This window comes from Lemur catta, chromosome 2 (assembly GCF_020740605.2).
Source record: "Lemur catta isolate mLemCat1 chromosome 2, mLemCat1.pri, whole genome shotgun sequence".
Lineage (NCBI taxonomy): Eukaryota > Metazoa > Chordata > Mammalia > Primates > Lemuridae > Lemur > Lemur catta.
The window spans coordinates 84,136,116-84,189,868 of NC_059129.1; the positions used below are offsets into that span (position 1 = coordinate 84,136,116).

At 38.1% G+C, this 53,753-nt stretch overlaps 2 protein-coding genes, 1 long non-coding RNA gene and 1 other non-coding gene across 5 annotated transcripts; all 4 read left to right on the forward strand.

Moving 5' to 3' along the window:
- Positions 1–289: 289 nt before the first annotated feature.
- SMIM8 (small integral membrane protein 8) lies at positions 290–8,638 on the forward strand. Of its 2 annotated transcripts, XM_045543987.1 has the most exons (4): positions 311–344; positions 719–879; positions 6,251–6,405; positions 8,170–8,638. In XM_045543987.1, exons 2-4 carry the CDS (start codon positions 810–812, stop codon positions 8,326–8,328), a joined length of 384 nt encoding a protein of 127 aa, XP_045399943.1. In that variant the 5' UTR covers positions 311–344; positions 719–809; the 3' UTR covers positions 8,329–8,638. The 2 variants fall into 2 exon arrangements, with proteins under 2 accessions (XP_045399944.1, XP_045399943.1); XM_045543988.1 differs by lacking the exon at positions 719–879 and having other exon boundaries at positions 290–344.
- Positions 8,639–12,945: 4,307 nt separating this feature from the next.
- On the forward strand, positions 12,946–35,130 carry C2H6orf163 (chromosome 2 C6orf163 homolog). The gene is made up of 5 exons (XM_045543989.1): positions 12,946–13,116; positions 20,768–20,862; positions 22,363–22,470; positions 26,787–26,989; positions 33,955–35,130. The coding sequence occupies exons 1-5, from the start codon at positions 12,969–12,971 to the stop codon at positions 34,388–34,390; spliced, it is 990 nt and encodes a 329-aa protein (XP_045399945.1). The 5' UTR covers positions 12,946–12,968; the 3' UTR covers positions 34,391–35,130.
- A 4,914-nt stretch (positions 35,131–40,044) lies between these two features.
- Positions 40,045–48,408, forward strand: LOC123633049. Its single transcript, XR_006733533.1, has 3 exons — positions 40,045–40,062; positions 42,253–42,385; positions 48,377–48,408. It is a non-coding gene; the product is annotated as an uncharacterized LOC123633049 (long non-coding RNA).
- Positions 43,682–43,791, forward strand: LOC123633774. The gene has a single exon (XR_006733779.1). It is a non-coding gene; the product is annotated as a small nucleolar RNA SNORA18 (small nucleolar RNA).
- Positions 48,409–53,753: the final 5,345 nt, after the last annotated feature.

The window sequence follows — 53,753 nt, forward strand, 5'->3', positions numbered from 1 at the left end:
AAATAAATATATATGTTTCTTGGAGATGTCTACTTTTATTTATAGGAAACACACGAAACTGGAAGGTTATTTGACGTTGCGAGGCGGAAAACCAAAGGTCAAAAAGGAAAGAAAGGAAAAACTCCAGCCTTCAGATGACCGGGGGCTGGCGCAAGGTCCTCAGAGCCAGAGAGAGGGGCGAGCGCTGGAGCGGTCCCTGCAATCCCGCGCCCTGCGCCGCGGCCTCCGGGCAGTAGGGGGCGTGGTGGCGCGGGGCCGGGCCGGGCGCGCTCGGCCGTTCTCTCCCGCAGGCAGCGGCGAGGCGGGGCCGTGGCGGGCGCAGAGAGGAGGTGACGCCGCGGAAGGTGAGCTGCGGCGTGGGTGCCAGGGGGAGGGTCGCCGGCCTCACTCCCGGGCGCCACACACCTTTGCCATGCCGCGGTTGCCCTCAGCCCCCACCCCAAGCCTGGGGGCCTTCTGGCCCCACAGAGCCAATTTCCCGGACCCTCCCGTGCAGGCGCCTGACGCGAGTCCGTGCCTTATCCGTGGCCACCCCCACCCCGGAACCCTCCCATTTCCCCCACCTTTTCTTGGTGTGTCAGCCCAGTGGACCCTCACATTTAGGGAAATGGAGTTTTGTAGTTGTTACGAGGTCGCCCTTTTCTTTTGTCACTGTGCGGACAGTCTTTTCAACCTTTTCAACCCTGTAACGTAATGTCTGGAATTTAATTGAACGCAGTTTTTTCTGGAAGCTTCCAGTGCAATTTGTCTTGGAGTAAACCCTCAATAGCCAACGGTAGTGCAGGTAGCACAGCACCGGGGGAGGCCAAATGAGACTCAGGTCGTCAGCCCTGAGATGGTCTGCAACTGCCTTTGACAAAGCCTTTCTCCGTGCGTCAGGTACAGTAAATTCAAGAGATGGAAAGAAACTTTTTAAAAAGTGTATTTTAAATTAAAAGCAAATATACGAGTTTTAAAACTTAAGTTATCACAATTTTATGTTTCTTAAATCTTGCAGTAACTTACAAATGCAAAGGCCTTTTATCGGTTTAGGAGTAAGATGGTGTGAGGTTGTGAAATAGGGGTGGGCTGCAAACTGGGAGACCTAGGTTATCGCAGCCGCCTCCTGGCAAAGACAGTCTCTTCAGGTCTAGATTTCTCTTTGTGGGACGAGGACGACCATAGTACCACTCATTGAATATCTGCTGTATCCTTGCAAAATGTCACCTCATTTAATCCACACTTAGGTAGAAATAGCAAAATTGGAATTTGAGACTCTGCTAGATTCCCTCAAGCCGTGGAGTCCTCTGATTATCTCAAACTTGTTTATACTAAATTATTTTTGAGGTGTTCTGCCTCAGGCTTCAAGTTAGTTTCTTAAGTATTAAGATAGTATGGTATGTGAAACTAAGTGTATCTACAGTTATTAAAATATTTTGTCCATTGTATAATTCCCTGAGTCTTTTAAAGGAAAGGCTTTGATTATTGCAGGGTTCCTGCTCATTAACATTTTATAATACAATTCTGATAATTTGGTTTGTTTTCTGTTGAGGTGCTTATTTCTAAAATGTATATTTGAAGATGAAGTTTTTTCTGCAAAGTAATTCTTATATTCCTTATATCTTGGTCTAATTTTCATGTATAATATAACATAGATAGTCATGCCAATTTTATGCCAGTGAATTGTTTAATGTCAGTAGCCAAATACATTCTGGATTATCCCCCTAAGCAAGATTTTTACTAAAGGAGAGAAAATCATTCAAAAATGATTTATTCTGACTCTCTGTCCAGGATCATCTTTATAACCTCTCACATTGTGTGTGATTAATTTCAGGGGGGGACATTCTCATGCTTTGAGATACAAATGACCTTCATGGAGTTGTGTAAAGGGGCAGTCCTTTATCTTTCCTTCCTTTTTCCATTGCATATTTCCTTCACATGAAGATAGGCAGAAGAAAAAGGTAAAGGGCATTTTATCAGGGAGGCACAAATGAGGTAAATGCAGCTTAGTTTAGATCTTTTTTATAGGTAGGTGGGAAACGTTCTACTCTCCTCTATTTAAACAGACACCAAAAGATAAACAACAGTTTCTTAATCATGAGTAGCTAGGGGAACAAGAAGTGGGTGACGGAAAAGTGAAGAAGAAATAAGAGTAGGGCCACCTGGTCAGATTGCACAGCCAGGGGTGCCCGATTTATTATTTTGCAAGTAGGCCTGCACACTTATTAATCACAAAATTATCCAGAAGTAGTAGAATTCCAAGTTCCCTTCATCCCTACCAATATGTGTTTTGTGTGATTCCCCTTTTAACATATTAAAAAGGAGGTTATAATCCAGCTTAAAAATAAGCAGATCTTCAGAGTGAGTATAACTGTGGAGATTGGTCAGTATCATACGTAAATTAATGAGTGCTAGTTACCTGCAGTGGGGGTGGGGGAGAAGTAAGGGAAGAAGGTAGAGAAAATAATGGGAAGACTTAGGAAGTTCTGATGCAAAGATGAGATGCTAGACATTAACCGCTTTTGTCTTAGGTACAGTTCATTTGAGTGGTAATGTCAGAATAAGTATTGGTTTGAACTCATGATTTGTTCTGCAGCTTTTAAAATGGAATTTATATTAGTTCCATACTTGAAAATAGCTAGTAAGCTTTTACTTCTAGATTAACAGTTTACTTGTTGAAATAGAGATTTGTTTTCCCAAAAAGTATTGATGATTTACACATCTGTGAAGAAACGACTAAGATTTTGCATTCTACGTACTTATTCAACTGACACATCCTGAATTTCCACCCCAGCCATACATGTACAGCTCTGTGGGCCAGACATATGAAGAAATACAGAAGAATTTTCTCCTATGTAAAAAGAGGTTTTTTGTTTTTGTTTTTAAATAGTTATATATAACAAATTCTTGGCTGCTGACACTCTTTTTGGTCTCAGTAATCTGTATTTTTTATTTAAAGTACAGATGGTTAACAATTCTTAGTTTAATAGACGGTATAAATAAGTTCATGCAATTGTGGGAGAACTGTTGTAACATCTTCAATGACTGGCTCATAAAAGGAGAAGCAATAAAATTGAGCTGTCTTATCCCACTTCAAATAAAAGAATGATAAATAATGGAAAATGTTAATTTCATACTTTCCAGGAAGTATCACAAACAATGAAAATTATGGTACATTGAATTTTTAAAAATATACATGTGGGTTTCCAGTCCAAGTGTTCCTTGTTATTTCTGGTAAAGAGTTTAACATAAACAGTGCATTATTAAAGCGAATGTGGATGTCTGGAGGTTGCAGTATAACACAGACTGCCTAGATTGCTTATTTTCTTGATTCACTGTAAGGGAAATGTAGGTTCTGCTAAGGAAAAAAGGGATCAAGAAATCTTGCAATGAAAATGAAGTCATTACAATTTGTGTTAGGATATCATATAACTACAATTATATAGTTTTTACAGATATGTCTCATATAGGTTGAATTTTATGGCATTCAACATCACTGTATTTTAAAGTAGTGAAATTTCTATTGGCTATAACTAGTGTCTGTCTGTCTGTCTCTCTCCATATATATACATATAAATATATTTTTTTTACACACATACCGTATATAATTTTGGACTTCAGGTGTGGAGTGAGTTAATCATCCTCGATCCCTGGCACATTGTCATCCACACAGTGTACATGAGAAACTATGCCCTGAGGACTCTTCTGTGCTCTACAGTTTGTACTCTCTATACCTACCTCCCCCATTGCCTTGTTTTTCTCCCCAGTGAACAACTTTAATCCATTTTCTCTAGGACATCTTTGTTTTCCAATAATAAGAGGAAAATGTTTGTGTCAGTTTTACCTTTATAGATCTGCTTTTTCAGGCCTTCCTAGTGTTTTATTTAATGCCCCAATATCAAATAATGGTACGCTCTTAGGGTGTGATTCAGTCTAAAGAACATGGCCATGTATTAACTGTTTCTTACCTAAATTAACATTCTTTACAGGTATGGCCTGTTGACAGACTGTATATAATACTGCTTCTACTTTAATGATTGCTTCATTTTGCATTTTCTCTTTTTCCACATTCATAGTCAAATAAGTTTTTGGCACAGGGAGAAACATCACTGATAGCTCAAGTAGGCACCCAGTGGCCAACATTTGTTACTTAAATTCCAAATACATTTGTAAACACCGTCCATCCTGTCATCATGGCTAAGAGGGGAAAGATGAAACACTGGCAGTTTTCATTAGAAGAAAATAATGACAGTAGTGGAAGCGTAGATTGCTGCCACAAGAAAGGAGAAATAGCAAAGGAATTTAGCATCACTCCCTCTACATTGTCCACATTTTTAAAAGATTGAGCCAAGATTGAAGAGAAAGTTAAAAAAGGGATTCTGGGACTAAAGCAGAAGTGAATATGAGGTCCCTTTTTGTAGCAGGTTTTTGCATGGTATGAAGTTTGTGCAAGAACCCCCAGTGCTTCAAAAGTGTTCATTTGTTCCCCGGTGATTACCAAGCCAATACACATGCCAGAATGATGAGAAATATATTAATGAACGGTTGAGAAAGATTGACAAGAGAATGCAAGGAGCAAAATGTGATGTCCTCTTGCTGACAGTTACTCTGTGCACAACACACTCCCATGATCATGTGTGTATTGAGTTTTTCCCACCGAACTGCACAGCCATTTTGCAGCCTTTGGATCAGGGTATAATTCACGCAGTGAAAGCTCGAAGCAGTTGCTGAAACAACTCTTTCCAAATTTGCATGAAGAGAAAACTGAGAAAACAAAGATGAAGTAAACCATTGACCTGATTGTGGAGACCTGATAGTCTATAAAAGTGAAATGGCAGAAAACAGGGTTGATTCCTGTGGAATCCCCTGAGGGACACCTAGGAAGAAGACTGCAACCAACGGTGGTGTTTTGAACCAATCTGGCACTCAATTGCTACTGTTACTGTTAACTATTTCCCAAGAGTTATCAAATCTTGAAATGCTGCAGGAGTGCTGACAGATGTAAAAAGAGAGCCAGAAACCCATGGTAGTGGTGGTGATGGTGATAATGAGGATGAATACCACAATGATAACCATAACATGCGTGGGGAACAAGTGATGGAACAGCCAACAGTGAACATTTCTGAAGCCTTTGCCAGCAGAGAAAGTGTCTGGGGAATTCCTTTCCCTTCAAGCAGATGTTCCAGAAGGGGTGTGTACCCAATTAAGTAGTATAGATGAATATTTAGTGACTACTACAACACAAAGTGTTTGAAAAGCTGAGTTCCTAGTTTTCTTCCATAACTACAAAGTTGCAAAAATATTATTTTTATAAGGTCCATAAAATAGAAGACTTAATAAAGAATACTTGTACAAAGCCCTAATGAGTGTTTAAATGTGAGTGACTCTTATTTCATAAGGTTAACTTCACAGTGGGTTGCAGCATTTCCTCCAATAATTTTATTGTCATTAATTTCAGTCTTTAGGAGGTTTCTTTCTCTACCTCCTCCCTTTCTATCCCCACTCCCCACCTAGCGTTAGGTGGCAGAAATGTTAAGAATAAGCTTTTGCCAAATAATAGCTAGAAGAGAAAAATATCCCCAAAATGTTGACGCTCCAGCTAGGAGAACCAGAAGACAAAAGACATGCTTGGATTTAATAGGGTGGATTTAGAGTAGCCAAGAGGAAAAAAGATACTCAGATTAGGGAGATAGCAGAGCATGTTCTGCCCAGAAAGTTGCTGATAGGCAAAGGGGGAGTGAGTGCAAATAGCTATTTATCATCACTGCTTGGTGCAGTGAGTGCTTGGGTGGGCCTGTGGAGGAAGGCAGAGCAGCATCAGGGAAAAGTAGCCATCTCTTCTGTAGGAGAAGATATTGAGCAAAGGAGTGCTAGTACTTCCCTCAGGTTGCTATCCTGGAAGGCTGTTGGTGAGGAAGAGTGAAATAAGAGAGTGGAAAACCCACTGGCCTACCGTCACTCCTATCTTCCTGTAACAATATGATGTGACTCAGACAAGCAACAATTCTCCAGACTTCTGTAAAAGTAGAAAAACAACCCTTGCCTACCACACTGGTTTGTTTTAAGAGATGAAAAATAAAATAATGAATGATTTACCAAAATAAATTTAAAGCACCATTTACAAAGTATGTATTATGCAAAGTAGTAAGATAGTGGGCAATCACTTTTGGTACATATCTGGGCTGGACTTCAGAAAAAGAATCAGAATAATTTTTTTAAAGCAATTTATCAAACAATTATGAAGGGAAAAAATGTATTATTTTCTTTTTAGGTAATAAGTCATTTGTCAAGATGTCTTCAGCACCTGAGCCTCCAGCATTTAAAAAGGAACCACCCAAAGAGAAAGACTTTCAAAACCCAGGGCTCAGAGGGGTGCGCACAACGACCTTATTTCGAGCTGTGAATCCAGAGCTCTTCATTAAACCTGTAAGATATATGTCCAGGGAAAGATTTTATGTTTAATCTAACCAGTCTGTCAGAAATAGAAAGTTCTTACTTTCCTGTAACATTTGATTTTATTGTGGAGATTTTGTGTTGACTAATAAGACCCTTGAATAAAAGCAGGTGGAAGGAAAATTTTAAATGCTCTTTCACATGTAAATACACATATAAAACTAAATATTTTGAAGTCATTTGAGAGTTATGATGGGAAATGGTTGCATTTTAATCGATCAACTTTTTTTTTTCAATTTCTTAAAATATTTAAAGTACTATTTTATTATATTCGTTGCATTATTTGAAGGCAGTTTTTCTTGTTTGATCAGGTACTATTAGGTGAATAAGACCTTCCATTTAAACAAAGAAACCAAAATAAAAATCCAATTATTCTTACAGACTGCAATTCCAGCCTTTTATTAATATTTTTATCTAAATGATATTGCAAACATTTTTATTAAAAATTCCAAAACATAACATTTGTACACTGTTACAGAAGTAGCTAATCACTATTTTCCTATTGCAAATTAGTGAATATATTTGATTTGGTGAATTATATTTTTAAATAAATGTAAATGGAATCAAATTATAAAATATGGTATTTAAATGTATTGAATCTGATTAGAATTTTAGTAATGTATCTGCCAGTGCAAACTATGTGAAAATTAAATAGGTCGGCTTAACCATCAAATCATTATATCAAGGTAGAATGTTTTAAAAACTTTAATGTGTTCTTTTAATTGCTAAAAGCATTTCAAGAATTGCAAATTTAAACTGCTCTGAGCCTGTGGCTTTTCTTAGATGTTCATCTAAGTGAAAAGGTTTTACCCTTATTCTTTTGTGATTAAGATTTGAAATAGTAGCAATACAGCAGGTATGGTAACAGAAGCAGAAAATACTATCTGTATCACTGCTGTGCATTCACACTGACCTAAGAGAAGGCCAATTTGTTGAGTGTAAAGGTGCACTAAGAGGGGCATCTTAGGTACGGTTTCAGGAATCACAAAGTATAAACAAAACACTTCTCTCCAGTTGTGAACATCTTTGCTGTATTTAAAAGCTTTTTTATTTTAATTCAGGCTACATCACTTTGCCTCTTAGGGTCTTGGTTTTCTAGCAGTAAATCAAGGTTATTATAACAGCATAAAATCTGTTCCAATCACTCAATTTCTTGAGGTAATTGAAAGGAGTGGCTTTCCACCCTAACAGTAACAGAGTAGGTTCCCAGAGAATAGTGTATACATTGTCATTATTGCTGTGCCTAATATTTAATACATAAAAGGCTTTTGCCAGTTATTTATGACTTGGGTAGCATGTGTACTTCATTCCCTAATTACTGTTACTATATAATAAAGTGAACTAATTTGAGGTTTGCAAATGGAGAGACTTGGGGTCAGACAAGTTAAGCAACTTCTCCATGTTACACAGATAACACTGAAAACTCAGAACCAGACCAATTTCCATGTCTCACGCCTCTCCCAACTGTCACCTTCCTGAGGATGGAGGTCTGAAATATCCAGGCTTCAGATAGGAGGAGAAAGACTGGAGAGGAGAAGCAAGAGTCTTCTATAATCTCTAAATAATCAGGAATTGAGCTAATTGAATAAAGAACTGAGTAAATAGTTATAATTGCAATATTGCCATAGGAATGCTAGTGTGGTAACAAAGTGGCATGTCAGGAGGAAAGTACAACAGATATGGGGTCTCCTTAAATTATAGTCTTAATGAGACTTTGTCATTTGTTTTCTTTGACAGAACAAACCTGTAATGGCTTTTGGATTGGTAGCCCTTTCACTTTGCGTGGCGTATATTGGTTATCTACATGCAACACAAGAGAATAAAAAAGACCTCTATGAAGCTGTTGATAGTGAGGGACACAGTTATATGAGGAGGAAAACATCTAAATGGGATTAATAGTGCTGGTTACTGCAAATGGAACTTTATTAAGGGCTCTGAAATCTTCAGATGGAAGACTTTATGAGCACACAGTATCATGTTTCTTGTTCTAGAATATGTTAATGAGGAGAGAAGATAGCAGTTGCACCCAGAAAACTGTAGTAAATTTTTTCCTTTCATAGCTGCAGCCATCATCTCATTCTTTTTGCACAGAAAATGTCACAATATTTTTCTTTTATTAAATCATTTTATAAAAGTGCCATGAGAATAGAAGTTATTTTTGTTAATTATTAAGTTCTATATAATAAAAATACCCAGTGCTATTAAATTTGCATGGTGTTTTTAATATTTTAAGGTGAATTGTGCCTTTGCAGCTATTATGAGTTTAGTTGTGTTTTGCTATCTGCAAAGGAAATGTTCATTGTCTACCTGGCATAAAACCTATATTTGTAAAGAAGAGAAATAGTCATTTTAAATCCTGAAGTCAGCACTAAAGTGTGAGAAATGAAAACCAAGTTGGCTCTGAAAAATAGTTATTACAGAGCCACAGATGGTTCATTTTGGTTTCCATTTCAGCTGTTTTGGGTCCAGAATTTTATTTTAATTGAAAAGATACCCCCACTTAGCTACTCAAATGAAGATTAAATGCGAGGATATCCCAAAGTAATTGGAGTTTTTCTTCTATGACAAAAGGTATTATACTGAGGTATGGTGTTTTTATTTGACCTTAACTAAATGTTATCTATTTTAGTTTATAAATTAATGTTACAGTGATGTTTTAAAACCAAGTGTTCTTAATAATTATTTAAAAACTAGAACTACTCAATAGATAAGAAATAAGGTCTCCTTATTTTACTGGGTTTACCTTATATAATTTAAATCTCTCTGACAGGGGTTCGGGACCTGTTTCATTTCTAGATATTTGCCCTCTTCTCCAAATCATAATTGAGGCTCAGTAGTAAATCTCATCTCTGGAGTTTTGTTTCATTTGTTATTACCAGCTAGTACCAACAGCATAGGCAGAGTTTATCATCATAATATTATTTTTTAATTTCTATTGTTTTGCAAGGTACATGAAAATGCAATTATATCTGATTTGTAGGTATAACAGAGCTTAGCTAATTGAGCTTATCTACATGGAACTAAATTAAATCTTTACTACTGAGACTTAAGTATTTCTTTGCTATGCCTCTCCATATACTATACTTCAAATAGTTTAAAATGCAATTAGGTAGTACAAAATGCCTTTTAATTTAAATATTATCTTTTGCTTTTGGTTTCCCCATGTATTTTGGTTGCCTTAGAACTAGGGTTTTTCTGTTTTCACCTTATGTGTTTAATGTCACATTGCTGTCTTTAAGAATTTTTTACTATTCAACAAAATAAGTTGATATTCAGTGGCAGGGGAAATATTAGTTGGGTGAACTATCAGGAGACTATTGAAGTGCAGAAGGGCAGCAGAAACTGTACAGCATGTAGCCCTAAGCCATGTGTCATCTGTGGGAATGAACCAAGGCAGCAGTGGATTCAGTCAAGCACGGCACTGTGAAAAGCGGTGTGAGGGAAGAATCACACTGAATTTTAGGAACAAGTTTATATTATAGCACAGTCTTTGTGAGTGCAGAGTGTCAAAGGCTGTCTAGCTATGTATTGATGTTTTCATCCATTCGCTATTGAGTGAGGGCATAACCATCAAAAGTAAAATACCTTTTGAAATAGAGGATTTTGAATATTGAACTTTACCTGATCCAATCATGTCAGCTTATGGTTAAAACAACAGGCTGAGAATGGTTAAGAAATTTGCCCAACAACATGGTGATTCTCAGTTTCAAGTCTGGAACCTGGGTCTCCTTGCTCCAAGGTCTAAGGATCTTTTCACCATTATATATTAAATACCAACTCTTAAGTGTTTTCATGAGTGGTGCAAGGTCAGACATAACAGGTCCATGCACATTCATGTCTTTCCGCAAGGTCAGACTTTTATTGCTGTTGTTTTAATCATAAAAGCCACAAGCTACCTGGAGTTCCCAAGGAGGCAGTTCTTAGTACTACCCATCCGCTCGGTAGGCAGAGCCACAGACACACAAGCTCAAGCCAGTCTACAAGCCAGTGAATATTGCAAACATAAATACATAGTAGTATACATAATCAGTATATAAATGTTATAGATTAAAATTTCCACATTAAACATGGTAACTTCCAACATCAAGAGAAAAGGGGATTAAAAAAAGGGGTTAATGAACCAGTCCAAGGAAAGTGACATGGACAAGAAGAAAGCCCTGGGCTGATCCAGATCATCAGCGTCTTGCAAGGCAAAGTCCTTGATTTGTGCAGAGGCTTCAGCGGCAGATGCTGGGTGCTGATCACAAGTGACAGCAAGACAGTGTCTATAGAGATGGCCACATCTAGCCGGTAAAGTCCTGCTCTTTTTATGGCCCTTGAGTCCTCTGGTGAGGACTGGGAGTAAAGGGTTATGCCCTTGTCTGGTTATGGTTAAGACATATCAATAAGACAACCAGTCTTCATTGATTAGGTGAACTGGTCTCTGCTGGAATGGTGCCTTTTGAAATATAAGATGGAGTCTTTTCCTAATATGGGGTCACTTAAGTTAAGGATCCTTGACACAGGTGTAAATGTCCACATAATAATTAAGCAGCTACATTAGTCCTTAAAAATAAACTGTTTAGGTCTTAAGTACAGAAACATTCCTGCATTTCGAAACAAAATTATGTAAAGGATTGTTAACTGCTAACCCCCCAAAAGACCATTAGAACAACCTGTTGATGAAACAAAACTAAGTTTATGAAACCTACTACACTAAGGGAAAAATGCCACTTTCACAAAGTTAGCTGTATTTAAGAAGGGGATGATAAGGGAAGATATTTACAGTGTTTTGGAGTCCGAGTTCAAGTGTTTAAAGACTATCTTTCAATAGTTAAAGAAGATCTTTCAATGTAGAAATTTGGTGGAGATTGAGCAAAGTTCCCAATGTAATAGATTAGGTCTTGAAGAACATCTTGATAAGTAAACTATTGCTTGATAAACAGTAAGTGGCCTTTATGCCCAGGAGAATAATCTAATGTTCTGTCAGAAAAGCTACTTGCCTTATTAGTTGAAGGCTGTTCATTTGCTAAATTGGTTTTCAAGAATTTCCTAAAACAGTGAAGTTATTGGTTTTACAGCCTTATGTTCCATGGGGGAACAAACTCCTCTTTGCCAGGCACTGCGGGAGTTCAAGACTGTTAGTTTTAAAACAGGGACAATCCTAGGCAAATCAAGACCAGTTGGTTACCCTCCCTTCTGGGCAAAAATTTCTAGTAACAGATTGTAAAGTCATATTGACAAAGGTAGCCTCGGTTTTCAATCCAGATAGTGCATGCAGTAGTCTCAATTCTCAGTAGTAATTCATCTCTTTTCTCCCAGTCTCAATTAACTCTTGAAGTCAAATCTGGTACCATTTGATAGAATTAAGGTCATCAGGCAGTTATCAGGCCATATATGACAATATAAATGTGATTCATGAAGGAATTACAGGATAACTTTTGTAGTACACTTGGCTCAGGGCCCTATGGGAGTCCTGTTGTTGAAGTTAATCTCATTGATGGCACTGATTAATTATAAAATCAGTCCTGCTAGGTAGATGCTGTATATGACATTGTTAGGCAATTGTAAAAAATTCAGTCATTTGATGTATTCACTTGTGTAGATATTTGTGATAGGCGGAATTTTTAGGGCTGTTTTTCTAAAATTATAGGAACAGGTTAGTTAACTATGTGATTTTAAAAACAAGAGAATAAATTTGTGTTGTAGTTAAACCACAAAGTTTGTGTTAATTTGTTACAGTGGTGCTATGGTTTGAATATTTGTCTCCTCCAAAACTCATGTTGAAAGTTAATCCCCAGTGTGGCAATATTGAGAGGTGGAGCCTTCAAGAGATAATTAGATCATGCCCTCATGAATGGATTGAACCATATGGAATTAATGGGTTAATGGATTAACATGGTGGCTCTATAAGAAGAGGAAGAGCCACCTGACCTAGCACAGTAGCACACTCAGCCCCTGGCCATGTGATAACCCTGTGCCACCTTGGGACTCTTCAGAGAGTCCCCACCAGCAAGAAGGCTCTCACCAGGTGCGGCCCCTCAACCTTGGACTTCTCAGCCTTCATAACTGTAAGAAATAAATACCTTTTCTTTAAAGGTTACCCACTTTGGGGTATTCTTAGCAACAGAAAACAGTAAGATAGCAGCAATAGGAAACCAACACAGAAAGTATCAGGAAAATGAATGGCTGCATCATGCTTCCTTTTGTCATTACTTCAAGTTGCTTTTATGAGCAAAGCTTGTCTTACCTAGCAACAGTTGCTAAGTAAGTCAACAACTTCATGGTAGAGTCTGGGAGGGAGCAACTGCTAAAATCTTCCCCAGTCCAGCGCCTGTACCTCATATGGCAGGGGCTTTTAGTACCATTTTTTAATGTTAGGCACATAACCACTACCTAATCATGGTGCATCATTTAATCCTTAACAGTCTTTAGCATTGTCCTAAAACCCTGAACCTCTTACTGCTTTCTTAAACTTCCATCTTTTCTTAAAACTACTTTTTCTGATCCTAAGATTATTTTAACTGTAAATAATAGGAGACATCTGAAATTTAACTATGATCAGAAATTCAAGTTACACAAACTTTGTTTGCTGTGCTGTTTGTAACAAAATAATTCCACCATCCCCTTTGGGAAAAACCTTCAAACGGATCCATGAATACAAGCCATTTAAGACACGCTTTTACACTCACAGAGATATACTGGGTAAGTGACTTCATTATTTTCCTCTGTTCTAACATTTCATAGTATTATTTGTGATTCTTCCTGTTACATAGACTTTTATCGGCTTTTCCCTGTTCACAGTTGCTTGTCTCTACAGGGATATCTATTTGGCATGGAAAGAATGTGGGTTGGAATCCAGCTTCTCCAATTGTGTGCATTGAACAGGGTATTTGGCCTCTCAGTCTGTTTCCTTATATGTAAATAAAAATATTGATACCTATCTTGCAGGTTGTTATTAGGCTTTAATAAAATAATTTTTACGTATTATCAAGCCTCGCAATAATAGTAAATGTGAGTTCTTTTTTGCTGTTGCCCATAATTGGGCATCTTCAATACATGTAGTAGAGGAAATATCTCTTAAATAGTATCCTGATAAATTGGTGAAAGAAACTATAACCTTTAGTAGCTGGTGACTTAAGAGTAGATACATATAGATAACATGAGAATATTTATCATACATATATATGTATATATAATACATAAGCAAATCAAATTATAACTACAGATTTCCTTCTTTCTTTTATCCCCATGAGAGTTTTCAGTATGACTTTGAGCCTTACTAGTGTTTTCCTAAGGACTCTCAAAATACTTCTCTGATTCTCTCTTCCTTTAACATAGTAAACTAAGAGTGATTTGATTTCACTCCTGATCTTTGAAAATATAAGAAGCTAGAGAATGGAGAGTGTTTGGGAAAAAACCCATAATTTAGGAAGAGTTCAAATTGGAATCATTATCTAAAAATATCAATACCAAACTGATTTTAACTTTTAGTAAATGCTTAGTATGAATTATTCTTTATAATCTCTAAAATGACTTGACTTTTATGCCCAGGACAGTGTATCTCCATTCTCAGATATGCCTTAATGATTAATTCCTTATGCCTTATAGGATATCTGAATGCCAACATTAAGTGAATGAATTAAATCTATCTAGTTAGAAATTAATCTTTTACATTCAGTGAAGTTTGTCATTGAACTGCTTTAAGTCAAAAAGGAGTCAAAATTCTCTGTTCTTTATAAGTTCAAAAGCATGTTGAAATGTCTATAGGAGAGCTAATGAATATTTCATAGGACAATAGTTCTCAATCCTAGCAGTGCATGATAGAACTTTGAAAATTTTATTTTTAATACAAATATCTAAACACAGACCCACTGGATTTAATACTAATCCAACACGTACCCACTGAATTAGAACCTCTAGGGTGAGGCCTCAGCATGTTTATTTTTTCTTTCACTTTTAAATAACTTTTTATTTTGAAGTAGTTTAAGACTCAGCGCAAAAATCGATCAGAGAGTTTCTACCTACTGTACCCTTCATCTGTCTTCCTCCATTGATATTTTACATAATCCCAGTACTTTGTCAAAACCAGGAAATTGGCATTGGAATCAGGTACAGACCGTACATATATTTTTTTCCCTTGGTATATAGTTTTATGAAATTTATCACGTGTATATTCATGTAACCATCACGACAATCAGGACATAAAATTGTTTCATCACCACAAAGATACTCCCTTGTGTTACCCCTTAACAGTCACACTCTTCCCCCTAACTGGAACCCCTGACAACCACTCATCTGTTCGTCACTATAATTTTATCATTGTGAGAATGCTATCTAAACAGAATAATACATTATCTAACCCTTTGAGATTGACTTTTTTCACTCAGCATAATGTCCCTGAGATTCATCCAAGTTTTTTGTATTAATAGTTTGTTTCTTTTTCAGCATGTGCATTTTTAAAAAGCTCTGCAGGGATCCTGTTACACAGCTGGGGTTGAGAACAGCTGATATGAAGTGAGGGGATTTAAGCATAAAAGAGGGTAATAGTAGCCGACACTTGTATCCCATTTTTATGTAGTTCGACACTTTAATGGTCCATGCTTAGTCACATATGTTCCTAGAATATCTTTCATAATTAATTCTACAGTGTTGAGCTTTTGCAGTCTACCGTAGTATTTGCTGCCCTATGTTTTTAAGACTCACTGATGATCTGCTAGCAAAGACTCTATGCCACCAAACACATACTTTTAGTTGCTAGTGACAAAAACAACTCAGACTATGCATAAAGTGGAATTTCTTGACCCTTTTAACAGAAACCCAAGGGGGATCTGGCATCAAGGCTTTCTATCTGCCCATGCGTAGCTCTTGGTGAGTTGGCTTGTTTACTACTGCAGTCAGGCTTACTCCAGCAGCTGGGAAAGGAGGGATGTGAATACAAGTATCTCTAAGCATCTCTTACCTCCAGCTTATAAATCCCAGAGGAAAAAGAGCTACGTTCTCCTTGCATCCTATATAAAATCCTTGGGAAAAGCCTGATTGAACAGCATGAGCGTGTGCCAGATCCTGGGCCAATTATTGTAGCACAGAGAAGGGGATAAGAAGGGCCAAGACGGTTGGGTGCTGCTATTGGCAGTCTCACCACAACGACCTGAAATGCAGGAGAGAAGAGATGTTGGGCAGACAGGTCCACAGGTCCACAGATCCCTTATCTGGGCTTATTGCCAAGCCAGGCACCATCAGAGATACCCTGCAGCATAAGATGTGCTTTGTAATTTTAGGAAGTTGATCATTAAGACCTAATCACATGAAAAGTTAATAATTCAACAAATCTAAGATGTGAAAAATGAATAGAATGGAGAATAAGGACTATAAGAGTTTGGATTGGAGAGAAAGATTAGTGTGTGATTGCAGTATCCAAAAGGCTTGTCATTCCCACAACAGTTTATGAGCTCTCTCTGACAACCCACTCTGGCAAGAAGATGGAAAACCCCTGTACCCAGCTAAAAGAGCTCAGATCTTGGCTCCAGGTCCAGCTGTGTCTCTAGCTATTTAATATTGTATAGTCTTCTAACCCTCTCAACCTTTATAAACTTGTCCAGGGCTAGGGAACCTCCGTAAGGCCACATGTGGACTTCTAGGTCCTTAAGTGCAGCCTTTTGACTGAAACCAAATTTTACAGGACAAATCCTTTTATTTTTATTAGTATATTTTTGTTTGTCTTTTATATTTTAATTTTATTTTTAAAATGAATGGATTTTAAATACCAAAGAATGAAATAAGTTTCAGTGAAATAATCCTCCCAGATTGACCAGCACAATTAGAACATTAGTAAGCCATAAGGGCTAAATTGATGGCTGCTATGCTCATGATATTAATTCTAACTTTCCCCGCCTGACTGGCACCACTACTGCACAAGGCTGATTGGCAAGAGTTTATTGGGGTATCAGCTTTTGACAGAGTGCATTGTGTTTCTGTTTGAAGTGGAATTTGTGAATAGTTGCACAGCTCTACAGTACTTTTTAATTCTGTCCGCTTAACAGCCCATCATGTCAGAGAAGACCGAGAGAATGCTGAAGGAAGAAAACAGATTTTTTTTTTTTTTTTTTTTTGAGACAGAGTCTCACTCTGTCGCCCGGGCTAGAGTGAGTGCTGTGGTGTCAGCCTAGCTCACAGCAACCTCAAACTCCTGGGCTTGAGCAATCCTCCTGTCTCAGCCTCCCAAGTAGCTGGGACTACAGGCATGTACCACCATGCCAGGCTAATTTTTTCTATATATATATGTTTTCAGCTGTCCGTATAATTTCTTTTCTATTTTTAGTAGAGATGGGGGTCTCGCTCTTGCTCAGGCTGGTTTCGAACTCCTGAGCTCAAACAATCCGCCCGCCTCAGCCTCCCAGAGTGCTAGGATTACAGGTGTGAGCCACCGCACCCGGCCAGAAAACAGATTTTTTAATGAGGATTGTGAATTGCACTATTATCTTGTTTCTGCTAAACATAAGATCATTTGCTTGCTTTGTGATACTGCAATATCAACATTAAAGAAATTCAATGCTCATCAGCATTATAACACGCATAAGGACCACAAATATTTTAAATCAGAGGGGGAGGCATGGAAGGTTGTATTGCAGAAATTAAAAGATAAAAAGCAAAAGCAAAGATAATTCTTTCAAGCAGCAATAAGACCTGGAAATAATCCCAGGGAAGCAACTTATAAAGTAGCTTACATACTTGGGGGGAAAAAAAGGAAGCCATTCAGTGATGTAGAAATTGTGAAAAAATGCATTGTCAAACTTGTAGGATGCTTAGACCCTGATAATGTTTCAAAGTACAAACAACTGCCTCTTTCAAGGAGAATCATAACTGATCGGCAGGATGAATTAACCTTCAACTTAACAGAACAACTTCATGCAATAATTGAAAAGGAAAATGTATATTATTCAATCATTTTAGATGAATCAACTGATACTACTGACTCACCACAGGTTTTATACTTCATTTGGGTCGTAACAGAAGATTTTCTTTGCTATGAAGAGTTACTTGCTTTGGGCACTGTTGGAAACAGAACATGGGGAATAGGTATCTTCAACAACTTTCAAGGTGAATGTTGTGAAGTTGGACTGAATTTGGTAAATTTAGTGAGTGTATGTACAGAAAGCGCATGTTCCATGACAGGAAAACATGAAGGGTTTATTGCACAGGTAAAAAAAAAAGTATTAACAGATCCAGATGCATTTCTTTTCGTTGTCTCTTGAGTTGGTAAAATCTCTGTGCTAAAGCTACTATTTTAAGTGACACTTTGCAACAAGTTATAAGTATTGTTAACTATATTTGTGCAAATGCAACACAGCATCCCAGTTTCGTAACATGCTAAAGTTGAACAAGGAGATATTCGATGTGGATTTGCCCTATCATTCTAAAGTGTGTTGGCTATCACAGGGACAGGTGTTAGCCAAAATTGTATCTTTGTGTGAACAGATAGTTAAATTTTATGAAGAACAGAATCAGCAATGTGAATTATTGAAAGACAATTTCTATAGGAATGCGGTATTTCTGTGTGATACAATGTCAAATCAAAACCATTTGAATATTTCTTTGCAAGGTGAAACAAAGTCTATATATGATATGTGGCAAAAAATCCAAGCATTTCAAAAAAAGCTATCTTTTTTCAAAACACTTCTTCAAAAGGAAATTTTGGATGAACATTTTCCCTAGTTAGCAAAGGCCACTGATGAGCAGGATGATATATGTGAATCATTTGAAGAATGCGCAGCTGTTATAGACCTGTTAACTGGAGAATATAATGAAAGGTTCACTGACTTTGAGAATAATGATATCACACTCAAATTAGCATTTCATCCTCACCTAGTTGCTATCACCAAGGCACCTAAAAGAACTACAGATGGAATTGATTGAGCTTTCAGTAGATGACATTTTAAAGTCATTGGTGCTAAGAAAGATCCAATTGAAATATAGAAAAATGCAGCAGTAGAATAGGCATGCTTTCAGCAACATGCCCAAAAAATGCTTTCTTGCTTTTCAACCACTTACTACTGTGAAGCTACATTCTCCTACCTAACCCAAATCCAGATGCCCTTAAGGTCACAAATGACTTGATACCTATTTAGAGGAGCAATTGAAACTGTGGACCTCCATGCTGCAACCAAATATTTAAATGCTTTCCCACAAAAAACAGATACAACGAAGTCATTAAAAGGCTAAATAGCTTTAAAATTAGAAAATAGTTTTCATTTTTTGAAATTATTAAGTACATAGTGTTAGATTTTTATAAATGTACATTTTTAAGTATATCTAATTGAAGTTGCTTGAATGCGGCTTATTTGATTATAGCTAAATTAATGTGGCCTTCCAACATGAAAAGGTTCCCCACCCCTGAACTTGTCTGTATAGGGAGAGCATTATGGGAATATTATTTGTTTTTATTTATTTATTTATTTAAATTATGGGTACATAATACTTGTATATCTTTATAGTGTACATGTGATGTTTTGATACAGGCATATAATGTGAATTAATCAAATCAGGGTAATTGGGGTATCCATCACCTCAAGCATTTATCATTTCTTTGTGTTAAGAACTTTCCTATTCCACTCTTTTAGTTATGTTAAAGTATACCATAACTTATTATTATTGGTTATAGTCACTTTGTTGTGCTATCAAATATTGTTCTATCTAACTATATTTTTGCACCCATTAACCATTCCCACTATATCCTCCACCCCCTGCTACCCTCCCCAGCCTCTGGTAACCATCATTCTACTGTCTGTCTCCATGAGATCAATTTTTTTTTAATATTTATGTCCCACATATGAGTGAAACATGTGAGATTTGCCTTTGTGTGCTTGGCTTCTTTCACTTAACATAATGTTCTCTAGTTCCATCTATGTTGTTACAAATGGCAGGATTTCATTCCTTTTTATGGCTATATTATATTTCATTGTGTATGTACCATAATTTCTTTATCCATTCATCTGTTGATGGACACTTAGATTAATTCCAAATCCTAGCTATTGGGAATAGTGCTGCAATAAACATGGGAGTACAGATATCTTTTTGATATACTGATTCCTCTACTTTTGATTTATACCTAACAGTGGGATTGCTGGGTCACATGCTAGTTCTATTTTCAGTTTTCTGAGGAACCTCTGTACTGTTCTTCATAGTGGCTGCACTAATTTACACTCCCACCAACAGTGTATGAAAGCTCCCCTTTCTCCACATCTTTGCCAGTATTTGTTATTGCCTGTCTTTTTGATGAAAGCCGTTTTAACTGGGGTGAAATGATGTCTCATTGTGGTTTTGATTTGCATTTCTCTGTTGACTAATGGCGTTGAGCACTTTTTCATATATCTATTGGCCATTTGTATGTCTTCTTTTGAGAAATGTCTATTCATATCCTTTGCCCATTTTTAATTGGATTATTTAATTATTTCCTAGTGAGTTGTTGGAGCTCCTTATATATTCTAGCTGTTAGTCTCTTGTCAGATAAGTAGTTTGCAGATACTTTCTCCTATTCTGTGGGTTGTCTCTTCACTTAGTTGATCATTTCCTTTGCTGTGCAGAAGCTTTTTAGCATGATAAGATCCCATTTGTCCAATTTTGCTTTGGTTGCTTGTGCTTTGAGGGTATTAAGAAGACTTTGCCCAAACCAATGTCCTGAAGCATTTCCCCAATGTTTTCTTTTAGTAGTTTCATAGTTTCAGGTCTTAGATTTAAGTCTTTAATCTATTCTGATTTGTTTTTTGTATATATTGAGAGATAAGGGTCTACTTTCATTCTTCTGCATATGGATATCCAGTTGGGAATATTATTATTTGGAAATCAAATTAAATCATTAACACAGAAAGCATAAACTACTACCTCTTAGCTCACTCTCCAACTGAAGCAATTAAACCCATGAAGACCCACACACTAAAGAAAGGCATGTAATATATTAGAAGGCATTTTGCTTCCACTTCCCTGATGGAAGTAGCACCAGCACCCAGATAACAGGGAAAGAGAGCTGTATAATGTGCTAGTATCTCTGGAATATTCACTCATCATTCTTTGGGTGTACAAAATATGCCCATCTCTGCAGGGCATTACTTTCCCCAGTTGCCTACTGTGTGGAGTGGGCATGATGACCAACTCCATCCAGGCCTGACAGTGCTGAGTTCCCTACTAATCAGTTAGGGAAAAACTCACCCCTTCAATAGGTATCTTTAAAGAAAGGATTGGCAGCTCCTAAAAGGATGTATCTCCTGGGTAGCCCTCATAAATAACTAGATAATAGTGGGGGGGAAAAGCCAGCAAAGAGTCTGTGGAGATTTGTGATCACTTCTCTTCAAATATACAGATATTGGGGCAAATATTCTGAAAAAAGAAGAGCAATTTCAAGAGGCTGTACTCAAAGAACGTATTGCAAAAGCAGAAGCTGAAGTATGGGCTCAGGTAAAAGAAGTTAGAAATCAACCTAAAATACAACTTTGCAGTTCTTTTACATTTTGGATTTGTCTGAAACAATATAGTGTAACAGACTACAGAGTCAGACAGAACTGACTTTGAATCCTGATTAGCTGTGGGACCTTCGACGAGTTCTCTAACCTCTGTTGTCTTGGCTTCTTAGTCTGTGAAACAGGAATAATAATAGCCATTCTAAAGGATTGTGGAGAGGGTTCAATGGAATAATGTGCCTGGCTCGCAGCAGGTGCTTTGTAAGAAGCAGTGTTATCAGGAGTTTCCTTCCTTTAAATTGCCTCTTTGTGTGGATGACTCCTGCTCCCTTTATTTTCATTTGACTGAAATCAACACTAAAGAAAAGGAAAGAAAAAAAAGAACTAAGAAGACATCCTGGTTGATAATTGTTTATTATGGCCCAACTCTTAACATACATTTGTGCAGTCTGTACATACAGACCATCCATTTGTGCAGTACGTAATGACCCTGGACTAAGGACTCATTTTTTAAATACTTTAGCATGGCCTACTCCCGTTTTCGTCACCTCTCTCCAAAATCCTTGATACCTTGTCCACATCATTACTGAGTGCCATGGGGGCTATTTGAATATCGGGACTTGCAGTGGGATCCAAGATGGAGGCAAAGCCTCAATCTGGCAGCCCCTGCTCCTTCCGATCATAGACAGAACGTCATAAATGACTTCCTAAAGAGAATTAAAGCTCCTTGAGGGCAGGACAAGCTAAAGTGCTTAGAACGATATTACTTCTAAGTTTCTCTATAAAACAAGACATTTTAGCAAATAGTATTGGAATTGTACAGTATTAGTGCCATCAAAAGCTTGGTATGAAAATATTTTGAACATTTAAATACTCTAGTGCAAAGGGTAATATATCTCAAAATCTTAGAAGTCTTCTATTTTTATAATATCAGTAATAAAATTCAAACTGATTGTGAATCATCAGTTATACATCCTAATACAAGGCAATGCTTTTGTGAATAGTCTACAATTTGAATGTAAATTTATCTGGTGTTCTGTGTATTCTCTTCAAATAAAGTAATAAAACTTTCTGAAGACCTGATGCAGAGGATCTGGGATGGTCCTAAGCCTCTCTACTCAGCAATTTCTAGCTTTGTGGATCTTTTCACTTCTCTGTGTTTTCCAGATTTTCTACAATGCACATATGTTACTTTAATAGTCAACCAAGCAAGAAATAAAGTGCCAAAGAGAAAAGACAACACAGCAGCCTCCGCACAGTGAAGCTGCCCTGTCATTAGCAATGTTAGCCAAGGGTGGGGATGTGTTTGGGTGTCTCTGGCTAAGGCAGCAAGTTTGCTATAGGAGGTTTGAGATGGGAATGGAGCAAGAAGTTTGGGACCCCATGGTGATTGCTAATTCTCAGTAAACTTGAAAATCTGATTTAATGACACCCCAAATAAGACGAGTTGCCCTATGTTCATATATATTAATAGATAAATGGACTTTTTCTTTCAAAGGCTTATGAACTCCAGAAACAAGTAGTGGAGAAAGCACTTGAAGAAGCAAATGACAGACACAATATTGAAATTCAGATTTTGAAAGAGGAACATCAAAGAGATTTGCAGGTTTTTATAGTGGCTTATTTGTTGTCTTTTAAAAAGTACTTAAGTTAGTTTAAAAAAATAAAGTACATAGGCTGGCAAGGGAATGAGAAAAAAGATAATAATATAAAAATCTAGGTCGGTGTTTCATGGAGTTAGTTAGGAGGCCCTGGAGGTTCATAGAAGAAATGCTGAGCTCTGCAGCAGTGCTGAGTGGGCCAAAGAGAACTCCATAGCTTACTTCCCAAGGGAAGCTTTGCCTGACCGACCCTGCCCTGCCACCCACACACTGTCCTTGACACCCTGATCTCTTTCAGAGCCGTCATCACTGTTGTCATTAAATAATTGATTGTATGATTAGTTTTTTAATGTCTGATGCCTCCACATGACTGCAGTCTTTACTGGGGCATGTCTGATGAAAACTTAACAAATTTCCCACCAAGAATCTTTGGGATTTGATGTCTTCAAGTAAGTTATGTTAGGGTCATTTTTAGAGTAGATGGATCTGGCTCGTTCTCAATTTGACACCTTCTCAGAAAAATGAATGAGTTCAAATCATCTTAGTTCCCCAAGCTAGCCCTAGTGCCCAGCACAGTGCCTTGACTTAATAGGCACTGAAATAGTTGTTGATTGAATGAAGCAGGCTGTTCTCTGGGTTCTCTGGTTCTGTTCTTTTTCCTAAATTTGCATTTACTGCTCTTCCAAGAGGGACATCTGAAGCTTGGTAGGGGGCTCTTGGACCCTGTATAATGCTGCAGCCAGAGGCCATTCAGATCAGGCTCCTACTGTACTGGTTGGTACACTTCTGGCATTAGGTTGTGAAGATGGAAGGAAGATGTGATGCCTGTTTCAAGGAGTTCACATCGTAGTCTTCCTTTAAGTAATTTGATTGTACCCCATGTAGCCTTCCAGTGGAATTGATGCACTTAGTGCTTCAGTAGAAGGAGGTACTAAGAAAATTTAAAGATAGAAAGTTAGAGGGAGATTGACCTTTCTGAAAAATTTGTCTAGGGGTGGAGAATTTACGTTTATACCACCATCTCTGGGATATTTTTATATATGAAGGAGTCATTTGTCTCAGAGTGGTATGTAGGATTGTTATTTCAATCTGATATGTATGTAGGATACCCAGACATAGACATCAGTACCAGTTCTCAGGGAGTGTCTATGAACCACCTGCATCAGAACCTATTTTGGGAGCTTAACATGCAGATTCCTGGGTCTCATCCTGAGCTACAGACTCTATTAGCAGCCCAAGTGATTCTCACACATGTTGAAGCTTGAGATTACCAATATATGGCAGAAAAACAAGTTCTTCTAGAACCAAATATCATTAAATTCTGATATGTAGAGACCACCAGATATGGTTCTTACATGATATAGGAGTTTGGCATGTTTCAAGCGCATGCTGTTAAATAAAATTTCAGGATCTTAGCCAATGAACAGATAGTATTTTGAAAAGGCATTTATATTATTCAAAGACAATAATATAAAAAAGTAAATGAGAAAGTAGAAGCTAAGGGAAAATAAGAAATGAAAAATTAGGGTAGGAAATATAATTAAGTCATGGGTGAATTTAAAACTTAAAAATGTAGGTATGCCATGGAGTCTTGTGCAATTATCACTTATTGGGCCTTGAGCTTTCTGGCAGCCATTGCAATAAGGGAAATACCTTGAATCACCACGTCCATAAGGTGAAAACAAATCAGGCACTTAAGAGAGGCTCAGATATTCCTAATTATGAAACCTGAAACTTCTCCTGAGGGAGACATTTCATGTGAAAAAATGCCTGTCAAACACATCTGTACAGTTAACATGATGGAGTCCATGAAGCTATTTCTTATAATAAATACCTCAAATGTGGGCTCACTCCAAATGCATTTCAGTATAAGCAATTTAACTGGGAGACCTTATGTTGAATAAAAACACTGACATACAGAAAGTTATTGAATTAATTGTGGACTTTTAAACATATATTCCACATGCTATGTGAGGCAATAAAATGATTTTGGTTTTTTTGTTAAATGATTTAATATTAAATCATTATATAAAAGAGGGACAGAGTTTAATTCTCTGAATCCTAGTTCAGAACCCAGACAAAATAAAGGGCTTGGATGTCGCTTTTAAATTCTACCGTTCAAATAGAAATATATTATGATAATACTTCACCTATCTTAAGTTAAATCACCCAGGCAGGCTCACTTATGAGGACATATTTGAGAACCCAGAACGTAAGTTAAAATATTCCCCCAGGAGCTAAATAGAGGCCTCTGACTACAGGAGAATAACTGAGGCTTATTACCCATAGCAGAACCTCTCTATCCCCCACTCAAATGCCATTACACTTACTTAACAACCTAAACCCAGCAGACTTGGTCACTTGATTTTTCAAATCTGAAATAGATTAAATGTTGGGCACTAGAAATGACAAAAAGGGGCTCACTGACAGAAATTAGAGCAGAGTCCTCAGACCAATGGCATGTAACTTTGTACTTTTCACTATAAAGAGCAAATATCAATCTCAAAAGGCAAAGCAGTCTGGGGTCATTTATGACAGAGGCAGATGGCCCTATGAACTTGAACAATTATTGTCATATGAAGTTTTTAGCCTGGTACAATCATTCATCGTCGTCTACTGAGCCCAGTCCATGTTAGAATGTTTCATAATACTCTTTTATGAGGTAAGGTAATGTTAAAGACATTTAGAAACCCTTCCATTCGAAGTATTTTATTATCAAAAAAATTTAGCAATTTAAGAGACCTAAGCCTTTTGCAGTGTAGAAAACCCAGCTAGCATTTCTAAATGGCCAATGCTTTTTTCTAAAAAGATCCTCAAATACATGAACCGAAGCCACTCTGGAGAGATTCTTCACATTGATTTCTGCTGTCTAATTCATTTTAAAAATTTTCTACCCTTGGATAGCCAAAGTGAGAGGTTGAAAAATTTTCTTCTCTTGAAAAAGCTGAAGTCTGTCTAACAAATACTTTAATTGTTGAACTAATTTTCTAAGAAGCTAAAGTGACTTCAGTTTCACTTGAAACTCGGGGTTCTCTTTACTCTCAGCTCTGGCTGAGCAGGCTCGCTGGGTGCTCTGTCCATGGTGCTGGCTCCCCCAGGGCCCCACAGAAAAGGTGCTGGAGGGGGTTGGGCAACCTTCAGCCAGGAGGACTATTATTGGTTTTATTCCTTTCCAAGCTGGGTAAGATTTCATTTCAAGAAGGGATTCTGCAGCTATTAAAAAGAAAGAAAGAAAGAAAACCCACTGTACTATGTTATAAGTCTGTACAATTGATGACTCTTGTGAAAGACTCTAGACATCTAGCAATGAAGCCAGAAAGTGGCAGTTAAGAATCCTGGTTTATGTCCCTAGTTCTTCTACTCGCTATGAAATAACTTAATTTCTTTATGTTCTCTTGAGGTCTTCTCTAAAATAGAGACAAACATTTACCTTTAAATGAAAGTTTTGAAACACTAGGACAGAATCGATCTTCCTGTTGCATATATTTCTATCACAGTACTCATTGCATGACTAGGTTATGGGCCTCCTCGTCCAGCAGTGAATCCCCTGAACACAAGGATCTCTGCATTCTCATGTTTGTAGCATCTGGGACCTGCAGAGTCCTGGGGGCTCCATGGAGTTGCTAGGCATTTCCAAAATGGTCACAGGGTTTTCCTTTAGGAGTATGTGCCAATCTGTTCTTCCCCAAGTCTTGGTTTGACTAGTGTTTCCTCTCTTTATTTGGTTGAAGGCCATCCGTGGGTCCTCCTTGCTGGAGCGATGGAGCACTTGTTCCTGTTCCCTCCATGAACAAGAAAGGGGCCCTCAATACTAGTGAGCTGGAAAGCTCCAACAACAGTGGGGACTGGCAGGCAGGTTCCTGGGACCGCAATAAAGTGTAACTGTTTTCAATGTGAGCCTCAGATTCCCCCTACCTAGGACACACTCAGGAGGCATAATAATTATTTCTGCCATTTTCCAGGACTGACTTACTAAAGTAGAATAATAATATATATTTCTAATTATGTATAATGATAATATGATACTAGAATATTTGGACAATTATGAAAAAAAGACCTTTAATCCTACCTCTCTAACTCAACTATTTTCCTTTTTGCATGTTCCCTTTCAATATTATCTATATATATTTATGCTACATAGTTTGTACATTTTCAGTTTTACTTAATATAAATGAAAGTTTTCCATATCATACATGCTTACCTTTTAAATCATCAGTGTTAACAGACACCTTGCCATCAGATAGATAAAACTATGATTTATAGTGTGCATTTTTAAGTGTCCAATCTGTAATAGCTAAACCTAGTTTTGCCATTGCTTAAGGAAATGGCAGATAAAACTAAGAAAGAGATGTATCAAAACATGGATGACGAAATGAAGAGGGAACATTTGGCTGCAGAACAACGCATGGTCCATAGAATCCAGAGAATTATGATGGAGTGCCACAGAGAGAAGGTGGAGGCTGTGAAGAATGCCAGGGCTGAAGAAAGAAAGATTGCCCAGGAAGAACTCCAGGCCCAGAAAAGGTATTACAGAGAACACATTTGCAAATTAGTATCTTACTCTGTCAAAATCAACTTGGAGAAAGGGATAAAGTTAAGGTGCATAGGTGGATTCTGCCCAGTGTTTGTGTTTTTACATTTTTATTATGGAATTTACCAAACAGAGAGAATAAATATGTAATGTATTGAAGAGAGAGAGAGAGGTTTAAAGAAAAATAGTAACATAAATACTCAAGGACTTACTGCCCAGTTTAAGGGATTGAGAATTGCCAGCACTTCTGAAGCTCTCATGTGTTCTTCCTCAATCATATCTCCTTCTCTCCCCTCTCAAGAGAGAATTGCTCTTCTAAAGATTGTGTTTTTCATTCTGTATCAGCTGTTTTAAGAGGCTGAGGAGAGAAACATTTTCCCATAAGCACATAAAGTCAATCTTTACATTCTCTAACCTAGATCATACGCTATTGTGGATGTGTTACTTATTAGTCTTTTTTCTTATTACACAAGTAATACATGTTGCAAAAGAAATTGATTTTATGGGAATATATAGAGCAAAAATTGCAAGTCCTGACTCATTTCTCCACCCATCCCGGCCTCCCAGAGACAATCATTTTTAAAAATAGAGTCTGTATCTTTCTATACCTTTTTGATAAATGTATAGCCATATGTATATGCATAATCACAAATCATTTGTTACATAAATCAGATCATATATATGTCTGTTTTTAAAATATCAAGGTAACCATTTCCATGTATATAATGAACATTAGATGAAGGGACAGCAGTCAGGGATTCTCAAGTGCAAGAGAAAAACCACGATTTCCAGATGTTTAGTGACCTGCCCAAGATCACTGTGCTGTAGCAGAACTGAGACTGAGACCTCCCTGTTTGGACTCCTAGTCTGTGGCTGTTTCATTTTGCTTTGCTGCTTCAGTTAACGATGAATCCATTGTATATAATTAACAAGTAAAATCTTTCTCATTAGAACTGTTTAGACCTGAACTGTACCAAATGTAAGATCCTGGAGGAGGTACAGATAAGTGAGAATGAGGGCTGGCTGCTCTGTGGCAGTTTCACTGTCACCTCTCTCCTGCACAGACTGCAGATGACTGTGGAGGTGGGAGAGGATTTCAGGAGGAGGTTAGAGTTGTAGGCCAACGTAGTGGAAGGTGGACCCTCTTCTCCCTTCTACCCCCCACCGTCTGCAGGAGCTCGCCCCTGCTGTTGTCAGAGCCTCTGGGTCCCCTCCTCTCACATACCTGCAGTCTCCCTCTCCCTTTCTTGCTCAATTACCCTTTCCATCACCAGGTCTGAATGGAAGGTTTTCAATGTCCACCTTTTATTGAATCAGTCAGTAAACTGAGATTACAGAATTGCCATGTCTATTATTTGAATGTAGCCAACTAGAATGTCCATTTTGTTCATTGATGCTTCCCAAGTGCCTGGAAGAGAGTCTGGCACATGGTGGGCATTCTTTAAATATTTGTTGAACAAATGGTTTAAATTTGTTCCAATCAGCTGAACCCACTCTGCAGCATACCAGATCTTATTTCTAGACATTGCTACCTCCCTGTGTTCTTTAGAGCATTTGCAGAAACTAACATATGGAGACAGACCACTGTTGATCTTTTATGTTTCTATAAACTTTTACCAAGACATAAGGATTCAGAACACTTATATATTGAGAGAAATTTGTTAAATGTACAAAAACTTTTTAGTGGATTAAGGTAATTAGATTCTAAACATATTACCCAGGAGACATTGGACTCTTTTAAAGTGTTTTTTTTTTTTAATCTCCACTTGGAAAGGTTCTAATTGTTTTCTAGTCCAAGGCAAAATATGAATAAAGTGAACGCTCAGGAATTTTTGTGGTCATGGCTGTAATTCCTGATGAAAGATACCCTTTAGTCAATACCCAGCACATGCAAGCCACTTTGTATATTTCTTGTTGAATCCCCATGTCCTTTCCTGGGGGATTCTATCATCCTGCATATCTTCAGATTAAGACCCTTCTTAGAGAGAAGCTAAACAAACTGCCAGAGATTTCAGGAAAAGGAGGTGACAGGGCTCGATTTGAACCCTATCCTGTATGATGCCAAAGCTTGTGACTTTCTATCACGCGACCTGCTTTATAGGTAGAGAAGTTTTAGTTATGTGAGTTATCTAGACAGTTTGTGCACTTCACCAGAGCTTATCAAGTGCCTTCTGTGGATGTCGCCCAAAGAAACAAGGGCCCTTCCTCAACATTATGTGAAGTAAGTAAAAACATGGTTGCACCATAAGAGCAAGGCTGGGTGGACTGGTACACATAACACATAGGTGCTGGAAGGGTTGTAAGTCCCGGAAAGATCAAGCAAAATGTGTGGAGAGTATGTGGTGGGGTAGGTTCTTTGGAGGAAGTTGGTCTTGGGTTGCACCTTAGAGAGAAGGTAGGAGGCCCCATTGGTAAGAGAGGCAAAAAAATGAGAACAGAATGAGCAAAGCCATGGAAGGAGAAGGTGTGATGTATAATGAGGCAGAGCCAAGGGAAGATTTGAGAGTGTTAATAACCCTGAGCTACAAGTGCACTGCTGAATGCTGGCCTCTGGAGATGTCTCCTACCCCTCTAACTTCTATAATCCCTGCATCCTCCTGCCAGACCAGGGCGCCATGGGTTCCCAGTGTCCCAGGTGAAAAATAAGAATGTATTTGTAAACACAATGGTTATACCTGATTGAAATAGTGCTAACCATCTGTAGTTGTAATGAAAAATGGATTAATAGCTTATTATGGGCTAACCAGGCAAACAATCTGTTATGTTCAACATTGCTCCAAATACTTTATGTACAAATGAATTTTGGGAACAAATTCCTTCATAATTTAGAAATTGCCTATGGGGAAAATGAAGCACTGTTTCTTACTGTCTTAAGATCCAGGCTTTTTATTGGTGGATGTAGAAAGGATGTTGAAAGTACACTGTTAGCAACAGACATAAGGAAAATGAAAAGTTCACCTAATAAGGGAAGAAATAGCTACTGATATTTTTTCTTTAGATCTATGAGCAATATATCTTGTGCCATTTCAACAGCCTCCCAAAAAGAATGAGAAGGCGAGCTAATAGAGGTGCTAAAGGGAGCAAAGAACAAATCAATTGCTAGTATGGATTTTCCATGCTTTATTTGTTTCCCATCATCCCAGTAAGATTGAGTTACTAGATATTAGATTATATTTTTATTTAGCAATTTGTTTTTATTCTCCAAGAACCCATTTTATAAAATATCAGACTGAATCCTATAGATGTGGACACACACTACAACTATTTTGAAAATAGTTGCATTTCTGGCCACCACCTTAAATATGGTGTGCATTTCAAAATTCTAAGTCCATAGCCTCAGAAAGATAGAGATGGCAGATGAGCCTTATTGCTTACTGAAAGAAGCATAGACGTTCACTTCATGTCAGAATGGGCATTGGAGGGTATGGAGTTGAACCTGCCGTCCCTTCTGCTGGATGAGCTGCCTCCCTCTGTGACAGGAACGTTGCTGCTGGTTGAGGTGGTTGATTCAAATGCTGAGCACCTCCACCTGTCATGTTCTTCCTAATGTGGATCCAAAATATGCTGGTTCACTTTCACTTCTACCCTCAACTTCTGGCTCTTCCTCTTCCTCTATGCACAGTGATCCTTCAAATATTCGAGGATGAAATGTCCAAGATTTAGTTTGAAAACAGAAAGGAAAAACCAAAAGTACTAACATACCCAATTCCTTCAGTCCTTCCTCATACAATAAGCTTTCTAGGCCCTCTTCTGGGGGAAGAAAAAAATGGGGATAGACTAATTTGTATAAATCGAAGAATGTTTTAAATATACCGCAAGGATTGACTATTTTCCTATGGTGAATATTTTGCTCATGATAAGAATCCTTTTTAAGTAAGCATGGATTCTTTTAAGATAAACGGGCACTCCAAGCCACATTCACCAAGTACTACACTGCACCACACCTTTAACAACTTCAAGGAAATCATCAGAATAAAATTCAGAGACTTCCTGACCTTAAACCAAAAGGAGTGGATCCCAAAGGATCAAAATTTCAGGCCCTGAGACAAGCTGGGAAACATTGGGAGAGACATTCAAAAACATACCAGATTCTTTTAGCAAGAACAGATTTTTTATATCAGGGGACTGTCAGTAAAGGCAGGAACTAGAGTTGTCCAAGATATATGTTATTGGATGAGTTTTATCCGAGGTCAGCTCTGATGGAGCTGTCCAGTTGGCCCTTAAATGAAACCTCCTGTGCATGGGCAAGGAAAAAGCCAGGGTGGCAGGAAGCTCATGCCTGCTGTGACAGAGCTGTGGCTCTGAGGAGCCCCAGGGAGCACAGCTTCCTCCTTGGGGATTTGAGCCATGGTCATCACCTCACCAACAGCCTGAAGACTTTATAAAACATCAGACTGAACCCTAGGAATATGTGTGGATGGACACTACCCACACGATCCACAGCATCGTTTCCATGAGTGGCACTTCCACTCTGCCGTGACCCAGGTTGAAAACCGGCAAGTTTGTTTTGATTCCTCTTTTTTCTGCATCCATTATATCCTAGCAGTCACAGATTCTGGCAGTTATGACTTTACAGTATCTCTTGCAAAAAGGGTTTATCCCTATCTCTTCTTTCTATCCCTCTCCTTTCATCATTAGTTTAGACCCTCATCATTGCACCTCCAGAATATTACAAAATGATACTAACTGGTCTCTCTAGCCCACCCCACTAAGATTCAGTTCACCCACCATTACCCGAATAACAATTCTAAAACGTTATCTTCATCATATTACCCTTCTGACAAAAAATTTTTAGTGTTCTCTCGTGAGATTGAAGCAGGTAATGGTTAAGGGCAGGAACTCTCCAACTTGCTAATTGTGTGACATTGAACAATAACTTAATCTCTCTAAGCTTTAATTTCCTCACCTGTTACATGGGAATAATCATAAGTCATAAATAAAATTAGTACAGCTTCAGTGGGTTGTTGTGAAAATTGAATGAGACACCGTGCATGTAAAATGCTTAGCACAGTCCCTGGGACATAGTAAGTACTCAATAAACATTAACTCTTATTATTAATAGTGAAAATACTCTAGTTGGTGGGAAAAGGAAGAAATAGCACAGTAGCTGGAGAGGCTAGGGACAAAAGAGGTTTAAGATTGAGGAAGTCTGTCAGGTTTGAAAGTCAAATTGAAGGAATCAGAAAAGATGAGAAAATTGCATCTTGGAGGATAGAATTTAGAAGATAGGGCAAGTGGTAAATCTTGGAAAAGCTGGATTAGACAGGCAGAAGGGAAGGATTTTTATTAACAACCATAAATATTTGAATCCAGGCCGGGCGTGGTGGCTCATGCCTGTAATCCTAGCACTCTGGGAGGCCGAGGCAGGTGGATCGCTTGAGGTCAGGAGTTCAAGACCAGCCTGAGCAAGAGCAAGACCCTGTCTCTACTAAAAATAGAAAGAAATTATCTGGTGAACTAAAAATATATATAGAAAAAATTAGCCGGGCATGGTGGTGCATGCCTGTAGTCCCAGCTACTCGGGAGGCTGAGGCAGGAGGATCGCTTAAGCCCAGGAGTCTGAGGTTGCTGTGAGCTAGGCTGACGCCACGGCACTCACTCTAGCCTGGGCAACAGAGCGAGACTCTGTCTCAAAAAAAAAAAAAATTTGAATCCAACATTTGCCGATTTTTTTATTCTCAAATTTTTAGAGGCTCTACTCAAACTAGGTTAACTACGAAATCCACTGGAAGTCTATCATTTGCCGTGGACTTAGACTACCTGTGTTGCAGTGCTGATTTTGCCACTTTTACTAATTAAGCAAACTTGGACAAGTTACTTTACCTCTTTGAGCCTTAGTGTCTTCTTCATAAAAAGGACATAGTAATAGAACTACCTCATAGAATTGTTTTTGAGGGGTCAATAAGTTAATATGTGCACAGAATGCTCATCACCCAGTGGACATGGTAAGAAGTCAATATGATTGACTGTTATAAATTGTATGTAATTACATACATTATAGCCAGAGGTCTATGAATCATTCTGCAGTGGTTCTCTAAGTGTGGTCTGAGATCCTTCAGGATCTCTAAGACTCATTAAGGAGGGGGCCCAGGAGATCAAAGCTATTTTCTTAATGATGCTGAGATGTTATTTGTCTTTTTCACTCTCATTGTTCTATGAGTGTATAATGGTGTTTTTCAGAGGTTTTGTGATGTGTGATATCACAACAGATTGAAACAATATGAAAATCTAACTTCTTTACTATTAAGCCAGACATTAAAGAGTTTTGTACAAAAATTTAAAATTATATCATTCTTCTCATCAAATATTTTGTTGTTTTTGAAAATATATTTTTCATAATAGATATTTATGTTAATGTTAATAGATTTCTCTTACATAAATTAATATTTTTTAATGTCTTTTAGTTTCTAAAGCGGTTAATGTCAATAGATATAGCTCATATAAATAAAAGTTGTTTGGTTTCCTCAATAATTTTGGGAGTCTACAGGGGCCCTGAGACCAAAAAGTTTAAGGTGGCTGTCTTAGAATACTGCTCACATAAAATTGAGATTAAAGCTAAATCTAACCGGTGAGTGTAAAGTTTTCTCCCCTCTGACTAAAAGTTAGCAGCTAGATTGATGTAAAGAAATAATTTTTCTACAGAGTTTAGAACTCTGACTATATTTCTTCATTTTTAAACACAATGTGGACTCAGGTCCCTAAAGTTGCCATTAGACATTACACTACTGGCCTCACCATACCCCACGGCAGGGAAGTAGATGGGCAGCTCTGCTCTGAAAAATGTTTTTGATTGATAACAGCTAATGCAATCTAAAAGTTCCTCTATATCAGCCTGTCTCAGGCTGCTGGCTCATCTCAGCAAAGTAATGATTTCTCATACATATGTGGTTAAAGACAAAATCATTTTGTTTTTAGTGGCTAATCCATCTAATTTATAAATTCGTATTATCTTTTGTAGCAAGGTGAGGGAGATACTTTTGAACACCGGAATTATGGTTTCTAAGGATCAGAAGGAAAATGTGGACCAACTATTAAAGGCAAAAGAACATGAAATGAACATCTACTATGGCATGGCTCAAAGGCAGAGGCAAGAAGAGATCCAGGAAGTACTCCAAGAAGCAGAGAAAACCCATCAGGCCACGCTTGACAATATGATGGATAAACTGGTTAACACCCAGGGGGAGCTGCTGTCCATAGCAAAACAACTGGGAATCATGACAAACTGGAAAGATTTCCTGGAGGAGGAATTACAGGAAACCAGGGCAGCATTTCAAAAATACATCAATTATACTTTCCCTAAGCTTTCACCAGGACATGCCGATTTCATTCTGCCAGAAAGAAAGAAAACACCTTCCAATCTTGTTACTAAGGAGAATGAAACAACTTTTGACTAGAAATCTTCAACTGAAATTTCACTACAAAAGACATCATTCTCAAGACTAAATAAATGTACTCAAAAGCCATTTATTGATCCCTAGTCTTGTAAGGGTACTATTGGGCTGGAAGAATTTTAATGGAAAACCAAAATCTCATAAAGCTCATTCTAGGTTGCAGTGAGCAACAAGTCCAATCGAGAAAACAGTGAGAGGGGGCAAACTGGTTAGGAGGGGAAAAGTTTTCTTGGCAGAAGTCTAAACACATGTCTGTGTCAGTCTTTATTCATCCTGCATCAGACATGTAACTGTTTCAGTACTTACTGCTGTTGAAAACAAGTAAAAGGACGTGTTTTTAGATTGTTCCCATTGTGGAGAGGTGTGCTAATTTTCAGTAGAGGGATTATTATTTGGTAAACTGCAGTCACATTGTAGAAAAAAAGCAATTTCCCTCAAATTCAGTAGGATAAAATTTAAATTCTGGGATTACTATATAAAATAATTCAGAAAGGACTCAATTATATTTGCCAGTTATGAAAGAAAGATATGTATTTAGAGGCCAGACCCCCTACCTCCAGGGATGGGAAACCCAGGAGTGCCTTGAATTCATCTCCTTTGGACCAAAAGGCAGAAAACCTTTCAGTATCATAATGCTCAGGACCAACCCAGGTCAACATTTACTAAATTAAAATGGAAGAAAACCCAAGCCATAAAGACTTCTCCAAAATCTATCCACTGTAAAGTAACATCCTTGAGTTATTAATTGCCAGCCTATATTGGTTGCTTAAAAAATAAAAACTTGGAAAGCAGTTTTCAGTAAATTAATTTCAGTACTCTTCTCAAGCAAGCTTTAGGTAGATGTGTTTACATTAGCCGATCTGGGATTACCTCATGGTAAAAGCAGCAATGAATTTACAATTGCATAATGGACTATACGTTCCCTGGTGTTTAACTTCTGGATACTGCCACACTACCGCAATTCATACCAAACCACTGTCAAACGGCTGGAAGCAATGACTACTAGTGTACTAAGGTATTTAGGTAAAAACTACCATGTACTAAGGTATTTAGTGTGAGGCACTTTAAAAACGTTAATATTTAATTTTTACAATGACTTTTGAAAGTAACCATTATTGCCTCCAATTTATGGAAAGGGAAACTGAGGCTCAGGGAAATTAAATGACTTTCCCAGGGCACACAGGTATTATAGAAAGTAACAGAACCAGAATTCAGAATATTCCAAGGTACAGGCAGACAGCTGCCCAAAATAAATGTAGGGATTTTTAGGATCGCATAGACAATAATAGCAGCCAAGGGCATACTGAGCACGTTATGCACGTAGGCACCTTCATTTTCACAGCAATCTTTTAGGGTAGGAGCCAGTAATGTAGAAGTAACATTTAAAGGTGGAGAGACTGAAGTACAGACAGGTTAAGTCACGTTCTCAAGGTCATGCAGGTGATTAGAGGCAGAGCCCATTTCACACCTGGAGGGTGTGGCTCTGAGCCCCTGCTCTTAGCCATTGTTTTGTTCAGCCTGGAAGTAAAGGCCTCGGTGCTTCGTTTGTGGACTCTGCAAGTATGTCTCTGTGAGGTCTATGATGAGGGCGGGAAGAATGTGGTCTGTCCTCTATATCACACATCATTTTTGTTTCATCTAGAGGTAAAAGGAAATTATACCTATTGGTTGTTGGATCTGACTTACTGGAGTTATCCAGTAAGGGGATACCAAGTGAAACTGTCTTTTGAAGTGACCTACTTCGTGCCTGCAGTTAAGTGTGTCCCCTCTGTCATCAGTGACAAGGTCAGCAATATGAGAAAAGAGCAGGCAATTTATTTTTTAGTTTGGAAAAGGAAGCTAACTTCTCAGTCTTCAACCCGATTGGAAGAAATTAAATTATCCATGTTTTTAGAATTTTCCTTGTTCATACTCCAGCCCCTGCTCCCATCCCAATCCCAATCAATAGCTTCCATGGGGTTTTTAAAGTAATTTAGATGCTTCTGCAAAGGGAAGAGTTAGAGATCTTGTTACAGTCCTGATCCTTGATCTCTGGGAGGACTCCCTGCTGGCCAGAGAACCCCCCCCCCTCTTCCCACAGCCACAGTGCTCATCACCCCTCGTGTCATAGGGGTGATCACAGGGATCTTACCAGCACAGACTGACCTGATCCCAGTCCCCCATTGGCCACTCATAGCTTTTGATCAGCACCAAAAAATTTGAGGGTGGGGGGAGGCCATCTTGTTTCAGTTCTCTTGTTCTCACTCAGCTCTACCTTCACCTTGATTCGATCACCTCAGCCTACAGTTCTTTCTAGCTTGAATGTCTCCCAGATAACATACGCTTGAGAATTAAAGTTCAAAATGGATGGATAATTTTCCAGCAGAAAGGGCTGATGGTGGGGTACAAATGATACCTCACTGATATTTCTAGTATCCTAGTCATCTCATTATTCTACAGGGCTCTCAGTAGTCTCTTGTTTCTATGGCACTGATAAGGATGACCTGATGGGTTAAAAGAGAAATGTGGGAAAATATAGCAATGACCATTTATTGAGTCTCTACCATGTATCAGATACGATACTGGGCTCCTTACTATACATCTTGTTTTATTGAAATCTCACGGCCACCTTGGAAGCTACCTATTATTACCCCCATTTTGGAAATGAGGAAACTGAGACTGGGAAAAGTAAAATCACTTGCTGAGGATCACAAAATTGTTTGTCTGGGAAGCCAGCAGCACATCAGCTTGATTTAGTGGCCACATAAACATTGAATAGTTGTCAAGGATGCACTGCTTTCAAAATACATTGGAACTGTAGCAGGGCAATTCTGAATTACTGTACAGAGCTTTAACCCTTCCACTGGACATGCACTGGGAGCGAAGAATAAAGGGGAACAAACTAGACACCCTTCCCTGCCTGCACCTGATGAACTCTCCTGAGGCCAAGCCCCATAGATGAATGTGTGGAGGGGCACACCCTGCAGCTCCCTCCCACCACTCCAGTGTCAAGGACAGACCCTCCTGGGGTTCTGGAGAGAGATCAATTGCCCTGTAACAAAATGAGAGGTGAGTGAAAATTGAAAGTGAGGTATATTTTTGAAAGCTCAGTGGAATCTTTACTCCAAGGTTTTCCAGTGAAACTAGGCTGAGAATGAGATTAAACCAGGCTATTCTCCAAAAGATTCCCTGAGGTCAGCACAGTGGCTCACACCTGTAGTATCAGCGCTTTGCAAGGCCCTGGTGGGAGGATCACTTGAGGTTAGGATTTCAAGACCAGCCTGAGCAATATAGTGAAACCCCGTCTCCACAAAAACTAAAAAAAATTAGCCAGGTGTGGTGGTGCATGCCTGTAGTCCCAGCTACTCAGGAGGCTAAGGCAGGAGGATCACTTGAGTCCAGAAGTTTCAGGTTGCAGTGAGTTATGGTGATGCCACTACACTCTAGCCCAGGGAGACCCTGTATCAATAACAATAAAATAAAGAAGATTCCCCAAGAGAACCAATTTTTAGCATAACTTGACTTAAGAGAACACTAACAACTCTCCTGGCACCATTTACTTTGAGTACAGTACCTAGAGAAGCCATTATAGACCTTATATACTATGCCCTATATGAATTATTAAAATTGTAAACATTTTGGAGAGTTGTTTTACAGAGAGCTTACAGAAGTGCATTTTTCTTGGTTATCTTGCACACTAACTGTACAGTATGATCGCATGCAGTTCTCATGGTTTCTGGTAATTAGGAAGCTGTGTTAATTCCTGGAGGCCATCTAAAGTCTAAGAAATTACTGCTGTTTGATTTTCTAGAAGTTATACTACCAAGAAATGAACGTTCTTTCTAGAGAAAGACCTCTGTGCTGGGAAAGAGATGTGTAGATCCCTCGGACGGGTGGAGCAGTCCCCATCCCAGTCTCAAAGCACTTGAGGTTGGGCTGTTTAGTAATCACTGGACCTTTATGTTACAAAGAAGTCACTCTGATGGTTTCTTTCTCTGTGATTCCATTTGACCTATTTAAAGCTTGCATATTCTAGCTTTGGGGGCCTTATTTCCACTGACACCACGTAGACACTATTTGGCAAAACTTAGGTTCATTTACAGATCAGAAGATTTTGACATTCTCCTACCTCTGATAAACTCTTCTTTGTGCTTGGCTGAGATCACTCAGAAAAGGAAGGAAGAAAGAATTATCATTGTTGTCCGCTAAGAGTAAGCCAGGCAGCAGCTTCGCCTGTGTCATCAGCTGCTGCCTTACAGCCACTAGATCACAAAATTCAGATACTTCGAAGTTGGGTATTCTGCCTAACTCCATTTTCTGCCACCCCATTTGAAAACTGCAGAATCATTGAATACATTTCTAACTGATTTCAAAATGCAGGATTGAAAATAATTCTTTTTATTCTAGTTAGTTCCAAATTGAAACACTTCAATATTGAGTTGAATACAATTAAAAGTATCCCTTAATACAGAGCAACTACATGTAAGGTTTTAAATTTTGCATCCTTAGACATAAAAGAGAAGACAGCATAGTTCCTACTTACTGAGTGCTTCATGCCAGGCACTGGCTTTATACATATTGTCTGCAATTCTGTCAACCATCCTTGGAGGTCAGAATTAATTATTCTCACTTTACACATAAGGAAACTCTAATTTATCAAGATTAATTTACCTAGGGTCACACAGCTAGAAAATGATGGATTCTATCCCCTAATGTCCTACTGTACTTCTACCTCTATATTATTCTGTGATACATCATAAAAGCTAACATTTATTATATGCTTCAGTGTACAAAGCACTGTATTTATAATGTATTATTTTAACTCATTTAATCCTTGCAACAACTATATGACATGAGTACAGTTTTAACCTCTGTTTTACAGATAAAGAATCTGAGGCACAAAGACACTGAATGTTTTTCCTCGAGTCCAAAGGTAAGTAGCGAAGGCAGAATTCAAGCCCATCTGTCTGTCTTACTCCTAACCACATGTGCTATTTCCTATTTATCATAGGAACTTTCCATCTTACCTGCTTTGAGTGTCTATTTCCCATGATTGGACTTTAAGACTATATAGGACTTCCTCTGCTGAAGACCCAAACCGAACCCCAAGGCCAGGCAGCTGTGCAAGTATTTCTCATCCCCTCACCCCAATTCAGTGTCCCCAAGCAGGGATATTTGTATCATTTGCCCATTTTAAGAAATATGATTTAATTACATAATTAGCTGTAGATAATTCTGTGGTTATAGCTCTTGATTATATTAAATTGTGGTTTTTAATTCTGTGTTATAGCTGTTAATTAGATGTATGCAATATTAATTATTGATTTTGTTTATTCAACATGCATCAGGAAGCAATCTATTATATGTTAGATGCTGTGTTAGATGCTTGAGTTCTTGGTACATGAAATAGGCAGTAGCTCTTACAATTAGAGAACCCAGCTAAGTGTGTACCAAGACAGTGAATACATTTGTTATAATATGTTTGAGGACTGGAGAAGCAACAATAATGGACATATAACTCCATTTCAAAATTGATATAATGCTATGCTGGTGGGTTGGGTTTTTGTTTGTTTGTTTGTTTTGAGACAGGGTCTCTCAGGCTGGAGTGCACTGGCATAATCGTAGCTCACTGCAACCTCGAACTCCTGGGTTCAGTGATCCTCCTTCCTCAGGCTCCTGAGTAGCTGGAAATACAGGTATGCGCCACCACTCCCAGCTAATTTTATTTTTTTTAATTTTTTGTAGAGACAGGGTCTCACTATATTGCCCAGGCTGAATGGTGGGTGTTAACAGTTAACCATCAGTAACCTTCTAGCATAACCAATAAATATTCTTGCTCAGTGCCAAATTCTCTCCACATTAGTGAAGAAATGGCTTGATTAAAATTTGGTTTCAGCATGCAAAGTGGATGCTACAATGTCAAGAACAAATTTTCCTAGTTCTCACATGGTTTGTTCTCAAGATTGTCAGATGGCCAAGAGAATGGTTGTTTCTCCAATTGGTTCAGGTCAACAGGTTCATACCTTGGGAAAATACTATCTCTGAGTTCTCTGGAGTACAAAGACAATTCCAGACTCTTTGGGAGAGGCCTGGAGAGATATAAAAGAAAATTCCACAATTTCTATCACCAGTTTGAGAAAGCCTAAGTGGGTCAAATTCTGCCTAGAAATATGATATTTTGTTTTGCATTTTATTTCTTAATTTCTGGATAATTAATAAAAAGTAATTTAGTATCCTTTACTTACAAATAAAAAATGAGAGAAATAAAAGAGGTGATTATTGAAATAATTAACTGAAAATAAAGATGTCCTTTTGTATTAATACAATGTCCATAGGCTCCTTGGATCAGTTAACAAAAGGCAATCATTTGCATGCCATCATTATGATTTTCACCATATCTAAGAACCCATTTTGTATTGCTTGCCATGTGACCCAGAAGTCATATTCCTAGTACTTAAGAGAAATTAAGACATATGTCCACACAAGGATTTGGACTCAAATGCTCATAGCAGCCTTATTTACAATTGCCCCAAATTGGAAATAGCCCAAATAATTGGTGAACAGATAAACAAATTGTGGCATACCCATACAATGGAATATTCCTCAACAATAAAGGAATAACTATTGATACATGCAACAACAAAATGAATCTCAAAAGCCTTATGTAAAATTAAAAATTCATCCTCAAAAGACTACTACAATGTGATTTAATTTATAGGAAATTTTAGAAGATGTGAAACTCTTCTGAAAGGAGACCGATGGTTGCCCGGAGATAGGGAGCATAGAGGGAAGGGGTCAACTGTGAAGGGGCATGGGGAAATTTTCTGGGATGACAGAAATGTTACACTACTGTATACATTTTTTTCCAGATGCAGCTAATTGTACACTTAATACTGGTGAATTTTATCTTATGTATATTATACCTAATAAAACTGATTTTTAAAATTATTCATAATTGCCCCATCTAGGAAGAAATCTTTCAAATGCTCCCATTCTATGTCTTCATTTGTGCATATTAACTGTATAGTGGTCTGGGATCAGGCTGCTTAGGTGTGAATCTTGGTCTATCAGTTGGTAAACATCTGGCTTTGAACAAATTGCTTGTTAAGCCTCAGGTTTCTTCATCTACATAATGAGGACAGTTGCACCTGGCCCACAGGGTCGTGGTGAGGATTCAACAGAATGCTTAGCATTGTACCTGAGACAAAGAAAATACAAATGATTCCTGACTTCCGATGGTTCAATTTAAAAATTTCAAGCAGTATGCATTCAGTAGAAACCATACTTCGAGTACTCATACAACCATTCTGTTTTTCACTTTTGGTGTAGTATTCAATACATTACAAAATATATGCAACACTTTATTATAAATAGGCTTTGCATTAGATGATTTTGCCCAACTGTAGGCTAATGTAATTGTTCTGAGCACATTTAAGGTAGGCTAGCTAAGGTATGATGTTTGGTAGGTTAGGTGTATTAAATGCATTTTCAACTTATGATGGATTTATTGGGATGTAACCCCATCATAAGCCAAGGAGCATCTGTACTCCAAATGTTACTATTTTTCATTTCCACAAAAATGAGACTATAAGACATATGGTTCTGCATTTCTCATACAGATCCTACAGGCATTCTAATTTTTTAAATGCGCCAATTTTATCATATTTGGTTTCTTCAGTCTTTATGTATTCATATATACGTGTGAATTATAGTTTATCTATAGTTTATAAGCTTTAAAATACATTTAGTCAATGGTGGGTAGAACTTTTAATTTAGCTTTAAGAAAATAATCTTATAAAATGCCTGCTGACATTTACTGCAAGAGTTCTTTTACTCAATTCCTTTTTTCTCTTTTGCCCTGGGGGGGGTATATTTATTGACTACAGATGTTAAGCACATTGCTAAGGAATGGAAAGCTGCAAGATAGAATATGCCCTTCATCTGTGTGGTTGCATAGAAACCAGTCATTTGTCTAAATCTTAAAGACCTCAAGTGGAAAATATACTTACAAATTTAAAGGTTAGCATCACAAACTACAGTTTGAATTTAAATGACTGAAAAATTGTTTCAAGATTCTAAAATTTCTGTCTAAAAGAAGTTAATGAAAGGTGTATCCTAGTAAGTCTCTTATAATTATGATTTTGAACAAACCACTTTAAATTATGCTATAGCATGAAATAATAAGGAAAAATAAATAAATAGAAAGACATCAGGATTGCTGAGGCACAGAACCCAGAACAACACCCCAATCCAGTGATGGAGGTGAAACTAAGCTAGCAGCTGCAACCAGAAGTCCAGAAAGAATTAACTCAGAGACAAAACAGAAAAAGACTGTTTTTCAGTGATTAAAATATGCTCAAGGCAATAGCTAAGATTGTAGCTGAAGAATATGAATGTAATACAAGCCCACAAAACACCACAGGGTTGTTGTTGCTGTTGTTGTTGGTCTTGGTCTTGACCTTGGTTTGGGTATTGGTATTGTTTGAGAAGTAATAGACAAGCTGATTTTAAACATCAGGTGAAAAAATAACCAGCAAGAATATCTAGAGAAATTCTGACAATAAATGCAATGCTGGAGCACTAGCCTTTTCACTATAGACCAATAGAAACTGAAACAGTAGTCCTGGGGCACAAATAGACACAAGAATCAATGACATGGAACAGAATTTCTAGAAACAGACACAAATGCACTTATGCATTTATTAAATTAGTATATAACAAAGATGGCTGCTGCAGTTTGAATGTGTCCCCCAAATTTCATGTGTTGGAAACTTAATCCCCAATGTAGCAGTATTGAAAGGTCAGGCCTTTACAAGGTGATTGGATCATGAGGGCTATGCCCTCATGAATGGATTAATCCATTCATGGATTAGGGGATTAAAGGGTTATCTCAAAAGTGGACTGGTGGCTTTATAAGAAGAGCAAGAGACCTCAGCCAGCTCGTTAGCACATTCAGCCCCCTCACCACGTGATACCCTGCACCCCTCGGGACTATTCGGAGAATACCAAGCAGCAAGAAGGCTCTCACCAGATTCGGGCCCTCAATATTGGACTTCGCAGCCTCCAGAACTGTAAAAATGAATTCCTTTTCTTTATAAATTACCCAATTTCAGTTATTCTGTTACAAGCGACAGAAAACAAACTAATACAATGGCATTTCAAATAGTAGAAAAAACATGACTTACTCAATTAAGGGTTTGGGACAACTCAAGAGTTATCGAAGGCAGAAATTATTGAATCCTCTCTCACAGTACATCAAAATATATTTTTGGTGGATCAAAGTTTACAAGTAACAATGAAACTACAAAAGTATGAGAAGAAGCGTAGCCACACACCGTTGGAAACGCTTCATAGAGTAACTGTGTGGTTTGGCTTTCCTCACAGGACTATTTGTTACATCTGTGTGAAGGAACTACAAGACAGTCGCTAAAAGTATGAAAGACCTAATAATTTGTTTTTACTTTAGGCATTGGCATATCCCACTGATCTGAACTCTTCTTGAGTGTGATGGCTTTAGGAACTAAGATGATTTGAACTCATTCATTTTTCTGAGAGGGTGTCAAATTGAGAACCAGCCAGACCCATCTACTCTAAAAATGACCCTAAAGTAACTTGCTTGAAGAAATTAGATCCCAAAGATTCTTGGTGGGAAATTTGTTAAGTTTGGTGGGAAATTTGTTAAGAAGCCAAAAGAATTATGGTAAGTAACTTGTGGGGTGATAGGACAACTATAGATTGAGGATCTGTTCTATTAAAAAGGGCTGTCTTGAAGATTTATCTTTGAGGAACTAAGTCCTTTGAGGGACTACGGTTACCTTGATGGACAGTGGAAGAAATCACATGTAAAATTCCTTGAATGAATATTTGTTGACTTTAAATTTTAAAAAAAAGTATGAGAAGAAGCCATGTCAGAATTTTTAAATACATCAAATTGAGTAAGACCTATTTTTAACACAAAACCCAGGGAGAAAAAGTATTAATAAAAAATTGATAAATTCAATTTCATAAAAAAATTTTTATTTCGTTAGGTCAGAAACCATAAATTTTAGTGGAATGTTGCTGTAAAAAAAACTCAATAAAAAAAACAGAAAAATGGATAGGCAAATGGCCAAAAAACATGAAAAACCGCTCAACATCACTAATCATCAGGGAAATGCAAATTAAAACCACAATAAGATACCTCCTTACTTCTGTAAGAATTGCCATCTTAAAAAGTCAAAAAACAATAGATGCTGGTGTGGACACAGAGCGAAAGGAATGCTTATGCACTGTTGGTGGGATTGCAAATTAGTACAACCTCTATGGAAAACAGTATGGATATTCCTCAAAGAAATAAATGTAGATGTACCATTTGACCTAGCAATCCCACTGATGGGTATCTACCCAAAGGAAAATAAGTCATTTTATCAAAAAGACACCTGCACTCAAATGTTTATCACAGTACAATTCACAATTGCAAAGATGTGGAATCAACCTAAATGCCCATCAATTCATAAGTGGATTAAGAAAATGTGGTATATATATTCCATGGAGTACTACTCAGCCATAAAAAGGAATGAAATAATGTCTTTTGCAGCAACCTGGATGGAACTGTAGACTATTATCCTAAGTGAAGTATCTCAGGAATGGAAAAACAAACACCACATGTACTCTCTAATAGTTGGGAGGTAATTGATAGACACACATGGGCACAAAAAGATGTAAAGGTCATTGGAAATCGAGAGTGTGTGGGTGGGGTGAGGGGTAAAAACTTACCTGTTGGGTACAATGAACACTATTCTGGTGATAGGCACACCAAAAGCCCTAACTAAAACATTACACAAAGTAACAAAACATGTAACAAAAACATTTGTACTCCCTTAATATTTTGAAATTTTAAAAAACCAGAAAAATGAAAGGAAAAACAACCATAGGCAAGGTCAAAAGACAAGCTGCAAACCAGAGAAAAAAACTACACTGAGAAGTCATTTTTTATCTATCAATCTGGCAAAAATAATAAAATTATAAGACTGTGTTAATGAGAGTATGAAAAACAAATACTCTCATACATTGCTGGAGGGAACATAAATTAGTACAAGCTCTATGGAATTCAATTTGGCAATATCTATTAAAATTAAAAAGTATACATCTTTTGAACCAGTAATTCCACTTCTGGGAATTTATCCTACAGATATTTTTACATGTGCAAAATAACATATGGACCAGATTGTCATTATGGTGTTATTTGTAAAAAACGAAAGACTAAAAACAATTTAAATAGAACTGGTTATGTAAGTTGTGATATAGCTTTCTACTGAAATAATAAGCTTCCATTAAAAAAAAAAGAATGAGGGAAAAATGTATGTGTGCTATGGTTTAGATGTGATCTGTCCCTGCCAAAACTCATGTTGACATTTGACCACTAATGTGGCAGTGTTGGGAGGTGGGGCCCAGTGTGCGGTGTTTGGGTCAGGTGGTAGGATCCCTCAGGAACAGATTAGTGCCCTCTCATGAGGCTGAGTTTTCCTTCTCCCAAGAATGGATTGTTCCCCATGAGAATGGATTATTAAAAAGAGTCTGTCCCTCATTTTCTCTCTTGCTTCCTTTCATGGCATTTGATCTCTTTGAACACACCTACTCTTCTTCTACTTTCTGTCATAAGTTGAAGCCACATGAGGCCCTCACCCGATACAACTGCCCAATCTTGAACTTTCCAGTCATCAGAACTGTGAGCCAAATGAATCTCTTTTCTTTATAAATCATGCAGCCTCAGGCATTCTGTTATTGCAACACTGAATGGACTAAGACAATGTGCTAATAAGAAATTTCCAAGATTTTCAAGATATATCTGTTGAATAAATATATCGTTAAGTGAAAAGTCAAGATGCAAAACAATATGCAGAGTATATTTATTCATTCACATATTCAACAATGCCTTTGAGCATCTGCTGTGTCAGGCATCACACTAGACACCTGGGATATATTTACAGGTAAAATAGACAAACATCTCAACTGTATTGGAGCTTACATTTTGCTAAGGGAGACAGCCAGTAAAGAACAAACATGACCATTATTTAGTATATTAGAAACTGGCAAGTTCTATGGGTAAAAGAAAAAGTAGAGCGGGTTATGGGAGATCCGTGGGGTGGGGGCCAGGAAGGCGTCATGTGCACTGTTGTATAGTGTGGCCAGGTTGGGCCTCAGAAGGTGAGGTCTGAACAAAGACTTGAAAGAGAAGAGGGGGTTAGCTGAAAGACAATCTGAGAGAAGAGAGTTCCAGGCAGAGGGAGCTAGGGAAGGCCCGAAGGCAACGGTGTGTCTGGTGAGTTCAGGGAGCAGTGGAAAGGCCAGCAGAGGGAGCCAGAAAGAATAACAGGAAGACAGACAATGGGAGGCGGATCTGTGCGGGGCCTTGAGGAGACTCGGATGTGTACTCTGAGTGAAAGGAAACTATTGCAGGATTGTGAGGTGGGCAGTGGCATTTATGACTTACAGTTTAAAAGGATCGCTCTAGTGCTGTGTGAAGAATAGACTGTGAGAGACCAGGTGGATGTAGAGAGGACAATGGGGAGGCAGTGGTCCCAGTGACAGCAGGGGAGCTGGTGAGCAGCCGCCAGGTTCTGGGAATGTTTCAAAGTCCTCAACAGGCTTTCCTGAGGGACTGGACATGGAGCCTGCAGGAAAGAGAGCATTCGAGGAGGGGTTGCTAGTGACCGAATGGGAAAGCTGCAGGTGGAGCTTGTCTGGAGGGAGCAATTAGGAATTTGAAATGCTTATTAGATGTTCAAATGATTGTCTAATCAATGTCATCTGGAGATGGTATTTAGAGCCATGTGTATGATGTGTGTTACTATTTATATAAACAAATTTGTATATTCATTTATATATAAAATGTATATATTTGGTTTTGTATATATGTATCCATGTACTTGTGTGTGTGTATATATGCACATATATATAATGCCTCTTTTCTAATCATATACACAAAAACTGGTCACTTTGGCTGCCTCTCAGGAGAGAACTGAGTGGCTGGGAATCAAGTGTGGAATGGAGCCTTATTTTTCCTTGTGTGTCAGTTTAAACCTTTAAAGTTTGAACCATATGAATATATTACACTTTAAGATTAATATAATGTTTTAAAAAGAATAAAAATTGTACGCCACATTATAAAACTGCTACAGCTGTGCCTTAAAGTTCTTATTGTTCACATTTGTTTTAAATGCTGAGTAAAGGATAAATTGGTTCACTAATTCCAAAGACATTGATTTGAATACCTACCATATGTAATATCCTGACATTTAAAAAAAAATTTTTTTTTTTTTTTTTTTTTGAGACAGAGTCTCACTTTGTTGCCCAGGCTAGAGTGAGTGCTGTGGCATCAGCCTAGCTCACAGCAACCTCAAACACCTGGGCTTAAGTAATCCTTCTGCCTCAGCCTCCTGGGTAGCTGGGACTACAGGCATGCGCCACCATGCCCGGCTAATTTTTTAGATATATATTTTTAGTTGTCCAGATAATTTATTTCTATTTGTAGTAGAGACGGGGTCTCGCTCAGGCTGGTCTCGGACTCCTGACCTCGAGAGATCCACCCGCCTCGGCCTCCCAGAGGGCTAGGATTACAGGCGTGAGCCACCACGCCCGGCCCATTTTTTAAAATTTTAACAAGATGTGGTCTCGTCTTCAACATGATAATGTGTTGAATAAGAATGTAAATCTAAATCTGTCATCTGGAACTAGTTCGTTGCAAAAGTTACACCTTATTAGGATTAGCAAGCAGCTGATTTTATTAAGGACAGCAGCTGGGGCTTTTGAAAACAGAGTAAGTAGTTATCTTCTGGCTATTTCTGACCCCAGAAAAAATTTAGAATTATTTTATGACCCAAAACTAAATTAAATATCTAGAGTTAAAAGTTGATTATATGTAGAAAAGAAAAATAATACTTTATCTACCTCCTTTAAGTCTTGCTCAATACTTTCTGGGTTTAAGAATGTTTTTTGGTTTTTTGTTTTGTTTTTGTTTTCTTGAAACAGGATCTCACTCTGTCGCCCTGGCTAGAATGCAACCTCAAACTCCTGGGCTCAAGTGGTCCTCCCGCCTTGGCATCCCAGAATGCTAGGATTACAGGCATGAGCCACCACCCTGGCCCAAGAATGTTTTAATTTAGAAAACTACAGAGAATAATGTAAGAAACACCTACAGCCCGTGACTCAGAGTTAACAAATGTCAACATTTGGTCATGTTTGCCTTACACATTTTAATAACACACAAAATGTTATGGATATAGTTTGGGTCTTTATTCTCCTTTTGTCCCATTTTATTAATATTTCCTCCTTAGAGATAACCACTCTCCTGAAGACATTGTGCATCCTTCCAGTTTTTACTTTACTACACTTTTGTATCCATAAATGAGATATAAATTTTAAATAAATGCTATTATTTTGTACACATTATAAAAATTAGGTGTAACGTGACTTTTTTTACCTAACATTACATTTTGAGATCTGTCCATGTTGATACGTGTCACTATTTTATTTTCTACAGAAAAGTGAAATCATAGCAATTTTTATTTAGTTATTTTTCATAAAGAAACCATATATAAATTGTTTGCTAAATGTCCTCAAATATAAAGACAATGCTCCCAAACTGTATGCCAAGCTGCCCCAGGGCATTGCAGCAAACTCACAGGGGTGCAGCAGGATATTTTTAAATTTCAAGGGAAACACAGTGACATTTGTCAGATACCATGAAAACTGCTATTAAGTTGTTTAGGCCAATTAGGTACTCGCTTTGGCCTATGTCCAGAACAGTTAGGTACTTCTCTTGGCCTATAGTTTCCATGAAAAAATTAAGGAGACACTAAGGGTGCTGGGAACTGAGAAAGTTTGAGAGCCTCCGCAATAAGAATGAGAAATCTATGCGAATCTATGTTCTCTATCGGACTCCACTACCTGGTGTGCAACTACAGGAATTACAGACACAGTGCCTCGGAGAAACTGACCAGCCTCTCGAACCTGAAAGTACTTCATTAATTAAAACAGTGAGCGATGATATGGAACACCTGGAAGGAATAGTTTGGCGTTGGAACTCTAAAAATCTGCCTAAGGTGAGCTTCCAAGTTACTTCAGTTATATAATTTTTACCAAAAATGCCCCTTGCACTATGATAAAATTTAAATATGCACCTGGCTATTTACCTATGCAAGGGGTAGGGCAAGAGGGGAGAGGGGCCAGGGAGGGCTTTGGGTGTTGCAGGCCGGGCACGGTGGCTCACGCCTGTAATCCTAGCACTCTGGGAGGCCGAGGCAGGTGGATCGCTCGAGGTCAGGAGTTCGAGACCAGCCTGAGCAAGAGCGAGACCCCCATCTCTACTAAAAATAGAAAGAAATTATCTAGCCAACTAAAATATATATGGAAAAAATTAGCCGGGCATGGTGGTGCATGCCTGTAGTCCCAGCTACTTGGGAGGCTGAGGCAGTAGGATCGCTTAAGCTCAGGAGTTTGAGGTTGCTGTGAGCTAGGCTGACGCCAGGGCACTCACTCTAGCCAGGGCAACAAAGCGACACTGTCTCAAAAAAAAAAAAAAAAAAAAAAAAAATGGCTGCAGCTGAATAGGAGAAGGATGCCCTCAGGCATGTTTTTAAATGAATACTAGATCAACCTACTTTTACCCACAAGTGGTATTTCCGAAGATTTAACCTATGCTTCATCCCTTCTCAGAAACCAGGAACTCAGATTGAGGAATATTTATTTATTGAATACCTGCGCTCATTTTTGCTTAAAAGGATAGCATCAGAGACCCTGTTTTAGGAACGCTGTGTCCACCTAGATGACAAACAGAGAGAGGCTCTCTAAAAGATGTTTATTTGGAAACAGAGCATTGCAATGGAAATATGCATGCCATAGTAAACTGTGTGCATTCAGGGAGGTAAAGGAAGACAATGATTTTTAAAGGGAAACTGAGGAGGATTACATAATTTTTTGGAAATAATTATCCTTGGCTACAAAGATTAATAACAAGAGTAATGCCAGTCTGAGGTTGGACAGGCAGTTGCTGTGGTAGATGTCCTTTGAGAATGTATTTTTCTGTATGGTTGCAATGGTGTTTGTGGAAGGCTGTGGTTTTTGAAGAGTCCTTTGTGACAGTTTTTGTTACCACGTATACAAGCATGAGAACCCTCCCTTCATGGCCTTCTCCAACTCTATTTGTCAGAGTTTTCTTAACATCGTGACTCCATTTTGATTTGACAACTTTCACACTTGCGTTCATGCTTAGAGTCACTAAGGGTGCTACCAGGGACACTGAGGATTTCTGCAGAAGGAGAAAGTGATTGAGAAGACAAGAAAGGTGACAATGCCATTCTCCTTGATCATGGACACATCTGCATATTTCTCTCTATAATCCTAGGGCTGAGGCCACGTAGGTTGCTTCGCTGGTTTCTATTTTACATAAATTTTTATTATTTGTGTCACAACATAAATTTATTTCTATTTAAAGAAAAGTATTTCAGCCGGGCGCGGTGGCTCACGCCTGTAATCCTAGCACTTTGGGAGGCCGAGGTGGGTGGATCGGTTGAGCTCAGGAGTTCGAGGCCTGAGCAAGAGCGAGACCCCGTCTCTACTAAACATAGAAAGAAATTATACAGACAGCTGAAAATATATAGAAAAATTAGCCGGGCATGGTGGTGCATGCCTGTAGTCTCAGCTACTCGGGAGGCTGAGGCAGGAGGATTGCTTGAGCCCAGGAGTCTGAGGTTGCTGTAAGCAAGGCTGACGCCACAGCACTCTAGCCCAGGCAACAGAGTGAGACTCTGTCTCCAAAAAAAAAAAAAAAAGAAAAGTATTTGAATTTCTTCCTATCAGAGAAATACAGTTTTATAAAAGGTCATAAGGAAAGGTTATAAAAATCTTTGGGCTGGGTGCAGTGATTCACACCAACACTTTGGGAGGCTGAGATAGAAGCATTGCTTGAGCCCAGGAGTTTGAGACCAGCCTGGGCAACATAGCAAGACCCCCATCTCTACAAAAAAATAAGAAAAATAGCTGGGCATGGTGATGCACACCTATAGTTCCAGCTACTCCAGAGGCTTGGACAGGAGGATCACTTCAGGGCCCATGTTTTTGAGGCTGCAGTGAGCTATGATCATACCACTGTACTCTAGCCTAGGAGACAGAGTGAGACCCTGTCTCTAACTAAAAATAAATCTTTGAAAGGGAATATGAAAAAGTCTGGACTGGGGGAAATCTTATGAAATTGAAAAGGAAGGAAATAATATTTAGGGGAAATAGCTTTTGAATTTTAACAAAATTACTTATGTTGCTAAGAAATCTGAACTGAAAATAAATTGCTTTTTTTCCCCTAAGTGATAGCCATCTTCCAGAGGGCCATCTGTGGTCCTTATGATGTCACCTTGCTAGAAACTTGAGGACATTAGTAGATCAGATGTCTTGATATAAGGCATTTGTAGCACCAATAACAATAACATTTTGAAATCAACGATTGTGTAACCTATTCCTATTTTCCTTGGAAGAGGAGCTCATCTTAAAAGTACCTCTTTCAATTATAATTTCTGAAAATATTCTCCTTCAATTATAAATGGATTCAAATGTAATTTTTTTCATAACATAAATGTCACATTTTATGACTCATCACAGAAAAATAAACAAATTGGCCTGTTTTCTGGATTGCTGGAGTTTAAAGTAAAGCCAGCCTTGAGGTCATGTAATAATTTTGTAAAGCCTGAAGCCATCCTAAAGGTCGGCATCAGATTCATAGTCACGTTTGCCTAGTCCTTACGTGATTGCAGAGCTTCATGTATTTATGGCAGAGGTTTTCCATTTTTCCCAGAGCTGTGGTTTTAGGTAGAGAAACATCCAGCAGTGTTTGAACATCATGTCATATATGCTAAGGTAAAATGTGGCACTAAGTAAATTAACTCCTAAATGGAATGAAAACTTTTAAAAATCCCATTTTTTCAGATTGTAGGGAATTTATGCTGGAGATGATATATTCCGTTATTCATTAAGCATTTGTGGGAAACCTAACATATGCAGTCATTTTGCCAGGTTTATGGTACTCACAGATATGTATCAGACAATAGTGTGAGATGATGGGTTCATAAGCGATACCGATAATAAAACAATGCCAAATCTGGGGAGTGCCCCAATACAGGTATTAACAAAGGGCCGTGGGAGTTTAGAGAAATGTAATGGCTAGTTTTGGTTTGGGCCTTGAAGGACCAGTCCAATTTCAATTGGCAGATTTGGCGTGAAGAAAGTAGGGTAACATAAGCAGAGAGAAATTTATGAGGAAATATACAGTTAGGAAAATGTAACCTAGTGTGGTACATAAAGGTGGATCGTGAGAAATAAAGCTGGAAAGAGAGGTTAGGGGTTAACATGGAGGCTCTTCAACACCATGCTAGAAAATTAGGATTCATTTGCTAGGCAATAACACGATCATGAATATCTTCAAAATGGACCAGAGACAGATGTCCACAGTAAAATCAGAAAACAGAGAATTAAATCAACCAAGCGATACGCCAAATCCACAATGCAGGCAGCTCTTTTGTTCAGTCAAGAGACACTTGCCTATTAAGAAAAAAAATAGGATGAAAGCTTTTTGCTGTTGTTAATCCATTGTCGTAAATTGGAACACTGTTTTCTAGTGGGATTTTGAGAGAACCCAAGGATTAACAAAATAACACATGTGAAAGCTTTGCAAATAATAAAGTCCTTTTTATTTAATTTCTTCCTCTCAAGTAATGTACAACAGTTTATGTAAGTGGAAGAATAATAATATAACATTAAGGACATGGAACAGAAATGTTTTATCCATATAGAAACTAATAGTAAATACAGGTTGAGTACCCCTTACCCAAAATGCTTGTGAACACAAGTGTCAGATTTCAGATTTTTTTGGATTTTGGAATATTTGCATTTACATGAGGTATGTTGAGGATGGGATCCAAATCTAAACATGAAATTCACTTGTGTTTCATATACAGCTTATACACATAGCTTGAAGGTAATTTTATGCAATATTTTAAACGATTTTGTGCATGAATCCAAGTTGAGAGCAAAGATAACACTGTCTCAGCCACCCACTGGACAATCTGTGGTTATTTGGCATTATCGTCATTCCTGATTGTGAATTTACATGCTAGCCATAGATAAGCAATCATTTTCTTATTCGCACATAAGTACTTAGCAGTAAAAAATATGACATATGAATCTGACATGCTTGGAAAAGATATATCACGGCCGAAGGGGCTGGGAGGGTCTTTTTTCCCTTGGGGAAGCTGAATAAACTGTGCTGTGCGCTTACATTTTGACTGTGACCCTTCACATGAGGTCAGGTGTGGAATTTTCCACTTGCGGCTTCATGTCATTGCTTAAAAAGTTTCAGATT

Bases quoted from the DNA above. Each gene is read 5' to 3' on its own strand.
- C2H6orf163 (XM_045543989.1), top strand. From the start codon at position 12,969: ATGATCAGAAATTCAAGTTACACAAACTTTGTTTGCTGTGCTGTTTGT. The intron at 13,117-20,767 runs GTAAGTGACTTC...TCAAATATACAG, and splicing joins CACTCACAGAGATATACTGG to ATATTGGGGCAAATATTCTG. The intron at 20,863-22,362 runs GTAAAAGAAGTT...TTTCTTTCAAAG, and splicing joins AAGCTGAAGTATGGGCTCAG to GCTTATGAACTCCAGAAACA.
- SMIM8 (XM_045543987.1), top strand. From the start codon at position 810: ATGAGACTCAGGTCGTCAGCCCTGAGATGGTCTGCAACTGCCTTTGAC. The intron at 880-6,250 runs GTACAGTAAATT...TTTTCTTTTTAG, and splicing joins AGCCTTTCTCCGTGCGTCAG to GTAATAAGTCATTTGTCAAG. The intron at 6,406-8,169 runs GTAAGATATATG...TTTCTTTGACAG, and splicing joins CAGAGCTCTTCATTAAACCT to AACAAACCTGTAATGGCTTT.